The sequence below is a fragment of the Silene latifolia genome, chromosome 11, assembly GCF_048544455.1.
Source record: "Silene latifolia isolate original U9 population chromosome 11, ASM4854445v1, whole genome shotgun sequence".
NCBI lineage: Eukaryota > Viridiplantae > Streptophyta > Magnoliopsida > Caryophyllales > Caryophyllaceae > Silene > Silene latifolia.
The window spans coordinates 45,827,240-45,899,328 of record NC_133536.1 but is presented as its reverse complement, the minus strand read 5'-3'; the positions used below and the strand labels follow the sequence as shown (position 1 = coordinate 45,899,328).

Below are 72,089 nucleotides of genomic sequence, written 5' to 3'. Positions count from 1 at the left end.
AAATAAATTAAGAATTTACTCTTATTATTTAAAATTTAAATCGTAAAATTTATCCATATAATTCCCCATTAGTAATAAAGATAGTAGTTAAAAGGTCTTATATGTGGTAAATGAAAAATCCAATAACTTGGATTATAAAGCTTCACAATTTCTCATATTGTTACTTTTGATTTATTTCAAAACCATCTTAAATATTGTAATTAGCACACTTGCGAAAAAGTGAAAAATAAGGTGTATATGTGCATGTGATTCAAACGTTCATAATCTTCTTAAAAGTATTCCATATTTCTTTCTTTTAAGATTTTAAAATTTTAAACGTTTAATAAGTTGTATTGTTAGTTTTGTAATTAAGATGATGCTTATTTAATTTAATTTTAATTTTAATTTTAACTATCTCAATTTGCAGATTATTGATTGTGAGGAGGCAATTAAAAAGTGAAGATTACATATTTGGATCTAAATGTGAAAAACGAAAACTTATTTTTTACTCTTTTAGTTGGCTTACAAAGCATCATCATTCATCATCGACGAGATTCTATATTTTACATGTATATTTTTGATATAAAGTATAGATTTTGAGGAAAAGTTAAATTAATAGTATCTATTTAACTCTCTTAAAAAAAACCTATGAGATATGTAACCGCGATCTTGGAGTGCTTTGTTTATCGACCTAACGACGCAGCCGTTTTTAGCTTAATTATTTATGACGTACATCATAAATACATAAAAATAACAAATTTGTAAAAAATTTAAACAAACACTTATAGTTATAAAATTAGCTACATTAAATTGTTGACTACAAAATATTCATGAATAATATTACATTATTAACATGTATTAAAATATATGGAAATAAAATTCAAATTAAAACTTCTATCTATATTACTATGATCATGAAAAATAATGTAAAAGAAGTAAATATTTACAAATGTTTGGTTTATAGTTTATTCGCGATAAAAAAAATATTTTATATTTTAGTTAAAGATGGACGTCAACAAAAGCAAATAAATGGGACAAATAGAACAATTCCGCGATTTTCGCGGGTATAAAACTAGTTAAACAATTATTAATTTTAATATTTTTGTTGGGGGCACAAATACCCAAACGAACTAGCACGACTCTGGAGGCTAGATTGTATACTCGGGTCCAAGAGACCATAAAAGCGGAATGACCCGCATACGGATGACCCTCAATCTAGAGAGCACTCGTTCGTCAAAACTCAGGCGAGTAATAGTAGTGACATCACTGTAATGATTTCACCTTGTAGATACCCGTATCCGTCGATATTGGAATTTATAGAAAACCCGACAAACACCCGATGATGATAGGACACATGTATTCTTTAGTTGTCATTGTCATTATTTGGAGCTCGTTTTACGAGGTAGAATGGGCGTCGTCGATGAAGTATTTTATTAATTTAAATGATATTTAAATTAATGTTTTTTAGTGAGTTCATTTTATTAATTTAAATGATATTTAAATTAAAGCTTTTTTTAAAGTAATTTCAATTTAATTTATCTTATTTTGAATTTATTTTTTCCAAGTTTATTTTATTGAAAATAAAATAAATATTCGATTTGAAAAATCATTTTATGAATATATTTGATTTGAAAAGTCATTTATTTTAATGGATTAATTGATTTGAAAAATCGATTTTAAAAGCGAAGAAAACTCGTTTCAACCATGTGTTTTTGAGCTCGATTTTAGCTCGGTTTTTGAGCCCGTTTCCTTTACGAATTGGCACGAATCTCGAGTACACTAACCAACCTAAGCCTCTACCCATCCACCCTTGTTCGAACCCCCTATCCACGGCCCAAATTCTCGTCCCAAATCGTCCCAAACAGCCCGCAACAAACGAGCAGCCCCCCTGTTTTGGCAGCTCAATCCCGAGCCCAAAACCCGCTCCAAACACTACCAAAACCCGTGCCCATTAACCCTAACCCATACCCTAATATCATACCCATATTACCTTACCTTAATCACCAAGAAAACCCCCCATACGAACCCTAGAAAGCCCCCCAAAAGCTGCTGGACAACAGCTATGCTCAACAGGCCCGATTGCCTCTCCCTCCCTTTTACCCTACTTTAACTCCTTATAAATACCACCCCTTCACCATACATTCATGGCTCTAAGTTCTCCATACATCCAACCATCACCCACAAGCTTTAAACCTCAGAAACAAACCCTAAACATCCTTCAAAAACCCTAAACCAAACCGACACACAAACTGAAACTGTTTGTGTGTCCTCTTCGAAAACTCATTCGTTCCTCCATCAAACCTCCATCAAAACTCGATTTTCTTGTTCCTAATTAACCACATAACATCCATCTACACATTAGACAAAGATTTACGAGCCAAATTGCCCTTGAGAGTACACGAAATCCCTCGAAAAACAGAGTGAAATAACACTCTGTTTTCGCGGTTTATTCTTGTCTGTCCAGTTCTGTTTGTGCTCGTTTTTCGTGCCCAATAACCCAAAACTAGCAGGGGTTGCTTTAATATCCCTGTTCTCCTCTCTTTCTAGTTTTCAAAACATCTTTTAAATCGAATTTTCTTCGTGAAACGAGGGAGATATCATCGTTTGAAAATCGCTGTCCAGAAAGTTTCCAAAACGCGTGTTTGCTTTATTCTTCGTCGACGACGGCCTCTCGAGATAAAATCTACCATCGATTATGACCCAAGACGGTGTCAACGATACATGTAGGTTGAGGGTGCATCAAATCCTCCTCTTTTCCCTTTTATTTCTTTTGTTTATGCTTGTTTTTTATTGTCTTATTTTTGTTTGTTTTCGTTTTGTTTATCGTTTGTTTTAATTAACTATGAAACTAGTTAGTCCGAGTATGAGTTAAAGTACCACCATGAACACCCGCGTTGACTTGAGATGGGAAAAGAAACCGCTACTTCTGTCGGTCGTACACCCCCGTCTCACTTACATATCCTCGTGTTCAAGGTAGGGCATAAATAAAACAAGTTTCTAACTTCGATCGTCGCTTTTGACCCCCTTATTGTTTCGGCCAATTCGACATACCCTAGGACCCGTTGTATGTTAGTTTAACCTCTGATTGTTAACCTATGACGTATTTAGATGACATTAAATTAATTTAATAACCTAATTAGACACATTAGGGTGCATTGACGTAGCTTTAAAAATCAACTAACAATTCTGTAAATAATTGAACGCATCTTTCTCTTTCACCTAATTTCTCGCTAGTATAAGAGTGCGTGATTAGCACCTTCTTGTTAACACTCGATGAGTTAATCTAATTTGCAAACTTGACCTAATTCAACCCCTTTGGGCCGTGTGAAACACTCGATCTTAAGCGAAGCTTTCTGACCCTTTTTTATCATCGTTTTCTAATCCGTTTTGCAATCGTTCGATCTAACTAATGAACCTAACTTAGGAACTAGGTTGGCCTTGTCTTGGCCGTGAGGGTTGTCGTTGGTTTGGGCCGTGAGTTGGCCGTGTGTTTTGGCTTTCTTATTTCGTTTCTCTTTCTTTGTTTATCATTTGTTCTTTGTGGTTTTGTAGCTTGTAATTTACAGTTTGTTTATCGAGTTGTAATCTTTCAAGTTTGTTTTACTTTTATTGAGTCAAAACCTTTTCTAAAAACCTTAGTCTTGTTTGGTTAGACGGTTGTTCCCCAATGCTTGTAGGAGCGTAGTAAACCGCATGTTGTTTAAAGCAACATGGCCCGGTTTATGCTAGTGCATGCTTTGGTGCGTAGCCCTATGTCTAATTCGATGGGATTAAGTGAAAGCACACATTACGAGGAGTGACCCAAGGCCGTGTGTCATGTGAGCCGTGGGCCACCCCTCATGTGCACGGTTTTCTAGGCCAACGGCCGTGTTTTGTGTCGTGTATTGCGTCGTATGTAGCAATTGTATTTAGATCGAGTTGTATCTTTAATTTATTGTTGTGTCGGCATGAAATGCCTGGTTTGTAATAGGTAGATCCCAACGGCTCCCCCATTCCCCCATTCCCCCTTAAGCCTTGTTTGCTTTGTTTGTATGTTGTTTAGATCAATCAACCCACATGCTAAATTACAACTTTGACAAAGTTAGTTTAGTTGCATCTAAAACGACATAGAAATTGTTGTCACATGATAGGGTTAAAACAACGTTTGCATTTCATACATCGTAGTAGCTATGACCTTGTTTGAAATCCGACACTTGACTTAGTAGAGGCCGTTATTGACGGGCGGGGTTAGGTGTCCTTATGGGCTTCCTAACACGTACCCTCACCCCTTACTCAAGATCTATGGTTTGTGGATCCGTCTAAATACCATTGGATTACGAGAGTCATTCAAATCGAGTGATATAGGGTACAAGTCTTTATCTTTAATCACTCGTAGTCGATTGGCTTTATGCTTTTCGATGAAAGGTGTAAAGTTGACTTGAACGGTTCCAAGTTCCCAAAAAACTTGGTGGCGACTCTAATATGTCTTAATTCGATTCGAAAGAACCTCGAGTCGATTATGCCTAGTGTGGATCCCGCGGACGCATTTCCCGAGGGCCTTGTCCACGATTTGGCGACTACATTTGGGAAAAGAGGACTAGTTACACTTTGTTTCTAGGGTCTTTTCCTCCGAGGTGAAACTTGAAAAGAAAGTGTTGGAAAGTAAAACATTACTCATAGTGCTACGATTCATGCATAAACCCTTAAGGACTTGCCGGGCCGTCCCAGCGTTTCTTCGTGATGCGTGGGGGCGACGTCCCACTATGCTAGGAAGCTGCACACTGCTCGCTTCCACTTCACCTCGCGTGGTTCTTGATGGTGGGGACGATCTTCTAGGTACTCTACCTTAAGACACCTTGCTCTATAAGACCGCAAAAGGATGGAGGGCATAGACCTTCTTGTAGAAGACTTGCCGAGACTTAGAGATGTCTAGGAGCATACATCCTTATAACATGAGAATGACAATGTGCAAATTGTTTTCCCGAGTCTTTTCAAAATTTCCCATGTCAATTTCAAAACCAAACTTTTGAACAAATAGCATGATTTTCAAAACGCGGAATGCTGCCCAAATAGGACTAGAAATTTCGGCCAAAACAAGCTTTTATAGCCGGCATGCTGCCCATTTCAAATCTCATTTTCAAATCAATCTTTCGTTTTTTTTCAAAACCAATCCAAAATGTCTCTCGAACCTCAACCAAGCATGAAATGCGTCGAGTCGTGTCCGGGTCATGGCCGTGTTAGGCCGGGTGTGTTTCGTTCTAAGAGTCTAGAACACGACCTTGTTGGGTCACCCAAGCTCACCTCTTGGGCTTTGAGTCATGTTGGTCGACCATTTGGTCTAGGATAGTCCACAGAAACGTCCAAGCTAGGCCCTTTAGGGCGTTTCACCCGAACCTATGGGCTATGTTAGTCCAATCACGGGTTTAGTCACACCGAGTCCAGTTTAGAATCGTGCTATGACAGTTTGAGTCATGTCGTCTTGTCAAGTCTAAAATGAATCGAGGTCTAAATCCAACCGTGAGTCGAACCTTTGGTTAGTCAGTCTCAAGTTGAGTCTTTGTTTGAGTCAAGTTGGTGTCGTGTCCTTAAGTGTGCAGGGGCTCTTACTTTAAATATTGACTCGGTTCGGGGTTTTCTTGTAGAAAGGCCGCCAAAAACCCGACGTCAAGCAATGGAAGATGCTGTTAACAAGCTCACTGAGGCCGTGAACCTCATGATGACCCGCATGGATGCAATCGAATCCAAGCTGGGTGAAGATTCCTCCACCCCACCTCTGACTGATCTGGAGAAACGGTTCAAATTCATTGAAGATCGTCTGAAACTCTCCCAGGGGAAGAATATCCACTACGAAAATGCTAGGGCCTATGCCCCAGTTCAGGATAAGTTGCCCACGAACATGGTACTCACTGACATCCCAAAGTTCAAGGGCACCGAAGATCCAGTCCACCATGTTAAGGCCTATAAAGGGTACTTAGCACTGAAGGAAGTGCCTGCCGACATGCTCTCTCGAAATTTTTGCCCAATCTCCGGATGAACACGAAGGCGTGGTTCTATAATCTTGACCTTAAGAACTTCCCCACTTTCGAAGATATTACGGTGGAGTTCGCAAGCACTATGCGATAATGTCGAGATTCAAACCAACATAAGAACATTGGAGGTGATGACACGGAAAGAAAAAGAAGACTTTCTTGAATTCCTTGCAAGATGGCGCGCTGAAAGCGTGAAATTAGCCAAGAAGCTTGATGAAGTTGAAATGGTAGATAAGTTCGTAAAGAATCTACGACCTATTTACCGCAATGCTCGGAAATACTAGAATTTTGGTTCTTTCAAAGAATTGATAAGAATCGGGATAAAGGTAGAAGATGATGTCATGAGGGCGAGAGGTGAAAAGCCGAAAGGGTACCAAGGGGCCTCATCGTCTAAGGCCAAGGCCCCAGCAATGGCCCATATTGATGAAGCCATCAATCTCTTAGAAGGGCAATCGAAGAAGTCGCAGCGCCAAACACCTAGGGCATTCACCGATATCGGATGCACTTATACATACGCTCTCCAAAGGCTCATAGCCCAAGGAAAGCTGAAGCCTATTGGTCCAACTCCGGACCCTCCCGCCGAGCAACAAGGTAAATGGTATAAACCAAATGCCCTCGTGCCTTTCATCAAGGGAAAGGCCATGATATCGAAAGGTGCTATCGATCGAAGCACGAAATCCAAGACATGATTGAGAATGGAACACTCCCGATCCCAACTGTTAAACCCAATAACATCACCAATCCATTTGGCGATCACGCCAACTTTGTTTCTGTCGAAGACAATGTCGATTATTCCCATCTTATTCGCCCTTGTCACTTGAAAGGGGTGTTTATCGGGAACATATTTGTGGATTGCTTTGAATTCTTGCCAAACCCGAAGAATGAAATTCAAGTCGGGAGTCTTGCTCTAGAATGTACTCCTCTCGTTAACGAAGTTAATAAAAGACAATTCGATTCACCAACTTTCATCACTAGCGTAGATCCTCAGAGGACTACCTCGGGATGGAGGCAGACCATCAAAGAGATCAAGGACAAGAGCCGAGCATCTAAGCTGACAGCTGAACAAGAGAAAGCTCAAGACCAGATTTGAAAATTATGAGTCGGGATCTGTTTTCTTATCTTAGTCGAGTCGAGTCTAGAATTTTCTTTTCTTGAATTTGAGTCGTTTGTTCCGCGATGACCTAGGTTGTTTTCTAGGAATCGTTCTTTCAAGTCTGTTAAGCTTTTGCCATTCCAATAAAAGGTTGCAGTTTCGTTTCCTAATTTGTCTTGTTTTCAATCCTCAATCATTCCGAAAACACGATAAAATGCACAACACACTCAAAGAGATCCCTGGGGTAGAAATGTGTCTCGTTTCATAATGTAAGGTACACTAGGATCCCGTGTTTGACTCCTTTACCTATTCCATGTCTGGCGGTAGAAAACCTCCATCAGAACCAGTGCTTAACACAAGCCTTTAGATGATTCTATGACAAACCCGGACTAGCTCCTTGTTTCCCCTATCGATGATGGAAGGCAAGCCTTTTCCCCAACAAAATCATCCCATCTCGAAGAGAGAAGATATCAACCCGTTCTAACAAGGAATTGTTAGTTCCTACCCAAATTAGTTGGTAAATCCCAGTTTTCAAGGTGTATCCATTTATGACTAAGAGAATGAATAGAAGATCATTTTCAAAGAGAGGAAAAAGATGAAAAAGAATGACAAATGAGAAAAAGAGAAAAATTGGAAAAATGAAAAAAGAATGAAAAAAAAAGAAAAATGAAAAAAAAAGATGAAAGAAAAAGAAAAAGGAAAAAAGTTGTTGAAGTTATTGCGGAATGCTTTTTGGTTGAATGTCGAAGTTACGGAAACCAGAAGTCAAGTTAAGTACCCATAGTTGAAGTTCAATGGGCGAAGCCCAAAAGCTTAAGTAGCAACCTCTTTACCCTCTAAGTCCTTCCTGAGACAGTTACAAGGGTATAGTCGGGAATTTTGAGAATCATTCCGCTTGTGTTGTTATACCTAGCCTTTAGGGTCCAGACATGGAAATTTGAACCCACATCAATTCCCAACCTCTTTGTACTCGGGTTTCATCAAGCCTGAGACACCATTTCCAACCATGTTATAAGCTATAGCCCTTGGCCTTAGCATCACAAAACGAACCTTCAGAATGATGGTTAACCATTCCAACTTGTTATTACCAAGCTCCACATCCCAAAAGATCCAAGCCTTTTACACCTAAACCCAAACACGGGATTTAACGGTACTTTACAGGCTAGAATGGGATATGACATGATACCTTAGGTGAAACCTTCGAGTGTGTACACACAATCAAAATGCCAATTTAATGCACCTTGATCGAACTACGTCGGATTTGATTTCGCTCCACGCGAATACGTAGGCAGTCCTTCAGAATAAGGGATTCAATCCACTCATCAACCAAGTTGTCATCTTGTCGGTTTTTTACGGGTCCTAACCAAGTCCAAGTGAAGCCACCTTTGTTTGAGTCGGTCTTAGCACTCGATGTAGGCTAGGATAAGGATATAGGTTCAGATGAGTAGTGTCAAGTCTCAGAATGAGCTTTATCTAACGGTGTAGGCAAAGATGCTCAGTCATATAGATGTGAGTTTGTGTTGGGAACAGAAAATATGAAAAACCCGCTGAAAAGAAAGAAGGCGTGGAAGAAAAATAGTAAAAGCCCGCTGAAAAGAAAGAAGGCGGTGGCAAGAAATGCTGAAAACTCGCTGAAAAGAAAGGAGGCGAGGAGAAGAGTGACAGAATGTTCCCAACAAAAGTCATGTGTGGTGTCCAACTGTTCTCATAAAATCAACCTGTGTTTAGTGTCTGGGCGAAGCCAACGTTGGTGCTCCGTGAGTTTAATCCACCTTATCAATGCCAAGTGATCTTGATTCCAATGTGCCCTCGGGAGCACGCCCATGCCATACGATATCTCCGTCCCAAGTTCGACGATCTTGTGATTCCCATTTGCCATCTTTTGGCGCCGGAACGGCCAATTTACATTTCTACCCCCAACAAGTCCATAATTGAATTAAAACCCGTGCACACTTCGGGTTTTATTTTCCTTTTTTGTTTTACGGTAGCGGGCTACGCCCACGTTGTTTACGGGTCATACAGAGTGTCTGTGTCATGTTTCATGCTCACCCATCAAGGTTCGATTTCAAAAATTTCAAAATTTCAAAATTTCAAAAACTTTTTGCGAATTGTGGATAGATGATCCAAGTAGTGGAATCTTTGTGGGTCGATGATCCAATCCTTCGAAATTCAAAATTCGGGTCGATGACCCAATTATTCAAAATTTTCAAATTCAATTTTCGGGTCGATGACCCAATCTTTCAAATGATCCAATTTTAAGATCGATGATCCAAATGTGCTTATGTGATGATTATTGCTAGTACGTTTTTGTGTTTCAAATATAGCAGGATATGCTTCAACTGGGGGCTCTAAAGCCTTCGACTTTAGAGCCATTGCAAATCGGGGCTCTACGAAGCCGTTGGCTTCAGAGACCATTATCAAGATGTAAAGGATGACATCCACCAAGAATTCAATTCAATACAAGAGTATGAAATGGAAGAATTCCGTAGCTGAAAGCAAATGATGAAAGCGGCGGCAACCTCCTCGGAAAGTCCCGTCCCATTTGGACACCTGTCAGCAGATGATAAGCTTTGGGCAAGTGTCAACAGATGAATTTTGGACAAGTGCCAGCAGATGATAAATTTTGGGCAAGTGTCAACAGATGAATTTCGGACAAGTGCCAGTAGATGATAAATTTTGGGCAAATGTCAGCAGATGACGAATTTTGGACAAATGCCAGCAGATGATAAACTTTGGGCATGTGTCAGCAGTTGCCGAACTACGACGCGGGTTTGATTCCGTCAGAAACGGATACGTAGGCGCCTAAGGATAAGGCTCAACCCACCATTTATGCAATTTATGGGTCGATGACCGACGATGATAATTTGACACAACAGAAGCAAGAGTCAATCCCCAACGAGGTTTCAGGTATGATCTCTTCTTATGGCTGGCGAGCTTATATACGCAAGTCTAATGGACTATAAACGACCCGAAGAATCCTCAGGTCGAGAGGGACCTGGGGTATACTTTGACTTTCGCCTTGTCCAAGCCTCAGTCAAAGTGGGGGCTCTGTAGATACCCGTATCCGTCGATATTGGAATTTATAGAAAACCCGACAAACACCCGATGATGATAGGACACATGTATTCTTTAGTTGTCATTGTCATTATTTGGAGCTCGTTTTACGAGGTAGAATGGGCGTCGTCGATGAAGTATTTTATTAATTTAAATGATATTTAAATTAATGTTTTTTAGTGAGTTCATTTTATTAATTTAAATGATATTTAAATTAAAGCTTTTTTTAAAGTAATTTCAATTTAATTTATCTTATTTTGAATTTATTTTTTCCAAGTTTATTTTATTGAAAATAAAATAAATATTCGATTTGAAAAATCATTTTATGAATATATTTGATTTGAAAAGTCATTTATTTTAATGGATTAATTGATTTGAAAAATCGATTTTAAAAGCGAAGAAAACTCGTTTCAACCATGTGTTTTTGAGCTCGATTTTAGCTCGGTTTTTGAGCCCGTTTCCTTTACGAATTGGCACGAATCTCGAGTACACTAACCAACCTAAGCCTCTACTCATCCACCCTTGTTCGAACCCCCTATCCACGGCCCAAATTCTCGTCCCAAATCGTCCCAAACAGCCCGCAACAAACGAGCAGCCCCCCTGTTTTGGCAGCTCAATCCCGAGCCCAAAACCCGCTCCAAACACTACCAAAACCCGTGCCCATTAACCCTAACCCATACCCTAATATCCTACCCATATTACCTTACCTTAATCACCAAGAAAACCCCCCATACGAACCCTAGAAAGCCCCCCAAAAGCTGCTGGACAGCAGCTATGCTCAACAGGCCCGATTGCCTCTCCCTCCCTTTTACCCTACTTTAACTCCTTATAAATACCACCCCTTCACCATACATTCATGGCTCTAAGTTCTCCATACATCCAACCATCACCCACAAGCTTTAAACCTCAGAAACAAACCCTAAACATCCTTCAAAAACCCTAAACCAAACCGACACACAAACTGAAACTGTTTGTGTGTCCTCTTCGAAAACTCATTCGTTCCTCCATCAAACCTCCATCAAAACTCGATTTTCTTGTTCCTAATTAACCACATAACATCCATCTACACATTAGACAAAGATTTACGAGCCAAATTGCCCTTGAGAGTACACGAAATCCCTCGAAAAACAGAGTGAAATAACACTCTGTTTTCGCGGTTTATTCTTGTCTGTCCAGTTCTGTTTGTGCTCGTTTTTCGTGCCCAATAACCCAAAACTAGCAGGGGTTGATTTAAGATCCCTGTTCTCCTCTCTTTCTAGTTTTCAAAACATCTTTTAAATCGAATTTTCGTCGTGAAACGAGGGAGATATCATCGTTTGAAAATCGCTGTCCAGAAAGTTTCCAAAACGCGTGTTTGCTTTATTCTTCGTCGACGACGGCCTCTCGAGATAAAATCTACCATCGATTATGACCCAAGACGGTGTCAACGATACATGTAGGTTGAGGGTGCATCAAATCCTCCTCTTTTCCCTTTTATTTCTTTTGTTTATGCTTGTTTTTTATTGTCTTATTTTTGTTTGTTTTCGTTTTGTTTATCGTTTGTTTTAATTAACTATGAAACTAGTTAGTCCGAGTATGAGTTAAAGTACCACCATGAACACCCGCGTTGACTTGAGATGGGAAAAGAAACCGCTACTTCTGTCGGTCGTACACCCCCGTCTCACTTACATATCCTCGTGTTCAAGGTAGGGCATAAATAAAACAAGTTTCTAACTTCGATCGTCGCTTTTGACCCCCTTATTGTTTCGGCCAATTCGACATACCCTAGGACCCGTTGTATGTTAGTTTAACCTCTGATTGTTAACCTATGACGTATTTAGATGACATTAAATTAATTTAATAACCTAATTAGACACATTAGGGTGCATTGACGTAGCTTTAAAAATCAACTAACAATTCTGTAAATAATTGAACGCATCTTTCTCTTTCACCTAATTTCTCGCTAGTATAAGAGTGCGTGATTAGCACCTTCTTGTTAACACTCGATGAGTTAATCTAATTTGCAAACTTGACCTAATTCAACCCCTTTGGGCCGTGTGAAACACTCGATCTTAAGCGAAGCTTTCTGACCCTTTTTTATCATCGTTTTCTAATCCGTTTTGCAATCGTTCGATCTAACTAATGAACCTAACTTAGGAACTAGGTTGGCCTTGTCTTGGCCGTGAGGGTTGTCGTTGGTTTGGGCCGTGAGTTGGCCGTGTGTTTTGGCTTTCTTATTTCGTTTCTCTTTCTTTGTTTATCATTTGTTCTTTGTGGTTTTGTAGCTTGTAATTTACAGTTTGTTTATCGAGTTGTAATCTTTCAAGTTTGTTTTACTTTTATTGAGTCAAAACCTTTTCTAAAAACCTTAGTCTTGTTTGGTTAGACGGTTGTTCCCCAATGCTTGTAGGAGCGTAGTAAACCGCATGTTGTTTAAAGCAACATGGCCCGGTTTATGCTAGTGCATGCTTTGGTGCGTAGCCCTATGTCTAATTCGATGGGATTAAGTGAAAGCACACATTACGAGGAGTGACCCAAGGCCGTGTGTCATGTGAGCCGTGGGCCACCCCTCATGTGCACGGTTTTCTAGGCCAACGGCCGTGTTTTGTGTCGTGTATTGCGTCGTATGTAGCAATTGTATTTAGATCGAGTTGTATCTTTAATTTATTGTTGTGTCGGCATGAAATGCCTGGTTTGTAATAGGTAGATCCCAACGGCTCCCCCATTCCCCCTTAAGCCTTGTTTGCTTTGTTTGTATGTTGTTTAGATCAATCAGCCCACATGCTAAATTACAACTTTGACAAAGTTAGTTTAGTTGCATCTAAAACGACATAGAAATTGTTGTCACATGATAGGGTTAAAACAACGTTTGCATTTCATACATCGTAGTAGCTATGACCTTGTTTGAAATCCGACACTTGACTTAGTAGAGGCCGTTATTGACGGGCGGGGTTAGGTGTCCTTATGGGCTTCCTAACACGTACCCTCACCCCTTACTCAAGATCTATGGTTTGTGGATCCGTCTAAATACCATTGGATTACGAGAGTCATTCAAATCGAGTGATATAGGGTACAAGTCTTTATCTTTAATCACTCGTAGTCGATTGGCTTTATGCTTTTCGATGAAAGGTGTAAAGTTGACTTGAACGGTTCCAAGTTCCCAAAAAACTTGGTGGCGACTCTAATATGTCTTAATTCGATTCGAAAGAACCTCGAGTCGATTATGCCTAGTGTGGATCCTGCGGACGCAGTTCCCGAGGGCCTTGTCCACACACCTATTATCTCACTCTATTTGTCATTCGAGTAGCAATTTGATCGAGTTTCATTGAATGCTTGTCTGATTACACATATATCGAGCACTTTAATTAACTCTCCATTTTAGCTTAGGAGATCTTTTTTCAGTCTTATACCTCTGTTAAGGAAGGTTAAATTAAGGATTTAACAGCAATTTTTCAAGAGTTAACTTTAGAAATTGTTTGTGCCAATTTGTTGATTTCTACCGTTTAGAAATGTTTCTGATCAATCTTCTGGTGTTCCAAACAAATCTGAATTTTTTTCATCTAGTATTTGGGATCTCTTTTTTACTTACATACCCAGTGTTATTTGTGTACAATTTCGATTATTTCTAAGTTTTTTTATTAGCATAATGAGTTTTATTTTAAATTTATTTATTTATTTATGGGGTTTTAAAGGGTTGTACTTTCTCGTGGAGAATCTCCGGCTTTGGGCTCTTTTATTTATAGTTACTTGTGATGAATGGAAATTTTTTGAATTTTGTTTACCGTTCACATCCGCAAAAATGTTATAGGTTGAGTGAACTTTACTTCTCTCTCTAAGAATGCTAGAGAGAGCTTTTTCTCTCTTTTTTGAGAGCATGTGTAAGATATACTCCCTCCGGCTTGCTGTTTTCTTCCCATTTCATTATAATACTCCTCACATATATTAGAGAAACGGGAAGAAAATTAAAAGACAGAGGGAGTATTCTTTAATATTCATCAACATCTTCCGTTTCTTCAACTTCTGATCCTCTCTTTCCAATCCTTCTCATCCTCCTACTTTTTAATTCTCCAAGGTTTATGTCAGGAATCAATTCCTCACATTGGGCTATGGGTTTACTCCAAATATTCCATCTGTATTCTGCAAAAAAGGGGGGGGGGGGGGTCTTTCCGTTTTTCAATTAACGCCTAGTTTTTTTAATCATTGCTATGTTAAGCAATTAATTGGGCGTCCAAAACCCTAAAATTGGTTTTCGGCAGATAAAGAGGATTTTTACCGTGCTCAATATTCCCTTTAATCATTTTTTATCAGTGCATTAATTGGTTGTCTCCTTTTATTGTACTGCTCAAGGTTTAATCCCCAATCCTTTGGGCTGCTCCTTCAAATTGATTTGGGGTAGCCGGTTTAGCTCCCAAGATTTAGCGTGTAATCTTGGTTCCAATCCCCCTATTTAATTCCTTGCGATGGCTGTAGGTTTATCAACAAAATCGTCCCATTTGATCAACCTCAAACAATCAAAACAAAAACAAAATCACAAACAACCTAAACCTTTTAACACTTTTTCAGATAATACCATGGAACCTGAAAATCAGTTTGGAAGGTTTGGACAAGGGAATGTGGGAGTTGGTGATGGTATGCAGCAAAACTCACAGAACCACCAGAATTACCACCAAAACTTTCACCAACCTTATCCAAATACGGAGTTTCATCCAATGATTCCACTCCATGCCAACATCTGGAGATACCCACGATCTGGAGGAGTGATTAATGCTGACCCTGCTGAGCTGGTGGAATAAAACTCTTAGGACTCGATTTTTGGACATATAAGACTTGAAAACCGAATTTAAATTGGATGGAATTGGACTCAACAAATGGACTGATTTGGACTCAAACAAAGAGTAACTAAATGGTTTAAGGAATTAAGAAGTTAAAAGACTCAAGTTTGCACAATTTAAGACACAACTAAACTGATTTGGGACGTGACAAACAACACAATTGAGACGATTAACATGAATGAAAACAATGGAAAATAGGTTTGTAATTTAAATGCTTATGAACTAAACATTCAAATAACAATTTTTACAATAACTTAAGGCAACAAAAACAGAAACTTTGGGACTGTTTTGACACGAAAACAAGAACAAGTAACCGGGATATGACTTAAACTAGATCACGAAGCAGGTTTATGTTGGAAATCATATTTTAAATATCACATATTTTGGTTTAAAGTTTTAGTCATAAAAACTTAAAGATCTTATGCATGCAAAAAAATACAAGAGTAAGGAGAAAAACGGTTCCTTACATTTGATATTTCGGATATTTGGGCACAAGTGAAGCCTCCTACCCCACTTGTTCTTGAGCTTTCCATATGATAGGATGATTCTCCAAAGACTTCAAGTATAGAAGCCACTCCTCTTGATTGCACCAAAGATTATCCCTTATCTCTATTAAATAATATGTGCTAGATATTTGTTTAGTAGTTTACCTTAAAATTGATTACTAATACTCATATATTACACTAATAATATTAGTAATTTTCTATGAACAATTTTAATCAAGACTTCTCATTATTTGATGAAGAAGAAATGAATATGTGTAAGAGAGAATGCATGAAAAATGAATGAAATGCATAAAGAGGAATGAATAATGAACAAAGTGTCCTTAGTATGTGTGTAGTGTGTCACACGGTTTTGGAGGGGTGGAGGACCAATATATGGTCCTTCACTTTTTCTTTTTGGTCTTCTCAAAACCTTAGGCATGTAAGGCTAGTGGTATAGGCATGATTATTTTATTTTTATCACATAAAATAAAATAACCACAACCCACTAACACCACCTCCATTTCGGTTCACTCACATAATAAGGACCACCATTTTATTTTGTCAATTTGTCATTTGTCACACAATATGTCACATGTAGCATGTTACATGCTATTAATTAATTTAATGCATATTTATCACATAAATATCATTATATATAAATTAATTAAATTACATACAACAAATTGACTAGTGATACTTGATCATATAAATAAAATGGGTCACTTAATTATAATTCACAACATCTTGTAATTATAATTAACCATTCATTCTTATCTCTATCGTTTCTCAAACAATAAGTAATTTTAGTAATAAAGCATATTTATTACCAAAATAAATCTTCTTTAATCCCACTACAATGAGATACAAATATTCTCTCTCACAAATTGAATTGTTCAATTTTAAGGTATTGATTAACTTGTATCGTCATACAATTAATCAACTTTACAGATAAGGGCATCATCCTTTAGGTGTGACCTTAAGGGATCAACTGACCACCACCGTCCCACGACAGTAACGTCAAACTCTAGTAAGCCAATCGTTACCGATTAATGTTGATCAGTTGACTATAAAATGAATCATCCCTTACGTATTCTTAAAAATGAGATTTAAACATGTGATCATCATGATCGACAATTGTGATCGCATTATTGTCGGGGACACTCCAACAATCTCTCACTTGTCCTCGACAAGTGTGCGTCACCAATTCTCTTGTCCTATTACTATCTCCTACTCAATGCAAGGTGTCTTTCGGGTCGTACTTGCAAGTGATCATATCAAGAGTGGTTTCCTCGATCTGGGGAATAACTGATTTGACCGGAATTATCTACCATAGATACCTTCCGAGCGTGGCCACGCATTTCCAGTTCATTACTCCTCGAGTGGCTCTGAGATATTGTTTTAACCCTGATAAGGGGGTGGACAATTCTTATCGCACTATTCTCTTCGACTAGCCACAACCATCATAACCCAAAATATGCCTATTTGACCCCATTTACGAAGGTGGTAGTAATATAAATCAAAGTTAATCTGAAACTGTGCCACCTTTGGCGAATAGTCTTTAGTCAAAAGAATCGACTCATTAGAATACTATAGTAGCTCTCGCCACGACCAAGCTTTTTAAATTTGCCAGAACTCTATAAGCGGTCCTTTGCCCGACGAGTGTTCCTAATGATCCGCCTATGTGATCGACTAGTCATCTCACATGACTCTATGTCACTTGAACTTGCCATCAATCGCATCACACTCTAGTCACTTCGAGACGTCACCTCATACAAGTTATTATGGGCGAATACTATGTTAATCCAGGTTCACTTTAACGGGGTTCAATATTATCTCCACAACCCGTTTGGATGTAACAAAGTATAAAAGGAGTTTTTAGATTTAAAAACTCGAACGACAAATGTGATTATCACATATGAATAGTCAATACATGATTACTACTTCATAATTTTATAATCCATTTCATCTTATATGTAGTTTTTCATCTCAATGCAAGTGAAATGACATATGACATGACTCATCATGTTAAGCCTATGAGGAGGCTTTGGTTAGTAGGTTTTATCAACTTCTTGTACCTTACTCAACCTTACTACATACTCGTTTTCCTTTGTAATGTATACATTTGCATTACAAAACTTTCTGAGTACGTGTCGAGATCCAATCAAGACATAGGCCCTCTAGCCTTAGAATAGCTCCCACTATTTTCACAGTGTGCGGGATCCATCCCTCTCGCACATCTCATGATTGCAAGTGTACTCAATTTCCGTTGTAAATATTTCTCATTGTTCTTTATTATCTAGAACAATTCTAGAAAATCTATTTCTTAAATAACATAGCCACAATGGTATCTTAACCATCCTAATGTGTTTTGATTATGGTTTTGTCGGAAACCATGCGCAATCTCAATTGTCAATTGTCATTTGTGTAACACCCTTACACAAAATTGCATCAAAAACACTTTGCTTTACATCCTTAATGCTTCTTCAAGCACTTAAGGGTAATCTTTATGGCTTACTTGGTAACTATTACTTAAATTCGATTTGAAACAATTCATCATACTCAAAGTATATGAAGTGTTATACATCATTTCCTGTTTAATTTATTCGGTAGCGAAAGCAAATGGAATCAATCAAATATGTTCAACTTGATTGAACTAGTCATGAATCTTATCAACATAAGACTTCTTATTAGACGTTAATATCATGTGGATTTATCTCAATAAATCTGGATATTAAAGATGTATTATATATATATCTCCAAGTCTTAAATCATTCCCAATGATCAATATGTCATCCACATATTAGACTAAATAAAATTACCGTAACTCCCACTAAACTTCATGTATAAACACAACTTCTCGACTTATCGAGAAAAGTTTTATAACATGATCAAAACATTGATTCCAACTCATTGATGTCCGACTTAAGACAATCTCTTAAGTTGCACATTATTTTAGGATTGTAAGAATCTATAAAACTCATGACATGTATTGAATACATTCCTTCTAATTGAGGAAGTGGGTTTTAGATTCACTCGTTATATGTATATCATCATAATGAAATACAATCCCTAAGAAGATCCGAATAGTGCAAAACACTTTGCAACTAATCAAGCTTTGATATCTCTCTTAGATATCCAACAATTCCATTTCGAATTTATTTCGGATTTTCATGGCTCTAAGCCTTGTATTGAGTTGTGACTTAAACACTCTCATTTAAGTCATATATTCATTACTTTCCAGAAGTAACTTGAATCAAACAATTTCTTTGTAAGTTGTAAGCTCTTTACTTTAAAAGTAACACTAATTCATCATCTTCAACAAGTGATGACTTTAACCTCCTAGGTTTTGAAGTGATAACGTCTTACACAAAACGTCTCATGTAGCCAAGAAAGACCAGTTTCTTGCGACATAACATTCTTTTGTGGCTCTTGAATATTTTCTCCCACTCTGTCTTCTAGAAATAAACTTGTATTCTAAAAAGACAGCTTCACGAGCCACAAACCTGTTGTACTCGTGGTTATAGTAAGGAAAAATGAGCATTCGTTTCTTGTGTAAACTTACAAACATGGTACTCTACCATTTCATATCTCATATGAATTGTTTAGATTTAGTGGAAAAACAACTTAGACAAAATGATAAAATCCCCAAAATTAGATCAAGTAACTCAAGGTAACTTGATTAAAGTCCAAACCCTATTGAATAACGTTTGATTTCTTTATCCAACCACACATTATCCCATAATGCGTGCTAAGAGAGATTAATTTGTGATACTATATCACATTTCCTTTGGCTTATATCAAAGTTTTCACTTTGATAATCCCATCACGACTAAATCGTGATTCTTTGAACTCTTTGAACTTCTTCAAAGATTTCTCTATTTACCTTAATTAAGTGAACACATTAGCGTCAACTTAAATCGTTGGTAAAATAAAATGATCAACCTATTTTGGATCAATGACTTACAACCTCGATCTCATTTTCAACCAAAAAGGCACGAGACATCTTGCTTTGAATACAAGATACGCATATACCATTAGATTAACAATCTAATGGTTCCAAGAGTACTCGATAACTCTTTGCGTTTATCGTTCCAGAATTTAAGGTTTAATCTTGGGTTATCAATTTGAGTCTTGCATCATCTTCATGATATATCATTCTAGTTTGGTTTAGAATATAGTCACCTTGATAATGGGCTAGCCATACATCAAATCATGGTGTATAGGGTCACAAAAGTGAAACCTCTTTTGTATCTTAACAAGTTTATATTCTTATTTAGAGTTAATGTACTTAATAGTCACAATTAAGTGCAACTCTAAACCCAAAAACTAGATTGAGTACACAATGACTCTATCTCTCAACATCATTGTTGCTAGTCGTCATATTCTAATCATCCTATGAATCAAATACAATGATGAAAACCACCACCGGTTTCTAATATTGACGAAGTAGTATTAGCAAAATTTATGTCAATCAAATAAACATTTAAAGAAGAAGGTCCCATTAGATGTCCCACAACTAACTTGCTTATTGTTCAATAATTTGGGGTAGTTTCCTTTCTAGTGTCCAACACTTCCGAAAGGAAACTTTATCGATTGGAATTGATAGGTTTAGTCTTTACTTTTACCTTTGTCTTGTCAATTCCATTCTAATCTTTACTTCTTGAACCTCGTCCTTTTCTTAACGGTTTAAGAGAATGCTCCCACTCATTTCAATGAATCTTTACTTAGAGAAGCAAAGTTGAATCTTATGAAGACTACTCTTCAATTCAATCGTTTAGTCTTAAAACTTTCATTGAAGTGGTTGTGTTATTTTGGTCAATTACGATTTCTAACAAATCTAATTACCAAAACAATTTATCGTTTCAAGGTACTTAACTCAATTAAGTATGTGAGAAACAATCCATTGTAAGTAGATGTGTTTAGTTAAGAATCAAAAGCCTGTTTGATAATGAATAACTTTAATTTACACTCTTCACAAGAGATCCTTCCAATGGATAACAGCAGTTTTTAGAAGAAAAATCAAGTTTTGTCTTTAGGTACGATGTTTTAATGGAGATTTGAATCAAAAATCGAAATGATATCGTATATGAATTGTGGTAAAGAAATAGAACAATATGATAACGGAATAGTGGAAAACTTAACATTTATCGTTTTATTAATACTTGTAAATAACAAGTAAATCATTTACATAGTGACCTCTACCCAACTATGATAAATGATTCCAAGATCCAAATTCATATTAACTTGGGGCACGATGTGCCGAAATACCCTTTCACTACTACAAATTCAGGCAACTACAACGCCCCTTTAACAACGATTATTCACGAAAATTACAATAGACGTTGTAGAATGTATGGCGCGAATTTTACTAAAATTAATTACAACGGGGATGGTTATAACAACCGTTGTTATAAGTTTTAACAACGGGTCACACATGCACAACCGTTGTTAATAATTTGGCGCAAAATTGACGCAAAGTTAGTGAAAAGTAATCACAACGGTTACTTTTGAAACCCGTTGTTAAAACTTATTTGACAACGGTTGTTGTTTTACAACCGTTGTTAAAACGTTTTAACAACGATTTTTGTTTAATAACCGTTGTCAATACCTTCCATACTATAAACCACACAAACACAAATCAGCTACAGCCACAAAACACAAACCTTAATACACAAACACAAACACAGCAGACAAACACAAACACATAACACACACTTTCTTATCGTCTCTTTCTCTCTTTCTCATCGTCGCTTTATCTTCTCGCCATCAATGTTGATTTCATCGTCTCTTACTTTCTCTAATTATCAGGTAAATGTCGTCGTCACTGTTGGTTTCATCGTCTTTCATCGTCATTATTTTCTTTTTATAATTATTTCATTTGCATGTATGTGTTTTTATCGACCATTATGTTATTTCTTTAAGTATTGTTCGCTTAATTAGCTAGTAAAACAAATTAAATAAACTAAAACAAAGAAGAAGCAAGATGATAGAGAGGAATGCATGATAAACATAATTAATATATATATATATATATATATATATATATATATATATATATATATATATATATATATATATATATATATAAATTAAAAAAAATTACATTAATAAAAATGCAATTCTTATATTTTCATAGAGAGTCTTATTCTCTTCTATGATATCGGTCCTCTCCTCCTTGGCTATTTGGAGGTTCCGTTCAGCAGTTGCTATATCGTCATATAGCCGCAATCTTCTTTGCTCCGTCAAGCCATCTTTTTGGCGTCCTTCAAGACGGATCGAGCATCCACAAGGTAGCTCTGAAACGTTCCTCAATGTGGAGCAACCGGCGGATGAAACTGTTGTTGTTCTCGATCATAGTAAGAGTCTTAAGGATGATATCATTCATTTTGTTGATGGAGTTTGGAGTTTGTTTGAAAGATTAATTAGGGTTTATTTGGAGTTTGTTTTAGCAGTTAGGGTTTGGGAGATGTATAGTGAGATAATGGAATGATAGTTAAGATAATGCATGTATTTATACTAAGCAATGTGTGGTTTGAGTTGTTTTTTAATTAATATATATGTTAGGAAGTTGTGCCATAATCATCATCATATCTCTCTCTGCTGCTTCAAATCTTATTACTAACCCTTCTCATTCCATATTGTCCATTCATATGCACAGGGATGGCAGTAATAATGCATGCATCGGAATTATAACGGGCCGTAATTATGCATGCATCTAGTAATATTTAATTTAATTTTTTTTTATTTTTTAAAAACAAACAACAACGGTTATTTATAAACAACCCGTTGTCTTTAGTTATAACAACGGTTTTGTATATTACAACCCGTTGTTATAACTTTCCCCCCAAAATTGAGTCACATTTTCCACAACGGGTTTTTATACTTAAAACCGTTGTTAATTGTTTTAACAACTGGTTCCTTAAGAAAACCAACCGTTGTTAAAACCTTTTATAACGGACGCATTAACAACGTCCGCTTTTTTATATAACAACGGTTTTTAACCGTTGTTATAGCCTGTATCTATAGTAGTGTTTATTAATATAACTCGGTGGATTAACTCTTTAATCGATTCTACTTTTAGAACTCTTGGTCGATAAAATTACATTAATATTTATCTTTAGCCCGAAACACATCCGGAAATCGTCGTGAATACTTTCGTTGAGTTCAATCCATTCGAATAAATGTGTCCATGATCCAAATTCATATTAACTTAGGGCACGGTGTGCCGAAATACCCTTTATTAACATAAATTCGGTGGATAGACATTTATCACCCACTTCCCCTACGTAACAAGGTTTGTACCCCGGTAAGGCCGAGTGCACTCCCTCATGAAATAGGTTTTCATAGTTTCTACTTTTTGGTAAGGCTAAGTCTCAATTGTTTATTTTAGCGAGAGGTCATGTCAATTTATTATCTATCACGTTTTAAGTGAACTAAAGCGGTGAACTACGATAATTGTAATTGACACGGTCGATGAACTCGATTAAAATGCATGTTTAGTTATGGCGATTTAGCGATGCATGCAACATATAAATAAAATGCAAAGCATAAATAAAATCCTAGTATGGCCTTCCTAAAAAAGTAAATCTAATAAACTATTACAAATTCGGAAACCAACTCCTTTGGTCCTTTGAACTTCGGTCTTGGCAAGCATTTCAAGGCAATATTCTTTGATGGATCGCCTTCTCGAGTGACACCGTCTTCAAGGAACTCCGAAATAAATAAATCACATAATAAATTACATAATTTCCTATTATACATTTGTAATTAAAATAAAATAAATCTATTAAATTACAAAACGGTGTTACGAGATCACAATAAATTACAACCGAATCGATATTCCCATACATTTCGGGTAATATCAATTAAAACTAAGGCCATACTAAGTAAAATTACATAATTCAAAAATTACATAAAATTAAAATATGACAATCATAAATAAAATGCAGCATTATAATATGTATGAACATGCCCAATTTTATGCTAAATCGCCTTTAAGGAGTCAATATCGTATATTAATCGGTTTTTACGGATTTGCGTGATTTAACCTTTTAAAATCACAATAATTACATAAATTCATATTTATGTACAAGTTAATTACCCTAACCATCTTAGGACTCAAAATTAGTCTCCACTAACATTTGACAATAATTAAACTTGATTTCTTAATATTGTTCATAAATGGACTCAAAAACATAAAAATATGCTATTAACTTCAAATTAAATAAAAATTTCAAATAATTTCGAAATTTTAAATATAAACTCATGAACATTATGGAAAAATACCATGACACTCATAATGTTCAAAACTTAGGTTAAAGATTTCGAAAATTTATCGAGAAAAACAATGTTGCGGTTTATCGATTTTAACAATTATGACCATAAAAATATGAGAAAAATTATTTTTATCAATTTTTCACTTTTAGATCTGAAATATATGATAAAATGCAACATGTGACGTTTTTCCTTAGTCATGAAGTATGTTTTAGCATTTTTACTAATTAAAGTCACTATTTATGTGATTTTTCATCAAAAATTCATAAATCATGCATAAAGGCTTCATTATAGCCAAATATTTTACACATATCTTGTAAAATTTCATTTGACAACATACTAAATTTCCATTACCAGATTCGAAATATAACTCATATTAACATATTTTCTCATTTAAATACGATTTTAACTTGAAAAATCCATATTTCGAGCAAAACAACTCATTTTATCATGAAAATTTACATGCCATTAGTAGATAATATATATGAAAACATATCCAAAAACCACTGAAAAATTCGAAATTTAGCTATTTTTCGTCCAAAATTGACATTTTTATCATAAAAATCACATTTTAATGCCAATAATATATAAAATGAACAATAAAAATCCATAAATAAACCAAAATGTCGTAAAAATCACTTAGGAACCGAAACTTTTAACATTCAAAATTATTTCATGATTTATCTTCATAAATCCTAAATAACAAGTTTTATATGTTAATTAAATTAACTCGGAAAAACTAACCCGATCTTGCATGCAACAACCATAATGCTCTGATACCAATTGTTGGTAATTATATTTTAAATATCACAAATTTTGGTTTAAAGTTTTAGTCATAAAAACTTAAAGATCTTATGCATGCAAACAAATACAAGAGTAAGGAGAAAAACGGTTCCTTACATTTGATATTTCGGATATTTGGGCACAAGTGAAGTATCCTACCTCACTTGTTCTTGAGTTTTCCATATGATAGGATGATCCTCCAAATACTTTAAGTATAGAAGCCACTCCTCTTGATTGCACCCAAGATTATCCCTTATCTCTACTAAATAATATGTGCTAGATATTTGTTTAGTAGTTTACCTTAAAATTGATTACTAATACTCATATATTACACTAATAATATTAGTAATTTTCTATGAACAATTTTAATCAAGACTTCTCATTATTTGATGAAGAAGAAATGAATATGTGTAAGAGAGAATGCATGAAAAATGAATGAACATGCATAAAGAGGAATGAATAATGAACAAAGTGTCCTTAGTATGTGTGTAGTGTGTCACATTGTTTTGGAGGGGTGGAGGACCAATATATGGTCCTTCACTTTTTCGTTTTGGTCTTCTCAAAACCTTAGGCATGTAAGGCTAGTAGGTATAGGCATGATTATTTTATTTTTATCACATAAAATAAAATAACCACAACCCACTAACACCACCTCCATTTCGGTTCACTCACATAATATGGACCACCATTTTATTTTGTCAATTTGTCATTTGTCACACAATATGTCACATGTAGCATGTTACATGCTATTAATTAATTTAATGCATATTTATCACATAAATATCATTATATATAAATTAATTAAATTACATACAACAAATTGACTAGTGATACTTGATCATATAAATAAAATGGGTCACTTAATTATAATTCACAACATCTTGTAATTATAATTAACCATTCATTCTTATTTCTATCGTTTCTCAAACAATAAGTAATTTTAGTAATAAAGCATATTTATTACCAAAATAAATCTTCTTTAATCCCATTACAATGAGATACAAATATTCTCTCTCACAAATTGAATTGTTCAATTTTAAGGTATTGATTAACTTGTATCGTCATACAATTAATCAACTTTACAGATAAAGGCATCATCCTTTAGGTGTGACCTTAAGTGATCAACTGACCACCACCGTCCCACGACAGTAACGTCAAACTCTAGTAAGCCAATCGTTACCGATTAATATTGATCAGTTGACTATAAAATGAATCATCCCTTACGTATTCTTAAAAATGAGATTTAAACATGTGATCATCATGATCGACAATTGTGATCGCATTATTGTCGGGGACACTCCAACAGTTTAAGCCTTGGACTTAAACTCAAGATCACGAAGCAAGAGCTAATTCTGCCTCAAACACTAAGTAATGAGGGGTTTTCCGCACTAAGCAAGAAGAAAGTTGATTGAAAACTTCAGTTTCAAACTCATATAGACCACGCCTTATAATCTTGACCCTTGATTACAAACTACATCTAAGGGGCCACAAAAGGAGCTACTATTGTCCAAGAAAAACGGCAGCCTATGCTTTACACGATGCTGAAACTGAAAATGACATAAAGCAAAGAAAGGATAAAGTAAACTAATAGTCCAACCTTCCTTGTTTGTTAGCTCAACTTCTTATTTATGATATATGGAATGATTTGAGGCTTTAGAGGACTGTGTAAGGCTCTTTTGCAGCTCTCAAAAGTACCTTGAGCTTTGTTGGATCAAAAGAGGAAAGGTTGATAGCGACATTTAGCTCATTGTTCAAAACCGGGTCCCCTTGTACCTTTGCATTAGTTTTTCAAATAATTTTTGAATGGTAGCCTTTGGAGATAAAAGATCCTACACAAAAACGTCCCAAACTCACCCAAGATAAGAATTAGGACGGTTGGAGCCATGACTTCTTAGATTGATTTCGTGGTAGACCTCAAATTAGGACGAGGCCCAAAACCGTGGAAAATGGAGCTTGGTGTTGTTTCCAATTTCACTTCAGCTGGGACGCTCTAGGGAATTTTGGGGCAATTGTATATTGGGTTTTTTGGTGGATTGTCGCCTCTTTGAGGCGAAAAAAGTGAATGAGGTGATTGCTGCGAAATGAAGCTCAAGGGGAAAGATTATAGCCTTCCATATGGGGGAGGTGTATGTTTTTCACTGTGAGGATGTGGAAGATATGGAAGGGCTTTTAGCACGAACTACTGCCACTATTGAAAGAGCTGTGATGGTGTTTGCTCGCTGGTTCCCTGATACAGTTCCTCGTATTGTGAGGTTCCCTGTTGCTGAAATCTGGGTGTGTGTGGATTACCTTTCGAGTACCTTAATATGCATGTGGCACATGTTGCGGGTAAGCTTCTCAATGATCACTATCATGTTGAACCTTTTAACATAGTGCCTGAAAATGACTTTCTGAGATTAAGGGTTGGTATTAAATTAAATGAACCTTTGATGTCTGGTTTCTTTATGGCTATGTATATGGGTCATTTGCTTTGGGTCTAGTTTAGATATGAAGATATTTTCAAATACTGCATAAAATGTGGGAAGATTGGGCACAAAGGTTCACAGTGTAGGGAAAGTTTAATGACAATTATTTCAGGTAGAGGGAATGTGTAGCATCCCAACTATCCGGCCAAGATAATTGGAGCGTTACCATCTCGGTTTCCCGAGGTAGGGATTCAAAATTTTAATCCAAGAACATTTTATTAATGTAATGTTTAATGAATTACATAAACGTAAACAAATGAATAAATAAAATACAACTCGCGACATCTATACTTATAGCCAACTAGACTCGTGTCGTGGTATCATCAAGCTCGTCCCGTCTCCCGCGTACTATCCAAAAAACCTGAACTTAACCTGCTCCCCATATGACTAAAGGATATCATATGGATCGACACAAGCCACTCCAAAAGAGATAGGTGAAAATGCACAGACATACAAACGTCAGTTTCATTAAATAAATATAGTGTGACACGACTCGAGTGTGTGAACAAACAATGTGACCATGATATAAATGAACCACTGTCAATCAACCTCCACCACGGTACCGGGACACGCCCAGACATACCGGCAACAACACTGGTACCGGGACACGCCCATACAGACCGATATCCACAAACAGGTACCGGGACTCGCCCAGACGTACCGGGTTTAGAAGCCAACCGAATCCCCTGCCATACGTCGTATGTCAACCACACGAGTCCATCGGTACCTCAAGCCATTAATGTGCACATCCCTCTTGGAGTGGGAAGCTCCAAGAGGCGACTTAAGTGCAAAACGGTCTCCCAAACGTCTTACGTCTCCAAAACAAGTAACCAAACAAACCACCATGTCCTCCGACATACAAGACAACACCACAAATACGATATACCACATAAAATGCCAATTACCGACTCACTCAATGCAAATGAATGAAAAAGGACTCATTTTATAAATAGCTACAACAATGAAAACTGAGCAGGATAAACCCACCTCACAGCAAATCCGCATAAGCAAACCGTCGAACAAGCTAGCCCCGTCTCGTAAAACCCGTCTCACAAAAAACCCATTTCCTAAAATACGATAATAATACAAATACGTATAAATATACTCATCTAATCATACAAATACGTATAAATATACTAATCCTATACGTATACCAATACATATAATATACTAATATATTTATACCAATACGTATACGAGTAATTAAACTAAATAAACCCTTCTTATTTAATTACCCAAAAACCCGACTCAAACCCAACCACCACCACCACCCACCGCCGCCACCGTGGCCACCACGACCACGGTGGACCACTACTGACAATCACCACGGCACCACCCACGAACAACCACCAACAACAACAAACCGCAACAAACAACACACACACACACACACACACACACATGACCATAACCGGCCCCACCACGGCCACCACTGGCCACGCCGGCCAATGACGACCACCCCCACCTTACCTCCCAGCCACGGCGAGCCCATAAGCAGCAATGACGGTGGCAACAACCACCAATAACAACCGCAATACCCAACCATAACCCTAAACCCGCGCCCGTAAACCCCTTTTTCAACCCCATATCCCGTCCACCAAAGCCACCTAACCAACCACCCAAGACCACCATTAGGCTCCCCTCACTACCCTCGACACAACCCACCCATGGTTCACCCGGAACAGCCACGAAAGGTGGGTCAAAAACTCGTCTTAAGACCGTCGCACATAACAGCTATAACCTTTATATATATATATATACTCCGTCAAAGCCCTAAATGGGCGGTCAATGATGGTCCATTGGTGGTCAAAGACGGGTAAGAGGTGGGTCAAGGTCGGGACGGGTCAACGGTATAAAAATAATAATATAAAGGCAAGTATAAGATAGTTTACCTTACGATCTCAAGGCGGAGGGGCAAAAGACGATCTTTCTCTTCCTTTCTCTCTTTCTCTCTCTTCTCTCTAATTTGATGATGGATTTTATGAGATTGCAAATGGATAAGGGTAAGGGATAAGAGTGGATGAGGGTAGTATGTATATGTATGGTGGGAGTATATAATACATGTATAATGTATTATTATTATTATTATTATTATTATTATTATTATTATTATTATTATTATTATTATTATTATTATTATTATTATTATTATTATTATTATTATTATTATTATTATTATTATTATTATTATTATTATTATTATTATTATTATTATGCGTGCAACTTTCATTAAAAAGAAAATAAAAATTTACATGAAATTGGTGGGGAGCCGAGAGACAATCTGGGCTCCCACACCCTTAGCAACAACAAAGCTAAGTCTAGTAAAAATGTAAGCGGCCACCCGAGCCCCCGCATCCTGAGATACCGAGAATTTCTGGATCCGCTTGAGCAAGGCAACAACATCCGAACCCAGCTCCCCAAGCGAAGAGAAAGAGAAATGAAGGAAACCATAACCCGCTGCCGCGCACAAATCCCCGTACTTAGCACACTTACACTGAGCAGCATCAGCGACATCTCGGCCAGGCACAAAATCCGTCATCCCGGTCTGAGTCAAAGGAGAAGACCCTGTCAAGTCAACACACACATCTCGCCATCTGTCCCAAGAATAAAGTAGCAAATCCGCAGGACGAAGAGAGCCACCATGCCCATCAACCAAACCGATATCAACCTCCTTTCCCGCAATAATACCGGATTTATAACAGATGTCGAAAAGAGTGTCCCGGACGAGGTTATGCCGATGTTTAACGCCCACAGTACCAGTATTATTATTATTATTATTATTATTATTATTATTTTTTTATTTTTTTTTTTATTTTTTTTTTTTTGGGAAAGGTAAGCTTCTCATTAAATAATTAAACCAAGCCCATTACATCATTGGTGAAAGATAAGCACTTCACTTGTCCTACTTCTTACAAATTATATCAATCCAGTGCAAAGCTTTACTATTCTTGCTACCAATTCTAATACTACTCAACCTTAGTCGAATTTCGTATGAATGTCGACTAAACATTCAGTCTAAGCAAAGTAGCATTTCCACCCCGCATTTGTTCCGCACCACCATATGTTAGTCATCAATGCCGCCATTACAAATCGCTATCACTCGTTTTCTTGCCAAACTTCGTGATCTCCATGTAATCCACCAGTCACAACACTTCTCTGCAGGCAACTGGAAAGGACACCATCTGTGAACCAACTCCCTGCATTTCCTACTGTATTCACACCTAAAAAATAGGTGCTCATGATCCTCCTCAACCAGTCCACACAGGAAACAAAGATTAGCAGGAATAATCCGCATCTTCATGAGCCTATCTTGTGTGAGTAATCTCTCCTGAGCTATGAGCCATACACAGAATCTATGCCTGGGCACCATCCACCGTACTGTCGTCAATGCTGCCCAGTTGACTTTCTCAATATCAGGTCGCAGGAACCTGTAACCCTGCTTAATGGTATATTGCCCTGTCATTTGTCCCACAATACCATAAAATAGTTGATGAAGTATAGTCTTCACTTGACAGATTTTGCGCCAAGCCCAACTACTATTGATTGATGGTTCATACTCCTTCCAGGTGCATCTCTTGATATAGATGGAGTGCACCCATTTGACCCACAAGTGGTCTGCTTTCTGCTCAATCCACCATACGTATTTCCCTAGAGCTGCAATGTTCCAATCATACAATTTCTTTATCCCAAGCCCTCCTTGATTAAAAGGACGACATATAGCATCCCAAGCCACCAGAGCAGGACCTTCCTGATGCTCAGTACCATGCCAGAGAAAACGCCTGCACACTGCTTCTATCTTGGCTATAACAGTTGATACGTGCATTTTATATAGTCTTTTTAGCCTATTTTATGCACGTATTTCTATGCCTTTATCGTGGTTTATTGCTACGAAATGCCCCGAATATGCTACTTTGGGTTATTATGTCTTATTTGCAGGTATGGATCCGAAAGTAGTGAAATCAAGCTATTTACTGTCCGTTTAGCATGCATTTGGAGGAAGAGATAATTCGGAGCTTGGAAAGTGCTATTTTGAGATGCGCATTAGAGTAAGGAAGTTAGGCGAGCCAAGAGAGTGCTTCAATTTGCTAGTTCCTGCTTGTAAGAGCCATATCTATAGTTCTACAACAGTTATTAAGGTGGTTCCAGTTGTAGGTGAAAGCTTATCCTCTTAGCTTTCCAACGCCACCAACCACGCCTTATTTGTCCAAGTAACGAAGAAATGGCAGCCGTTTGAAGTTCAGTGCGCGAAGCAGGAATTACGCGCTGAGAAGTGCTCGATCGAGAACTATTTCTATTCGATCGAGAGCCCATTTGCTCGATCGAGAGCCACTTCTTCTCGATCGAGTGGTTTTAGGATGAATAAGTATTCGATCGACTATTTTTCCTTTCGATCGACCAGTTCCTTTTATGCCTTTGCTCGATCGAGTGATTTAGTTACTCGATCGAGTGGATTTTGCTGACGGGCTGGGCTTTTTAGTTATTTTCCGTCATTAGGTTTAATTAAACTCCTAATTTCTTATAAATAGGAGTGAGGTCGTCAGTTTATGTATGTTTTTTTATCCGGGAGGACTGCACGTTACTCTTTTCCCTTCTTTATACACTGTTACTTTTATTCTTGCTCATTTCCGGATCACTTAATTCAGTAATTCCTTCCCTTATTCTCTTTTAATGCTTATTTCTTCTTTAATTATTGTCATTGCTTATTCTATTATGAGTAGCTAATCCCCCTAGTATGTTAGGATTAGGGAAACCGTGGTAGCAATGTTTTAACTGACTTATATAGATTAGTCTTGCGATAGGAATTGTATTAGGCAATTTAATTGTTATCCGGTCGAATGAATGCATGCAGGAGACCATAAATTTAGTTAACCCCGACCTAGATCGAAAGATTGGAAGGGAAGGCTTGCTTAATTACAATAGGGTATTGCAGTGAGGGCGAAAGTTAAGCTGTTTACGCTCTAGGGCGGTTTAAGGACCGAAAGGTGACGACCATAGCTCTTCTTATCAATAGTCTAATCGCCTTAGTATTCCCGATAGTATAAGATCTGATAGCTGCCACGGTGGACCGACTCTTAGCATACTCCCTTCTCTTACTGTTAATTCTCTTATTCATTTCCTTTGCATTAATCTCTAGTTTAGTTAAATCAATCAAACCCCAGCATTGTGACATTTAGACAAATAAACAGACAAATAGATAGTACACCGCCTCCCTGTGGAGATCGACCCTACTTACCGCTGACTTCTGTTGGTTGTACTTAGGTATTTTATTTTTGGTACGAAACGACAGTATCAAATTTTGGCGCCGTTGCCGGGGAGGCAATCTATTTATTTATTTGTTTAATTTTATCTGTTTTTAGCCTCAGGGGATTTTTTCCCTTGAGGCCGTTTTATTCTTTTTCCTTTAAGTCTTTGTTTTGATAGGCCTCAGTACTACCTAGACAGTTCTAGGTGAAAGAGATCAAAGGGAAGGCTTGAGTACCTTTGACCCGTCACCGATGTCCCATTATATGGAAATGTAGGTGATCCGTCTGCGGGAGATGTGGTTCTGCATTGAGCACAATGCACTGTAGTTGTACCGCCACATCTATCCTATCAATGGCCACCGCAACAAGATCCTCCTGAGATACAAGAAGAAGAGATTGCGGAGCTGAAATCCTTGATGGAGACACTTGCATTCCAAGCGCAAGAATACTTCTCGCGAATTGATAAGCTCGAGTCTCGTAGTTGCTCGTTTAGCAGTGAGATGGAGATAGAAGAGATCGCGGAGCCGACATATTCAATGGTAACGCTTGTATCACAAATGCAAGAGTGCAACAAAAATATGGACGCTCGATTCCATGAGCTCGAGGTCTGTAGTTGCTCGTTAGCGGTGAGATGCAAGAAGAAGAGGTATACCTTTTTGAGAGCGGTTTTTTCCCCTGAAGAAACCGTGTTGCCCAATGCCGAGGATGACTTCTATGATTTGGACGACGAGTTCCTATCATATTTCACCGCCCCACGCGAAGATTTCAGCCCAGATAGGGAGGAATCACTCGATCGAGTGACTTATATAGGTCGATCGAGTGATTTGCCAGAGCGCTCGATCGAGTGATATCACCGCTCGATCGAGTGGAATTCAGGAGGAAATCGGTCGATCGAGTGACTATTTTGCTCGATCGACTGAGTTGGCCATTGGGAGCTATGATTCGTCATATGGGTTTGATTTAGATGACGATTTTGATGATGATAATGGATACGGTGAATCTCCCTTATTCAAAGCCGAGTTGGATGCACTTGAGGCTGCGATTTCTGGTGAATTCCACTAAGGAGGGTGACAAAGAGGTAGTGAGTCGGTAATCACTCCTAGCGGATGAGGTAATAAATTCTTTTATCTACGATTCCGTCATTGAGAGCGATCAACCTGAGGTAGTGAACAATAATTTAATTATTGTTTGTTTAAATAGTAAATTGCCTCGTTTGACTTATGCTTTGCATTCTAATGCTTTGCCCCTTCCTAGTAGGTCTTACAACTTAACGAATTTTCACCATCCTTATCATTATAAAATTGTTTATCTGAATTGGAGCCCTATATTATCGTCAATTGCTCCGCCGCTCCTTTATTTTGTGGATAAATTTAGGAGCGCCCATAGGAAATTTGTTAGACTTAAATGTTTACATATCTTTATTTCCTACTTTGCTATTCCACTTTGGTGCTACTTACTCTTCTGTGTAGCACATGCGCAGCTATTTGTGGTTCTTTGCGCGCTTTGAGCTGTTTTGATTGTAGCTGATTATAGAGGCTCGAAGAAAAGAAGGTCGAGCTGGGACCTGACTGAAGCTAGCGCTACCCGGGAGGCAACCCGGCGATTTTATTTTGCTTTTATTTAATTTCAGTTGTAATAAATGGTTTTTATACCATAGACTATCTCAGTATGCTTGTTTTTGTCAGTTGCGGGCTGTTTTTCATTGCATTTTGCAGGAATACGCTGAGGATCACTCGATCGAGTACTTGTTGTACTCGATCGAGCACTTTTGCTGCTAAATCCATTCGATCGAGCATTTCCTCTACTCGATCGACCACCTGCAAAAGGAGAACCACTCGATCGACCTAGTTACCTTTCGATCGAGCAGTTTTAGACGCCCATGTTACTCGATCAGCTACTATCCCTCTTGATCGAGTGTTATTGACTTGGATTAGCTTCTTGAGACGGTTTTCCGGGCCTTTAGCAACCTCCCATTTCATGGACGGTTTGGGGAGGTCCCCTTATTCGCGCAATCTTGTGAGTTTTTTCCGCTTTTACTCTCTTTCTCCTTTAGTTTGCATTTCCTTTCCATGTTTTGGTACAATGGGGGCATTGTACGGTTTGGTTTGGGGAGGTTATGCATTCATATCTGTGTCTGCATCTTGTTTTTATTGCATTTCTGTTATCATGTTTAATTTCAGTATGCATTGTTGTTTATTTTCATAAAAATCAAAAATCTCATAAAAATTAGAAAAATTTTCAAAACTTCAAAAAATTTCACGTTTATTTTAGCATATAGGTTGAGTCGGAACGGTAGATTTCCATGATGATATTGCACTGCGTTTGTCTTTTTGCTTAAGCCTTGCATTGAACTGTTATCTTTTAGCTTTGTCTTATTGCATATCTACGAGTTGATGTTAAATTTAGCTGAACATATAGACTTGACCTGAAATTTTGGCAAGCTACTTATAAATTCTAAGGGATTAGAGCCTTATAAACTGGTGTCATTGTGACCAGTTTCATGTAGGATTGTGAGTAGTTACTCCTTGCATATCATGTATCATTAATTTGCACGTATATGAAATTCAACTGCTTTTTGCCTTTATACATTCGGGTTAGTGGTTGGTGTCACATGCAGGGAGGTGCTTACATTTCCCTTTCTTTCATTTTTACCCAAAAACTCCACATTAGCCAAATTTGCCAGTTGACCCTTAGCTACATCCAAATTTAGCCTGCCTTGTCAAGCTAGTTTAGATTGTTTCTGCGGTATATTGTCTATTGTATCAAGTTTGGCTTGTATCTATTGATTCGGAGTTGGTAATTTATGAAGAGAAGGAGGATGAGAAAAAAAGAAATGAAAAAGAAAAATAAGACGTGAGATGAAAAAAAAAAGAAGTTGAAGAAAAAAAAGAATCGGAAAAAAAATGAAAAATGTGAAGAAATAGAAAATTCGAAAAAGAAGAAAAAAAAAATAGATGTTGTTTTAGACGGTTTCTGCTCCTATGTTCTATCTTATATCATTTGAGGAGTATGTTCAGTTTGGTTTGGTGAGATTTTGTGCCAATTGAAGGGCATGTGCTTAGATTCATAATTGAGTTGGAAATGGATATGTTTCATATGGTTTTGTTTAGGTACTAGCTTGATCACCTATACCTCCACATTCCCATAAATGTTTTGCCTTTTCTTACCCATTGCCTCACTTTACCATATTTTTGTAAGCCCTCGGCTGTGACAGGACCTCGTTTGGTTGGAATGTACGTTTGGTAGCTAGAATTGTCTATCATATTAGTTGCATGCATGCTATGTAGGTCGTAGTCTAGGTGAGCGACTATTTTTCTTTCTCTCTTACATATATATGTTCACCCTTTGCTTCATGAGAGAAGAGTGACCCGTGAGAGTCCATTATTAAAGGTCTTGCAAGGTCGACGGTTCAGCTTTATTTATAACATCCTATAACTCGTTTGCATTTGACTGTTTGCTATAAGTATCAGTTTGCTTGCATTAAACTGGCTTAAGTGGGCATTTGTAGCTAGCTCTGAGTTATCTTTTTCCGTTCCTTTAGTTGCATTTTAGTTTACTCGGGGACGAGTAAAGGTTTGGTTTGGGGAGATTTGATACGTGCATTTTATATAGTCTTTTTAGCCTATTTTATGCACGTATTTCTATGCCTTTATCGTGGTTTATTGCTACGAAATGCCCCGAATATGCTACTTTGGGTTATTATGTCTTATTTGCAGGTATGGATCCGAAAGTAGTGAAATCAAGCTATTTACCGTCCGTTTAGCATGCATTTGGAGGAAGAGATAATTCGGAGCTTGGAAAGTGCTATTTTGAGATGCGCATTAGAGTAAGGAAGTTAGGCGAGCCAAGAGAGTGCTTCAATTTGCTAGTTCCTGCTTGTAAGAGCCATATCTATAGTTCTACAACAGTTATTAAGGTGGTTCCAGTTGTAGGTGAAAGCTTATCCTCTTAGCTTTCCAACGCCACCAACCACGCCTTATTTGTCCAAGTAACGAAGAAATGGCAGCCGTTTGAAGTTCAGTGCGCGAAGCAGGAATTACGCGCTGAGAAGTGCTCGATCGAGAACTATTTCTATTCGATCGAGAGCCCATTTGCTCGATCGAGAGCCACTTCTTCTCGATCGAGTGGTTTTAGGATGAATAAGTATTCGATCGACTATTTTTCCTTTCGATCGACCAGTTCCTTTTATGCCTTTGCTCGATCGAGTGATTTAGTTACTCGATCGAGTGGATTTTGCTGACGGGCTGGGCTTTTTAGTTATTTTCCGTCATTAGGTTTAATTAAACTCCTAATTTCTTATAAATAGGAGTGAGGTCGTCAGTTTATGTATGTTTTTTTATCCGGGAGGACTGCACGTTACTCTTTTCCCTTCTTTATACACTGTTACTTTTATTCTTGCTCATTTCCGGATCACTTAATTCAGTAATTCCTTCCCTTATTCTCTTTTAATGCTTATTTCTTCTTTAATTATTGTCATTGCTTATTCTATTATGAGTAGCTAATCCCCCTAGTATGTTAGGATTAGGGAAACCGTGGTAGCAATGTTTTAACTGACTTATATAGATTAGTCTTGCGATAGGAATTGTATTAGGCAATTTAATTGTTATCCGGTCGAATGAATGCATGCAGGAGACCATAAATTTAGTTAACCCCGACCTAGATCGAAAGATTGGAAGGGAAGGCTTGCTTAATTACAATAGGGTATTGCAGTGAGGGCGAAAGTTAAGCTGTTTACGCTCTAGGGCGGTTTAAGGACCGAAAGGTGACGACCATAGCTCTTCTTATCAATAGTCTAATCGCCTTAGTATTCCCGATAGTATAAGATCTGATAGCTGCCACGGTGGACCGACTCTTAGCATACTCCCTTCTCTTACTGTTAATTCTCTTATTCATTTCCTTTGCATTAATCTCTAGTTTAGTTAAATCAATCAAACCCCAGCATTGTGACATTTAGACAAATAAACGGACAAATAGATAGTACACCGCCTCCCTGTGGAGATCGACCCTACTTACCGCTGACTTCTGTTGGTTGTACTTAGGTATTTTATTTTTGGTACGAAACGACAGTATCAACAGTTTTTGGAATAATAAAAATTCGTGCCCAATAAGAATGAAGGGAACTAAGTACTGATTGCACAAGAACCAGTCTACCAGAATAAGCCAACTTTCGAGCCCCTAATCCCCTTATTCTCTCAACAACTTTCTCTACCAAACAATGGCATTCCAAGACTGACAGTCTTTTAGGAGACACATTGATCCCCAAATACTTAAAAGGCACTTTATCAGGCTTCATACCAGTCTCAGTCTCAATCTCATTAACCAACTGCTCAGTCATACCATTACAATAAAAATTAGACTTCTCCTTGTTCATTTGCAGGCCTGAAGCCTTAGAGAAATAGCCAAAAGCATTCAATAATAATTCAATACTCTTCCTATCCCCCTTACAGAACATGATCAGGTCGTCAGCAAAACAAAGGTGAGTCAGGCCAATGTGTTTGCAAAGAGGATGGTGCCTGAACTGTCTATGTCTCTGAACTACCCCCAAAATCCTACTAAGGTATTCAATGCAAATGGTGAAGAGGAGAGGAGATAATGGGTCTCATTGCCTCAACCCTCTTTTCCCATGGAAAAAACCAAATGTCTCCCCATTAAGAGCAATAGAATAGGAAGTAGTAGTTACACATTGCATAAGTAACTCAATAGTTTGAGGAGGGAATGCCAAAGCAGACAGCATAGCATGCACAAAATCCCATTCAACAGAATCATACGCTTTTTGCAGGTCTAATTTCATCAACAATCTGGGGGAGCATACTTTCCTCTTGTATAATCTGATGAGGTCTTGACAAATAAGAATGTTGCCCACAATGTCCCTCCCTTTAATGAAAGCACTCTGAGAAGGACTTATAATATCAGGCAAAATATCTCTCAATCTATTACAAATGACCTTAGAAAGGCACTTGTAAACAGTGTTACAACACGCAATGGGCCTGAATTGCTTGACATTATCAGGAATAGCAACTTTAGGTATCAAAGTAATCACAGTGTGATTACATTGCTTCAACAATTTTCCCTTGGTAAACACATCCCTTACAGCAGCAGACACCTCAGGGCCAATAATGTGCCAGGCATCTTTGAAAAATTGGCTCCCAAAGCCATCAGGACCTGGTGCTTTGTTACCAGGTATATCAAACATTGCTCTCTTAATTTCATTATCAGAAAGGGGAGCTAGCAAAGCATCTCTGTGCTCAGCTGTTAAACATGGCCCCATCCTGACAATAGCCTGATTAATAGGAGTCACAGGCTTAGACTCACGAAGAAGTGACATATAAAATTCTTCAAAGGCCCCCTTATTGTCACCAGGAGAACAACATTCCTTTTGTCGAATATCCTTCACTTTGTAAACCCTATTATGGCTTCTTCGTTTTTTGATTACTGAATGAAAATAAGAAGAGTTTTCATCCCCCTCAGCAATCCAGGCTGCTTTGGCTTTTTGACTAAGGAACATATTTCGAGCTTTAAGTAGTTCTCCCAAGTCTGCAGCACACAGTTTCTCAGTATGACAAAGTTCAGAATTAAGTGGATCCTGCACCAGCTTCATCTGAATGTCTTTAAGAGCTAAGTCAGCCACATTAGTTAAGTTCTCAATATCACTGAATTGCTCCCTATTCAAGGTCCTGAAAGCCTTTTTCAGTAGCTTCAACTTTTGGACCACCCTAAACATAGGTGTCCCCTGAATTACTGTAGTCCAACAATTCCTGACAGTATAATCAAACTCCTTAGACATTGCCCACATATTAAAGTACTTAAAAGACTTAGTACGATGCTGAAGTGAGCATTCCAAGGAAATGAGACAGGGACAGTGATCAAATAGCCCCTCAGGGAGGAAATTTGCCACACTGTCAGGGAAGGTAGTGATCCAATCATCATTTATCATTGCCCTGTCAATTCTACTATACACTTTATCACCAATTTCATGCTTATTGTTCCACGTAAAAAATGCACCAGTCGCTTTCAGATCAACCAAATTGCAGTCCTGAGCAACCTGGGCCAAAGGAAGAACATCAGCATAAGAAACAGGTGCCCCACCAATCCTTTCATTATAGTCTAGAATAGCATTGAAGTCTCCACAAACCATCCAAGGACCATTGATGCCCCTATGGTACTCTCTAATGCTATGCCAAAGACTCTCCCTCTCTGCAGCCTTATTGAACCCATACACCAAAGTATACCAGAACATTTTACTCCTGAATTTATCATACACCTCAGAATGTATGGCCTGGGCAGTCACATCCTTCACATTAACATCAAACATAGAAGGGTCCCATAATAACCAAACTCTACCCCCACTATGTAGGCTAGAATTAGTACATATGGACTAATTCTCACACAGATTATTCCTTACTTTATTCCAACTATGGCTTTTTATTTTAGTTTCAACTAAACCAAACAAGCCTACATTATTCATTTTAAGAAAATGCTTTATTTCTAGCTGTTTATTGATACTATTCAGACCACGCACATTCCAAAATCCACAACTACCCATTATCAACAAGGCCCCTACTGCATTCACCCTTTTCAACAATCCTATCTCTTGTCTTCTGAATAGAGTGACTCAAGGCTTCCATGAAGCTCAAGCCTCCAGGTATAAAGACTATTTTCTCCCCCGACTCCTGTCTCATCATCCTGGTGAGGAGTCTTCTAGGCATTGACTGCTCAACCACTGGTTTAGAGACCATCACTGGAGTAACAATGCCCCTCTCAACAGTAGCAGTTCTCTGTTGAGATGGAGCTGTCACCTTCTGCACTGGGACAGGCACCTGATGCACAGGACCATTCTTAACTTGCTTCTTTCCAGGACTGCACTGCCAGACATTCCCTGGTTTAGGTTTCCACACCTTTGCTGCAGGTTTCCCTTCTCCTTTCCTACACTTAGCAGTCTTATGACCCATCCCCTTACATTTGCCACATGTAATAGGAAGCCAATCATACATGACTCTAAGCCAGTGCTGTTTACCATTCTCATCAAAAAAACCAATTTCATTGGGAAACTCCTGATCCACATTTACTTCCACCATGGTTCTAGCATATCCCAGGAAATCCCTATTCTGTGTGGCTTCATCACTTTTAATGTAAGCCCCCACAATTCCACTGATTTTCCTGAGACAATCAGTCCCCCAAAATTTAACATCCAAGCCATACAATTTAATCCAAATAGGAACACGCTTAACATCATGTTTCACAAGTTCCATATCAGGCTCCCAAGCTTTCACAATGACCGACTTGTTGTAAAAAATGAAATGACCATTATTTAACACAAGTTGTTGCCTTTCCTTAGATTTAAAGCGTACCAGAAACAATCCATTTGGCATAAATGCTATTTTATCCACCCCAAACCCCTGCCAGACCCGCTAAACATAACCAGTAAGAACAGAGCTAGGTGGATTGGCCCCTAAAACGTAACACACAACAGAGGTAGACCAGAATTTCAGGTCACCAGCAACATCCTCAGACGTTAATCGGAGTACAGGTTTAGCCGGCGGCGTCTTCTCCACATCCTGTTGAGGTGCCACTTCTTCAACTACTTCAAGCTCCTCATCCTCTATAATCGATTGTAGGTCAGAATCGAAATCATCCGAAGAAAATCGAAGATGTTGTGGGGCTTTCCCCTTATTAAAACGAAATTCAACACTATTTTTTTGATTTTTTGATGAAGATTGCGACGAATTTAAGGGATTTTTGTTGTTTTTCTTATTCCGAGCCATTGTTGCTTCAAGAACAAGCTAAACGGTTTGAAGTTTATTTTTAGGAGGGCATTATTATTATTATTATTATTATTATTATTATTATTATTATTATTATTATTATTATTATTATTATTATTATTATTATTATTATTATTATTATTATTATTATTATTATTATTATTATTATTATTATTATTATTATTATTATTATTATTATTATTATTATTATTATTATTATTATTATTATTATTATTATTATTATTATTATTATTATTATTATTATAAGGATGCGCGCAACTTTCATTAAAAAGAAAATAAAAATTTACATGAAATTGGTGGGGAGCCGAGAGACAATCTGGGCTCCCACACCCTTAGCAACAACAAAGCTAAGTCTAGTAAAAATGTAAGCGGCCACCCGAGCCCCCGCATCTTGAGATACCGAGAATTTCTGGATCCGCTTGAGCAAGGCAACAACATCCGAACCCAGCTCCCCAAGCGAAGAGAAAGAGAAATGAAGGAAACCATAACCCGCTGCCGCGCACAAATCCCCGTACTTAGCACACTTACACTGAGCAGCATCAGCGACATCTCGGCCAGGCACAAAATCCGTCATCCCAGTCCGAGTCAAAGGAGAAGACCCTGTCAAGTCAACACACACATCTCGCCATCTGTCCCAAGAATAAAGTAGCAAATCCGCAGGACGAAGAGAGCCACCATGCCCATCAACCAAACCGATATCAACCTCCTTTCCCATGATAATCCGGATCTATAACGAGATGTCGAAAAGAGTGTCCCGGACGAGGTTATGCCGATGTTTAACGCCCACAGTACCAGTATTATTATTATTATTATTATTATTATTATTATTATTATTATTATTATTATTATTATTATTATTATTATTATTATTATTATTATTATTATTATTATTATTATTATTATTATTATTATTATTATTATTATTATTAATGATAGAATTTATTCTCCTAGATATAAAAAGAAAAGATATTCTAAAGCTAAACTTGAAGAAAAAACTTATCGAAAAAATCAGAGAAAATTCCATAAAAAGCATTATAGGAAAAAGGGTTATATACCTTCAAAAGAAATAAGGTGTTTTAAATGCAATAAAAAGGGTCATATGGCAAACAATTGCTGGACCCAAAAACAAATTAATAATCTTGATATAGATGATGATCTTAAAGACAAGATTTCAAAATTATTTCTTAATGAACTAGATCTACAGAGTGAAACAGAAACTATGTCTGATAGTTCTAGTAATTCTAGTAATAATTTAAAAATCCTTAAAAATGATTCTTTTTACACAGACAGTAGTTCTGCAACTACTGATTCAGAATGTGAACCCTGTGGACAGGGAAAAGCTTGTATTAATCTCAAAAAAGATGAATTCTTTAATCTTTTATCCAATTTTCAAGATGCCAAATTACAGGTTCTCACCAATAATGATTGGTTGGATGTTTTAAAAGCCATCCCAAGTGCTGATTTAAGATCACAAATTATTGAAAATATACCTAGCACTTCTCATAATAATTTTGATTATAAAAAACAGAGTTTTACAGAAGAAAAACCCTATTCTTGAAATGAAGTTTATAAACGTCTTCAAAATAAAAACACAACTTCTAATCCTTCTTCTTTACAAGATATTTTGAAAGAGATGGATAATTTAAAATCTGAGATTAAACTTCTAAAAATTGAAGAACAAAGAAATGATACAAGAATTTCTAATCTTGAACAACTTTATATTTTTCAAAATGATTTGCTAAATAATGATCAAGAATCTAATAGCAAAAAAGTTGATAACCATGAGATTCCTATTTTTAACCCTGATGATAAGGATCAAGCTATGCAACTTGTTGATACTCTCCCTAAGCTGGAGAAAAATAAAAAATTTCTCCAAACCATAAATATGGTTGCTGGACAAAAATGGTATGTTAAGATTCTTCTTAGGATTAATAATCAATTTTCTAAAGAATTTATTGCTTTAATTGATACTGGAGCAGATTTAAATGTTATACAAGAAGGAGAAATTGACTCCAGGTATTTTGTCAAAACTACTCATAGTTTATCTCAAGCAGGAGGAGATAAATTAGATATTGATTTTAAACTCCCAAAAGCTGATATATGTGTTAATAACACCTGCATACCTTTAAGTTGACCGGTGAATCCTGATGCTATCATTTTAGCAACAGTGGAATCACTATTATTAGCATTTTTACAAATTTGAGAATACATAAGCATTCTATGGCAATGATTATGAATTTGTTTTTCAGCCATATAATCTATATTCCATTCATAGATATGAGATCCACTATAACTATGTCCAATAATCTCAGCATTTTCTTCCTGCCCAATATCAACAGGTGAAGGTCTTCTATTATAGTATAAAGTATTAATAGGTTTTTGAGCCCATTATTTTTTGAAACAACATTCAAATCATCTTTGAAATCCGGATTGAATTCTTCATTTAAAGTTTGCAACTTTAAATTTGCAATCTTATCAGCCAACTGACTTATAAGTTGTTCGTTTTTAACATCAGATAAAAATTTAAAATTCTTTATCTCAGGAGGATTTTTGATAATAGGAGTTATTTCTTGCGAAGAAGAAGAAGGGTCTTCAGTCTTGGTATTTTGAATGACTTGATTAAGAAGATTTATGACTTTATTAGCCTTATGGTGTAAATCTGTAATATGTTCACCAAGAATTTTTAAAGATAGACTAGCATAATTATTTTGTTCACTTAAATAATTTAAATGTTTAGTAATCGTGGAAATAATTCCGTCTTCATAAATTTTTGAAAGAGGCATGTAAGTACACCCATCTAATTTAAATTTCTTAAGAGGAGGATAAACTCCCTTAACTTCATTACCATTGAGAAGTTCAAAATTTCTTTCAAGAATAGTTAAATGATTATATAAATAAGTTGAACAATACCAAGGGACAAAATAAATAATCGCATTTCTTGATTTGCGGTATTCATAAAACTCATCTTGCAAGATGTCTTGTTGTTTTTCATCAAAATTATGAAAAAACCAATTTCTAAATTTTTCCCAACTAGGAGATTGAAATTCATTACTAATTATTTTTCTGGTTATAGAACCAGGAGAAAAATCTAGTAAGGCTTTCTTAATCATCAGTATAACTTATTTGGGACAATGTGTCCGCTTCTTTTTTAGAATGTCGTCTTAAAATTTTATCAGAATGCATTCTTAAAACATCTTCATCTGTTTCAATAAAATCTTCATCTCTTACTTGAGAAGTTGAACACCTAGATGTACTAGGCATAATTAAATCTTGATCAAGGGCTGAAATAAAAGTCCTATTAGAAAAAGATCTAGTCATTTTTGAAGTACTACTTCTAGGTCTAGTATGGTTATTACCAAAATTTAAAGTAACAGCTCCTTCAGGAGTTTGCTGTACATCAAGTAAATTAGTTTCCATAATAGGTTGAGGAGGCATAGCCTGGGTGATTGTCCAATTCTCAGGGAAAGATATTTCTTCCCATTTAATAGCTTTTCTAGTAGTGATATTAGATCTGTTACAATTAGTCTCAATAATAATAGTTTCATTTATAGCTTTATCAGCTAATCTACAGTGAGGATTTAAAGTATATAAAGGTTTATAATAAATCCTATAGCAAATACAAATTAATTCAGATCCTTTAGCATAATTGTAACCATGAGTTTTAACATTCAAAGTTAAAGCATCTAATATATTAGCATCTGTTAAAGATAATTGTAAAAAGATCCGCCTTAACTTGGTATCAGAGCCATGGAAATATATATAATTTATGATAGTTAAGTCATAATTCAACATGTTCTCATCTTATGAGTTTACGCGTACTTAATACGGGTAAGTCTACTGTGAAAAACAGTATGACTGAAGAGGTTGAATATCCTCAGAATTTAGAATTGCTAAACAAATGGACAATTCCAGAGGTTAGCAAAAGAACTATTTATAATTATGGGTTCTTTGAATATATTGGTTTAAAACATAGAGTTAAAACCACAGAGGAATCTATTTCTCTAAATAATGAAGAGATGTATCTTCAACTTTTAAATGACAATGACTTAGAACCATTCAGAAAGTCTAAACATCAATTTATTCATATTGGTCTAGTTCAAGTGGCTTTTAAACCACTAACTCTGGAAGGATTACCAGAAAGTTTTATTGCAGCCTTAAGAGATGGCAGAAATTTAAATTGGCAAAAATCAATTATTGGAGTAGTTAAATCCAGTCTGGCTCATGGTCCAGTTTATTTTGACGTTTACCCAAATTTACAATTATCTTTAACAGATGCTAATATATTAGATGCTTTAACTTTGAATGTTAAAACTCATGGTTACAATTATGCTAAAGGATCTGAATTAATTTGTATTTGCTATAGGATTTATTATAAACCTTTATATACTTTAAATCCTCACTGTAGATTAGCTGATAAAGCTATAAATGAAACTATTATTATTGAGACTAATTGTAACAGATCTAATATCACTACTAGAAAAGCTATTAAATGGGAAGAAATATCTTTCCCTGAGAATTGGACAATCACCCAGGCTATGCCTCCTCAACCTATTATGGAAACTAATTTACTTGATGTACAAAGACAAACTCCCGAAGGAGTCACATTACTTTAAATTTTGGTAATAACCATACTAGACCTAGAAGTAGTACTTCAAAAATGACTAGATCTTTTTCTAATAGGACTTTTATTTCAGCCCTTGATCAAGATTTAATTATGCCTAGTACATCTAGGTGTTCAACTTCTCAAGTAAGAGATGAAGATTTTATTGAAACAGATGAAGATGTTTTAAGAATGCATTCTGATAAAATTTTAAGACGACATTCTAAAAAAGAAGCGGACACATTGTCCCAAATAAGTTATCTCGATGATTAAGAAAGCCTTACTAGATTTTTCTCCTGGTTCTATAACCAGAAAAATAATTAGTAATGAATTTCAATCTCCTAGTTGGGAAAAATTTAGAAATTGGTTTTTTCATAATTTTGATGAAAAACAACAAGACATCTTGCAAGATGAGTTTTATGAATACGCAAATCAAGTAAATGCGAGTTATTTATTTTGTCCCTTGGTATTGTTCAACTTATTTATATAATCATTTAACTATTCTTGAAAGAAATTTTGAACTTCTCAATGGTAATGAAGTTAAGGGAGTTTATCCTCCTCTTAAGAAATTTAAATTAGATGGGTGTACTTACATGCCTCTTTTAAAAATTTATGAAGACGGAATTATTTCCACGACTACTAAACATTTAAATTATTTAAGTGAACAAAATAATTATGCTAGTCTATCTTTAAAAATTCTTGGTGAACATATTACGGATTTACACCATAAGGCTAATAAAGTCATAAATCTTCTTAATCAAGTCATTCAAAATACCAAGACTGAAGACCCTTCTTCTTCTTCGCAAGAAATAACTCCTATTATCAAAAATCCTCCTGAGATAAAGAATTTTAAATTTTTATCTGATGTTAAAAACGAACAACTTATAAGTCAGTTGGCTGATAAGGTTGCAAATTTAAAGTTGCAAACTTTAAATGAAGAATTCAATCCGGATTTCAAAGATGATTTGAATGTTGTTTCAAAAAATAAATGGGCTCAAAAACCTATTAATACTTTATACTATAATAGAAGACCTTCACCTGTTGATATTGGGCAGGAAGAAAATGCTGAGATTATTGGACATAGTTATAGTGGATCTCATATCTATGAATGGAATATAGATTATATGGCTGAAAAACAAATTCATAATCATTGCCATAGAATGCTTATGTATTCTCAAATTTGTAAAAATGCTAATAATAGTGATTCCACTGTTGCTAAAATGATAGCATCAGGATTCACCGGTCAACTTAAAGGATGGTGGGATAATTACCTCACTAATGAACAACAAACAGCTATTATCACTAATACAGAAATTAAAAATGAAGTGACCACAGAAACTGCGGTTTACACTTTACTTGTCAATATACTTGATCATTTTACGGGTCAATTGGGGAATAATTATGATTCCACAAGAACTCTTTTACAAAATTTTAGATGTAAAACTTTAACTGATTTTAGGTGGTACAAGGACACTTTCCTTAGCAGAGTCATGCTTTTACCAGAATGCAATAGCTCTCATTGGAAAGGTAAATTTATTGATGGTCTACCACACTTATTTCTTTGAAAGAATTAGAAAAATTCTTCGTGGAGAGAATCCTTCTATTAATTACGAAAATTATAATTATGGTCACCTTATTAAAGCTTGTACAGCTGAAGGAATAAACCTTTGTAATGAAATTAAATTAAACCAACAGCTCAAGCATCAGAATATAATTGAAAGAAACCAATTAGGTGAATTTTGTGAACAATTTGGTATGGATATGCCTTCTACTTTTCGTAGAAAACAAAACAAAAGTAATGATAGAATTTATTCTCCTAGATATAAAAAGAAAAGATATTCTAAATCTAAACTTGAAGAAAAAACTTATCGAAAAAATCAGAGAAAATTCCATAAAAAGCATTATAGGAAAAAGGGTTATATACCTTCAAAAGAAATAAGGTGTTTTAAATGCAATAAAAGGGTCATATATGGCAAACAATTCTTTGGACCCAAAAACAAATTAATAATCTTGATATAGATGATGATCTTAAAGACAAGATTTCAAAATTATTTCTTAATGAACTAGATCTACAGAGTGAAACAGAAACTATGTCTGATAGTTCTAGTAATTCTAGTAATAATTTAAAAATCCTTAAAAATGATTCTTTTTACAGACAGTAGTTCCGCAACTGCGATTCGAGAATGTGAACCCTGTGGACAGGGAAAAGCTTGTATTAATCTCAAAAAAGATGAATTCTTTAATCTTTTATCCAATTTTCAAGATGCCAAATTACAGGTTCTCACCAATAATGATTGGTTGGATGTTTTAAAAGCCATCCCAAGTGCTGATTTAAGATCACAAATTATTGAAAATATACCTAGCACTTCTCATAATAATTTTGATTATAAAAACCAGAGTTTTACAGAAGAAAAACCCTATTCTTTAAATGAAGTTTATAAACGTCTTCAAAATAAAAACACAACTTCTAATCCTTCTTCTTTACAAGATATTTTGAAAGAGATGGATAATTTAAAATCTGAGATTAAACTTCTAAAAATTGAAGAACAAAGAAATGATACAAGAATTTCTAATCTTGAACAACTTTATATTTTTCAAAATGATTTGCTAAATAATGATCAAGAATCTAATAGCAAAAAAGTTGATAACCATGAGATTCCTATTTTTAACCCTGATGATAAGGATCAAGCTATGCAACTTGTTGATACTCTCCTAAGTGGAGAAAAATAAAAATTTCTCCAAACCATAAATATGGTTCTTTGGACAAAAATGGTATGTTAAGATTCTTCTTAGGATTAATAATCAATTTTCTAAAGAATTTATTGCTTTAATTGATCTTTGGAGCGATTTAAATGTTATACAAGAAGGAGAAATTGACTCCGGTATTTTGTCAAAACTACTCATAGTTTATCTCAAGCAGGAGGAGATAAATTAGATATTGATTTTAAACTCCCAAAAGCTGATATATGTGTTAATAACACCTGCATACCTTTAAGTTTTCTTTTAGTCAAAAATAAACTCTCGGTTCCTATTATTCTTGGAACACCTTTTATAACAAAAATTTATCCTTTTTCGCAGATAATAAGAATTTAATCGCAAATTATCAAGGAAAAACTATTACTTTCAGTTTCATCATGAAACCTTTTATGAAAGCTATAAATGAGATTTATGATAGAATTTCTTTAAAAGAAAATCAATTAAGTTTTTTAAAACATGAAGTTAACATTTTGACTATAGATCAAAAACTTAATAATCCTAGATTAAAACAAAAAATTATTGATATTGAAACCCAATTTTCTTTATCTATTTGCAACGACCATCCTAATGCTTTTTGGAATAGAAAAAAGCATATAGTAAATCTTCCTTATGAAGAAGACTTTAAGGAAGAAAATGTTCCTACCAAGGCTAGACCTTGTCAAATGAATTCAGAATATTTAGAATTTTGCAAAAAAGAAATAAGTTCTCTTTTAGAGAAAAAGCTTATTGGACCATCCAAATCACCATGGTCTTGCACAGCTTTTTATGTTAACAAAAATGCTGAAAAGGAACGAGGAGTTCCTAGATTAGTCATTAATTATAAACCTTTAAATAAGGTCTTAAAATGGATTAGATATCCAATACCTAATAAAAAGGATTTATTAGACCGTTTGTATAAAGCTCTAATTTTTTCTAAATTTGATTTAAAATCAAGTTATTGGCGATTCAAATTGACCCAAGACAGATACAAAACTCGCTTTTAATGTTCCTTTTGGACAATATAAATGGCATGTTATGCCTTTTGGTTTAAAAAATGCTCCATCGAATTTTAAAATTATGAATGATATTTTTAACAATTATAGTCATTTTATCATAGTTTATATTGATGACATTCTCATCTTCTCTATGAATATAGAAGAACATTTTAAGCATTTAGATATTTTCAAAAAAATTGTCATATCTAATGGTTTAGTTATTTCTAAAACTAAAATGTCTTTATTTTAGGACTAAAATCGATTTTTGGGTCATAATATTGAGAAAGGCCAAATTATTCCTATTAATAGAAGTATTGAATTTGGGTCTAAATTCCCAGATGAAATCATTGACAAAACTCAACTTCAAAGATTCTTAGGAAGTTTGAATTATATTTCACCTTATTATGATGACTTGGCAAAAGATACGACTATTTTATATGACAAAGTTGAAGAAAAATCCCGTGCTTGGTCTAATGATCACACTAGAGTGTCAGGAAAATTAAGAGTAAAGTTATATCTTTACCATGCCTTAGTTTGGCAAACCCTCATTGGGAAAAAATAGTAGAAACGATGCTTGGACATTGGTTATGGAGGGATTCTTAAACAAATAGATCCTAAAAATAAACAGGATTTTTTAGTCCGTTTTTATTCAGGAAAATGGAATTCTGCACAATCTAATTATGCAACGGTTGCTAAAGAAGTTTTAGCCATAGTCAGATGTGTTTTAAAATTTCAAAATGATTTATATAATCAAAAATTTACAATAAGAACTGATTGTAGTAGTTAAATTTATGTTTCAAAAAGATTTTAAACATGATGTTTCCAAACAAATGTTTGCAAGGTGGCAAGCTCATTTAGCCCCTTTTGATTTTGAAATACATTATAAAAAAGGACCTGATAATCATCTCCCTGATTTTTTAACAAGGGAGTATTTAACTCTATAAGAGTTTGTTATTTGTTTCAGGAATGGATTTTGGTCGAGGCCGTGGCCGTGGCCGCTTTATGCATCCTTCTAATAGAGGGAGAGGAAGACAATCATCCTCAATTATCAGATATGGGAATACCCATAACACAGGACAATTATCCTCAATTATTGGATATGGGAATAACCCAGGAAAATCATCCGAAATTATCAAAACTGGGAATAACCCAGGACCAGGATCATCATCTGGTTATATAAGACCAAATAATATTTTGGCACAATATGGTGAAAAAAGGCTAATAGCCAAAAATTTATGTGATAATATCTTTTTTTTTTTTTTGGGAAAAGGTAAGATATATATATTAATGACAAATCACCCATTACACTTTACATCAGTTCACCCACACACCTTAGCTGCGTGCTATCAGACTGTCAATCCACTGCTTTGCTATACTAGACACTCCTAACTCAATTTTACTTCGAACCCTATTACACACATTCATTCTAGCCATTTGAAACACCACTTCAGGCCTAGGAACTACCTGATCTAGCCTACAACAGTTTCTGTAATACCAGATTTGATACATCAAAGTAGCAATTCCAGCAGCAATGACCTGTTTGACCATCAACGATGGCAATCTAAGATGAATCCACCAGTCAATCACACCATGCTCAGGGATAGACATCTGCAACCACTGTATCAAAAGCTGCAAGCACCTTTTACTGAACAAACACTTGAAGAACAAATGATCAATGCTCTCCTCATCATCCCCACATAAGAAACAGCAATTTGTCTGAATAATATGCATCCTATTCATCCTGTCCTGAGTTAGAAGTCTATTTTGAGCAACTAACCAGACGAAAAAAATATGCTTAGGTTGCAGCATCTTGTTACTGATCCAGGGGTGCCACACCACCTTCACCCCTTCATCCTCCAACCATCTGTAACCAATTTTACTTGTATACTGCTGCCCACTAGCCTGCCAAACAGTATCATAAAGGAACGGTTTAAGAAGATCCTTCACCCAGCATATCTTCCTCCAAGCCCAGCTTGAAGAGGGTGAAGGTTTATAGTTAATCCAACTCTGGTTTTTTAAGTAATTTGAAAAATTTGAAGAATTCCAAATATGGAAACAAAAAGAACTTAATATAAGTTCTCCATCTTTCAAAAAAATTATGAAAGAGTCTCTTGATGAAAAAGAGAAAATGGTGAAATCACCAGAAGAAAGGGAGATTATTATACTCCAAAATTCTGACAAGAAATGGGAAAATAATCCCTGGTTATTATATAACCGTTATTTAACGAATAATCAATATCCTATGGAGACTTATAAAAGTCGAAGTTTTTATGAAGGAATCCTTTCTGATAATGAATGCAATTTTAATCATTGGGAGGATCCAGGAAATTTTTGGAAATTTTCAAAAATTAATATCAAAAGGATAATATCCATTGAAGAATGGGGAATAACTCCATCCACTTCAAAAATTTTGATCAACAAAAATAATGTCAAAGTTGAATACAATTACTGGGATTATATCCAGGCTTTTGACAAAGTTTTTCTATATGAAAACCCTACAAAGAGCCACACATGGCTCATAAAAATTTATCCGGAAGTTTTTAACCAAAATTTACCAAATTGGTTAATAAAATGGTGGCAATTTTATGGCACTCATGAAGACATTTTACCACCAATGTTTAAAAATCTTTATGACGAATGGAAAGATTTGCTTCCAGAAACGGATCAGGATAATATTCCTGGCATTATTCAATTAAATTTTTTCATTGAATTTTCTATTCCCTGGATTTGGAAATTTATTCCCAAAACAGGTTATAATGATCTCAATTTATTTTGTTTAAAAAGAGAATCTTATTCTCGATTTTGGGATGCAATGATGAGACAAGATAAAGATACAAATGAGTTAAAATGTATTTACACTATCAATTTAATCCAAGACAAGATTGATAGTTTGATCATTTTCAATGCTGAAGAATCTGGTGAATTAGAAGAACACCAGCTATCTGGAGAATTATTTCAAGTAGAAAATAAGACTAAAGCTGAAATTGTTAGCTATTATTCTAAGTTGGCAGAAAAGGCTTTAGCCCAAAGACAAATGCATGAGGATAATAAATCCCAGACAAGCGATGTGTCAATGACAAAATCTACAGCATCCAATAGCAAAAATACTTTTGAACTCCTTCAAGATGCCCAAGAAATGGAAGAGGAAACAGAAGTCCAATTATTAATAGAAGAAGAAATAATCAATAAAAGGGCCAAAGATGCCAAATCAAAAGACAAAGGGAAAATAGTGGAATAAAAACCACTCAGAAGACACGCATGCAATGACGTATGATAGCATGGACAATAATAAGCAACATGGGCAATAATGGGCACTAATAACAGTTCCCGCACTAATTTTGCAATAGTTTTTAAACACTAATAAAGTGTTTTGTAATAGTTGTGAATAGGTTTTTATTTTGCCTATATAAACGGGCAAATGTTTTAGTTCTAGGAAGGCTTCTCCTACCCTTCTCTTTAGCTCTCTCTCTCTCCCCCTTGTAAATCTTCTTTCTTACTTAATAAAATCTCGTCAACCGTACCTCTTCAATTCTGAGCACAACTTAAAATTTGTGAGTTTTTCTTGTTTTTATTTTTTTTGTTTCTTAATTATTTATTTTTACTCTAAGGATGAGCCTAATAGGCTAAATCCTTTGTTGAATTATGACGACACTTGATTAAGTTATATATTAAACCATGGATGTGTTATTATCTTAAGATGGTTTTATTACCTATCAACATAAAATAAGAAGGTTTAGTGAGGGTACACATTTTGTTCAAATCGAATTGATAAGCTGCGGAAGGAGAGACACCGTTTTTTGCCGTTATGCCGTGGATAGGCGCTAGGCGTTTTTTTTTGTCATCTCCGCGATTACGATTTGATTAAACAATTTCGTGGTAATATCCCAATCACTTATAATGAGCACTTGGGTGTGCGTCCTCGTTCTTATACTATGTTGGTACAGTAAAAAGATCCGCCTTAACTTGGTATCAGAGCCATGGAAATATATATAATTTATGATAGTTAAGTCAAGTTAAGGCGGATCTTTTTACTGTACCAACATAGTATAAGAACGAGGACGCACACCCAAGTGCTCATTATAAGTGATTGGGATATTACCACGAAATTGTTTAATCTGAACTAGTAACTGTACGGAGATGACAAAAAACGCCTAGCGCCTATCCACGGCATAACGGCAAAACGGTGTCTCTCCTTCCGCAGTTATCAATTCAGTTTGAACAAAATGTGTACCCTCACTAAACCTTCTTATTTTATGTTGATAGGTAATAAAACCATCTTAAGATAATAACACATCCATGGTTTAATATATAACTTAATCAAGTGTCGTCATAATTCAACAAAGGATTTAGCCTATTAGGCTCATCCTTAGAGTAAAAATAAATAATTAAGAAACAAAAAAAATAAAAACAAGAAAAACTCACAAATTTTAAGTTGTGCTCTTTAATTGAAGAGGTACGGTTGACGAGATTTTATTAAGTAAGAAAGAAGATTTACAAGGGGGAGAGAGAGAGAGCTAAAGAGAAGGGTAGGAGAAGCCTTACTAGAACTAAAACATTTGCCCGTTTATATAAGCAAAATAAAAACCTATTCACAACTATTACAAAACACTTTATTAGTGTTTAAAAACTATTGCAAAATTAGTGCGGGAACTGTTATTAGTGCCCATTATTGCCCATGTTGCTTATTATTGTCCATGCTATCATGCGTCATTGCATGCGTGTCTTCTGAGTGGTTTTTATTCCACTATTTTCCCTTTGTCTTTTGATTTGGCATCTTTGGCCCTTTTATTGATTATTTCTTCTTCTATTAATAATTGGACTTCTGTTTCCTCTTCCATTTCTTGGGCATCTTGAAGGAGTTCAAAAGTATTTTTGCTATTGGATGCTGTAGATTTTGTCATTGACACATCGCTTGTCTGGGATTTATTATCCTCATGCATTTGTCTTTGGGCTAAAGCCTTTTCTGCCAACTTAGAATAATAGCTAACAATTTCAGCTTTAGTCTTATTTTCTACTTGAAATAATTCTCCAGATAGCTGGTGTTCTTCTAATTCACCAGATTCTTCAGCATTGAAAATGATCAAACTATCAATCTTGTCTTGGATTAAATTGATAGTGTAAATACATTTTAACTCATTTGTATCTTTATCTTGTCTCATCATTGCATCCCAAAATCGAGAATAAGATTCTCTTTTTAAACAAAATAAATTGAGATCATTATAACCTGTTTTGGGAATAAATTTCCAAATCCAGGGAATAGAAAATTCAATGAAAAAATTTAATTGAATAATGCAAGGAATATTATCCTGATCCGTTTCTGGAAGCAAATCTTTCCATTCGTCATAAAGATTTTTAAACATTGGTGGTAAAATGTCTTCATGAGTGCCATAAAATTGCCACCATTTTATTAACCAATTTGGTAAATTTTGGTTAAAAACTTCCGGATAAATTTTTATGAGCCATGTGTGGCTCTTTGTAGGGTTTTCATATAGAAAAACTTTGTCAAAAGCCTGGATATAATCCCAGTAATTGTATTCAACTTTGACATTATTTTTGTTGATCAAAATTTTTGAAGTGGATGGAGTTATTCCCCATTCTTCAATGGATATTATCCTTTTGATATTAATTTTTGAAAATTTCCAAAAATTTCCTGGATCCTCCCAATGATTAAAATTGCATTCATTATCAGAAAGGATTCCTTCATAAAAACTTCGACTTTTATAAGTCTCCATAGGATATTGATTATTCGTTAAATAACGGTTATATAATAACCAGGGATTATTTTCCCATTTCTTGTCAGAATTTTGGAGTATAATAATCTCCCTTTCTTCTGGTGATTTCACCATTTTCTCTTTTTCATCAAGAGACTCTTTCATAATTTTTTTGAAAGATGGAGAACTTATATTAAGTTCTTTTTGTTTCCATATTTGGAATTCTTCAAATTCTTCATTTGTGATATTATCACATAAATTTTTGGCTATTAGCCTTTTTTCACCATATTGTGCCAAAATATTATTTGGTCTTATATAACCAGATGATGATCCTGGTCCTGGGTTATTCCCAGTTTTGATAATTTCGGATGATTTTCCTGGGTTATTCCCATATCCAATAATTGAGGATAATTGTCCTGTGTTATGGGTATTCCCATATCTGATAATTGAGGATGATTGTCTTCCTCTCCCTCTATTAGAAGGATGCATAAAGCGGCCACGGCCACGGCCTCGACCAAAATCCATTCCTGAAACAAATAACAAACTCTTATAGAGTTAAATACTCCCTTGTTAAAAAATCAGGGAGATGATTATCAGATCCTTTTTTATAATGTATTTCAAAATCAAAAGGGGCTAAATGAGCTTGCCACCTTGCAAACATTTGTTTGGAAACATCATGTTTAAAATCTTTTTGAAACATAAATTTCGCAGAACTACAATCAGTTCTTATTGTAAATTTTTGATTATATAAATCATTTTGAAATTTTAAAACACATCTGACTATGGCTAAAACTTCTTTAGCAACCGTTGCATAATTAGATTGTGCAGAATTCCATTTTCCTGAATAAAAACGGACTAAAAATTCCTGTTTATTATTAGGATCTATTTGTTTAAGAATCCCTCCATAACCAATGTCTGAAGCATCAGTTTCTACTATTTTTTCCCAATGAGGGTTTGCCAAACTAAGGCATGGTAAAGATATAACTTTACTCTTAATTTTCCCGATGACTCTAGTGTGATCATTAGACCAAGCACATGGATTTTTCTTCAACCTGTCATATAAAATAGCTGTATCTTTTGCCAAGTCATCATAATAAGGTGAAATATAATTCAAACTTCCTAAGAATCTTTGAAGTTGAGTTTTGTCAATGATTTCATCTGGGAATTTAGACCCAAATTCAATACTTCTATTAATAGGAATAATTTGGCCTTTCTCAATATTATGACCCAAAAATCTGATTTTAGTCTGAAATAAAGACATTTTAGTTTTAGAAATAACTAAACCATTAGATATGACAATTTTTTTGAAAATATCTAAATGCTTAAAATGTTCTTCTATATTCATAGAGAAGATGAGAATGTCATCAATATAAACTATGATAAAATGACTATAATTGTTAAAAATATCATTCATAATTTTCTGAAATTCTGATGGAGCATTTTTTAAACCAAAAGGCATAACATGCCATTCATATTGTCCAAAAGGAACATTAAAAGCAGTTTTGTATCTGTCTGCTGGGTCAATTTGAATCTGCCAATAACCAGATTTTAAATCAAATTTAGAGAAAATTAGAGCTCTATACAAACGGTCTAATAAATCTTTTTTATTAGGTATTGGATATCTAATCCATTTTAAGACCTTATTTAAAGGTTTATAATTAATGACTAATCTAGGAACTCCTCGTTCCTTTTCAGCATTTTTGTTAACATAAAAAGCTGTGCAAGACCATGGTGATTTGGATGGTCCAATAAGCTTTTTCTCTAAAAGAGAACTTATTTCTTTTTTGCAAAATTCTAAATATTCTGAATTCATTTGACAAGGTCTAGCCTTGGTAGGAACATTTTCTTCCTTAAAGTCTTCTTCATAAGGAAGATTTACTATATGCTTTTTTCTATTCCAAAAAGCATTAGGATGGTCATTGCAAATAGATAAAGAAAATTGGGTTTCAATATCAATAATTTTTTGTTTTAATCTAGGATTATTAAGTTTTTGATCTATAGTCAAAATGTTAACTTCATGTTTTAAAAAACTTAATTGATTTTCTTTTAAAGAAATTCTATCATAAATCTCATTTATAGCTTTCATAAAAGGTTTCATGATGAAACTGAAAGTAATAGTTTTTCCTTGATAATTTGCAGTTAAATTCTTATTATCTGCAGTAAAAGGATAAATTTTTGTTATAAAAGGTGTTCCAAGAATAATAGGAACCGAGAGTTTATTTTTGACTAAAAGAAAACTTAAAGGTATGCAGGTGTTATTAACACATATATCAGCTTTTGGGAGTTTAAAATCAATATCTAATTTATCTCCTCCTGCTTGAGATAAACTATGAGTAGTTTTGACAAAATACCTGGAGTCAATTTCTCCTTCTTGTATAACATTTAAATCGCTCCAAAGATCAATTAAAGCAATAAATTCTTTAGAAAATTGATTATTAATCCTAAGAAGAATCTTAACATACCATTTTTGTCCAAAGAACCATATTTATGGTTTGGAGAAATTTTTTATTTTTCTCCAGCTTAGGGAGAGTATCAACAAGTTGCATAGCTTGATCCTTATCATCAGGGTTAAAAATAGGAATCTCATGGTTATCAACTTTTTTGCTATTAGATTCTTGATCATTATTTAGCAAATCATTTTGAAAAATATAAAGTTGTTCAAGATTAGAAATTCTTGTATCATTTCTTTGTTCTTCAATTTTTAGAAGTTTAATCTCAGATTTTAAATTATCCATCTCTTTCAAAATATCTTGTAAAGAAGAAGGATTAGAAGTTGTGTTTTTATTTTGAAGACGTTTATAAACTTCATTTAAAGAATAGGGTTTTTCTTCTGTAAAACTCTGTTTTTTATAATCAAAATTATTATGAGAAGTGCTAGGTATATTTTCAATAATTTGTGATCTTAAATCAGCACTTGGGATGGCTTTTAAAACATCCAACCAATCATTATTGGTGAGAACCTGTAATTTGGCATCTTGAAAATTGGATAAAAGATTAAAGAATTCATCTTTTTTGAGATTAATACAAGCTTTTCCCTGTCCACAGGGTTCACATTCTGAATCAGTAGTTGCAGAACTACTGTCTGTGTAAAAAGAATCATTTTTAAGGATTTTTAAATTATTACTAGAATTACTAGAACTATCAGACATAGTTTCTGTTTCACTCTGTAGATCTAGTTCATTAAGAAATAATTTTGAAATCTTGTCTTTAAGATCATCATCTATATCAAGATTATTAATTTGTTTTTGGGTCCAGCAATTGTTTGCCATATGACCCTTTTTATTGCATTTAAAACACCTTATTTCTTTTGAAGGTATATAACCCTTTTTCCTATAATGCTTTTTATGGAATTTTCTCTGATTTTTTCGATAAGTTTTTTCTTCAAGTTTAGCTTTAGAATATCTTTTCTTTTTATATCTAGGAGAATAAATTCTATCATTACTTTTGTTTTGTTTTCTACGAAAAGTAGAAGGCATATCCATACCAAATTGTTCACAAAATTCACCTAATTGGTTTCTTTCAATTATATTCTGATGCTTGAGCTGTTGGTTTAATTTAATTTCATTACAAAGGTTTATTCCTTCAGCTGTACAAGCTTTAATAAGGTGACCATAATTATAATTTTCGTAATTAATAGAAGGATTCTCTCCACGAAGAATTTTTCTAATTCTTTCAGCAAATAAGTGTGGTAGACCATCAATAAATTTACCTTTCCAATGAGAGCTATTGCATTCTGGTAAAAGCATGACTCTGCTAAGGAAAGTGTCCATGTACCACCTAAAATCAGTTAAAGTTTTACATCTAAAATTTTGTAAAAGAGTTCTTGTGGAATCATAATTATTCCCCAATTGACCCGTAAAATGATCAAGTATATTGACAAGTAAAGTGTAAACCGCAGTTTCTGTGGTCACTTCATTTTTAATTTCTGTATTAGTGATAATAGCTGTTTGTTGTTCATTAGTGAGGTAATTATCCCACCATCCTTTAAGTTGACCGGTGAATCCTGATGCTATCATTTTAGCAACAGTGGAATCACTATTATTAGCATTTTTACAAATTTGAGAATACATAAGCATTCTATGGCAATGATTATGAATTTGTTTTTCAGCCATATAATCTATATTCCATTCATAGATATGAGATCCACTATAACTATGTCCAATAATCTCAGCATTTTCTTCCTGCCCAATATCAACAGGTGAAGGTCTTCTATTATAGTATAAAGTATTAATAGGTTTTTGAGCCCATTTATTTTTTGAAACAACATTCAAATCATCTTTGAAATCCGGATTGAATTCTTCATTTAAAGTTTGCAACTTTAAATTTGCAACCTTATCAGCCAACTGACTTATAAGTTGTTCGTTTTTAACATCGATAAAAATTTAAAATTCTTTATCTCAGGAGGATTTTTGATAATAGGAGTTATTTCTTGCGAAGAAGAAGAAGGGTCTTGATCTTGGTATTTTGAATGACTTGATTAAGAAGATTTATGACTTTATTAGCCTTATGGTGTAAATCTGTAATATGTTCACCAAGAATTTTTAAAGATAGACTAGCATAATTATTTTGTTCACTTAAATAATTTAAATGTTTAGTAGTCGTGGAAATAATTCCGTCTTCATAAATTTTTAAAAGAGGCATGTAAGTACACCCATCTAATTTAAATTTCTTAAGAGGAGGATAAACTCCCTTAACTTCATTACCATTGAGAAGTTCAAAATTTCTTTCAAGAATAGTTAAATGATTATATAAATAAGTTGAACAATACCAAGGGACAAAATAAATAACTGCATTTACTGATTTGCAGTATTCATAAAACTCATCTTGCAAGATGTCTTGTTGTTTTTCATCAAAATTATGAAAAAACCAATTTCTAAATTTTTCCCAACTAGGAGATTGAAATTCATTACTAATTATTTTTCTGGTTATAGAACCAGGAGAAAAATCTAGTAAGGCTTTCTTAATCATCAGTATAACTTATTTGGGACAATGTGTCCGCTTCTTTTTTAGAATGTCGTCTTAAAATTTTATCAGAATGCATTCTTAAAACATCTTCATCTGTTTCAATAAAATCTTCATCTCTTACTTGAGAAGTTGAACACCTAGATGTACTAGGCATAATTAAATCTTGATCAAGGGCTGAAATAAAAGTCCTATTAGAAAAAGATCTAGTCATTTTTGAAGTACTACTTCTAGGTCTAGTATGGTTATTACCAAAATTTAAAAATGACTCCTTCAGGAGTTTGCTGTACATCAAGTAAATTAGTTTCCATAATAGGTTGAGGAGGCATAGCCTGGGTGATTGTCCAATTCTCAGGGAAAGATATTTCTTCCCATTTAATAGCTTTTCTAGTAGTGATATTAGATCTGTTACAATTAGTCTCAATAATAATAGTTTCATTTATAGCTTTATCAGCTAATCTACAGTGAGGATTTAAAGTATATAAAGGTTTATAATAAATCCTATAGCAAATACAAATTAATTCAGATCCTTTAGCATAATTGTAACCATGAGTTTTAACATTCAAAGTTAAAGCATCTAATATATTAGCATCTGTTAAAGATAATTGTAAATTTGGGTAAACGTCAAAATAAACTGGACCATGAGCCAGATTGGATTTAACTACTCCAATAATTGATTTTTGCCAATTTAAATTTCTGCCATCTCTTAAGGCTGCAATAAAACTTTCTGGTAATCCTTCCAGAGTTAGTGGTTTAAAAGCCACTTGAACTAGACCAATATGAATAAATTGATGTTTAGACTTTCTGAATGGTTCTAAGTCATTGTCATTTAAAAGTTGAAGATACATCTCTTCATTATTTAGAGAAATAGATTCCTCTGTGGTTTTAACTCTATGTTTTAAACGAATATATTCAAAGAACCCATAATTATAAATAGTTCTTTTGCTAACCTCTGGAATTGTCCATTTGTTTAGCAATTCTAAATTCTGAGGATATTCAACCTCTTCAGTCATACTGTTTTTCACAGTAGACTTACCCATATTAAGTACGCGTAAACTCATAAGATGAGAACATGTTGAATTATGACTTAACTATCATAAATTATATATATTTCCATGGCTCTGATACCAAGTTAAGGCGGATCTTTTTACTGTACCAACATAGTATAAGAACGAGGACGCACACCCAAGTGCTCATTATAAGTGATCGGGATATTACCACGAAATTGTTTAATCTGAACTGGTAACTGTACGGAGATGACAAAAAACGCCTAGCGCCTATCCACGGCATAACGGCAAAACGGTGTCTCTCCTTCCGCAGTTATCAATTCAGTTTGAACAAAATGTGTACCCTCACTAAACCTTCTTATTTTATGTTGATAGGTAATAAAACCATCTTAAGATAATAACACATCCATGGTTTAATATATAACTTAATCAAGTGTCGTCATAATTCAACAAAGGATTTAGCCTATTAGGCTCATCCTTAGAGTAAAAATAAATAATTAAGAAACAAAAAAAATAAAAACAAGAAAAACTCACAAATTTTAAGTTGTGCTCAGAATTGAAGAGGTACGGTTGACGAGATTTTATTAAGTAAGAAAGAAGATTTACAAGGGGGAGAGAGAGAGAGCTAAAGAGAAGGGTAGGAGAAGCCTTCCTAGAACTAAAACATTTGCCCGTTTATATAGGCAAAATAAAAACCTATTCACAACTATTACAAAACACTTTATTAGTGTTTAAAAACTATTGCAAAATTAGTGCGGGAACTGTTATTAGTGCCCATTATTGCCCATGTTGCTTATTATTGTCCATGCTATCATGCGTCATTGCATGCGTGTCTTCTGAGTGGTTTTTATTCCACTATTTTCCCTTTGTCTTTTGATTTGGCATCTTTGGCCCTTTTATTGATTATTTCTTCTTCTATTAATAATTGGACTTCTGTTTCCTCTTCCATTTCTTGGGCATCTTGAAGGAGTTCAAAAGTATTTTTGCTATTGGATGCTGTAGATTTTGTCATTGACACATCGCTTGTCTGGGATTTATTATCCTCATGCATTTGTCTTTGGGCTAAAGCCTTTTCTGCCAACTTAGAATAATAGCTAACAATTTCAGCTTTAGTCTTATTTTCTACTTGAAATAATTCTCCGGATATTTGGTGTTCTTCTAATTCACCGATTCTTCAAAGATTGAAAATGATCAAACTATCAATCTTGTCTTGGATTAAATTGATAGTGTAAATACATTTTAACTCATTTGTATCTTTATCTTGTCTCATCATTGCATCCCAAAATCGAGAATAAGATTCTCTTTTTAAACAAAATAAATTGAGATCATTATAACTTGTTTTGGGAATAAATTTCCAAATCCAGGGAATAGAAAATTCAATGAAAAAATTTAATTGAATAATGCCAGGAATATTATCCGATCCGTTTTCGAAGCAAATCTTTCCATTCGTCATAAAGATTTTTAAACATTGGTGGTAAAATGTCTTCATGAGTGCCATAAAATTGCCACCATTTTATTAACCAATTTGGTAAATTTTGGTTAAAAACTTAGGATAAATTTTTATGAGCCATGTGTGGCTCTTTGTAGGGTTTTCATATAGAAAAACTTTGTCAAAAGCCTGGATATAATCCCAGTAATTGTATTCAACTTTGACATTATTTTTGTTGATCAAAATTTTTGAAGTGGATGGAGTTATTCCCCATTCTTCAATGGATATTATCCTTTTGATATTAATTTTTGAAAATTTCCAAAAATTTCCTGGATCCTCCCAATGATTAAAATTGCATTCATTATCAGAAAGGATTCCTTCATAAAAACTTCGACTTTTATAAGTCTCCATAGGATATTGATTATTCGTTAAATAACGGTTATATAATAACCAGGGATTATTTTCCCATTTCTTGTCAGAATTTTGGAGTATAATAATCTCCTTTCTTCCTGGTGATTTCACCATTTTCTCTTTTTCATCAAGAGACTCTTTCATAATTTTTTTGAAAGATGGAGAACTTATATTAAGTTCTTTTTGTTTCCATATTTGGAATTCTTCAAATTCTTCATTTGTGATATTATCACATAAATTTTTGGCTATTAGCCTTTTTTTCACCATATTGTGCCAAAATATTATTTGGTCTTATATAACCAGATGATGATCCTGGTCCTGGGTTATTCCCAGTTTTGATAATTTCGGATGATTTTCCTGGGTTATTCCCATATCCAATAATTGAGGATAATTGTCCTGTGTTATGGGTATTCCCATATCTGATAATTGAGGATGATTGTCTTCCTCTCCCTCTATTAGAAGGATGCATAAAGCGGCCACGGCCACGGCCTCGACCAAAATCCATTCCTGAAACAAATAACAAACTCTTATAGAGTTAAATACTCCCTTGTTAAAAAATCAGGGAGATGATTATCAGATCCTTTTTTATAATGTATTTCAAAATCAAAAGGGGCTAAATGAGCTTGCCACCTTGCAAACATTTGTTTGGAAACATCATGTTTAAAATCTTTTTGAAACATAAATTTCGCAGAACTACAATCAGTTCTTATTGTAAATTTTTGATTATATAAATCATTTTGAAATTTTAAAACACATCTGACTATGGCTAAAACTTCTTTAGCAACCGTTGCATAATTAGATTGTGCAGAATTCCATTTTCCTGAATAAAAACGGACTAAAAAATCCTGTTTATTATTAGGATCTATTTGTTTAAGAATCCCTCCATAACCAATGTCTGAAGCATCAGTTTCTACTATTTTTTCCCAATGAGGGTTTGGCAAACTAAGGCATGGTAAAGATATAACTTTACTCTTAATTTTCCTGACAGCTCTAGTGTGATCATTAGACCAAGCACAGGGATTTTTCTTCAACCTGTCATATAAAATAGCTGTATCTTTTGCCAAGTCATCATAATAAGGTGAAATATAATTCAAACTTCCTAAGAATCTTTGAAGTTGAGTTTTGTCAATGATTTCATCTGGGAATTTAGACCCAAATTCAATACTTCTATTAATAGGAATAATTTGGCCTTTCTCAATATTATGACCCAAAAATCGATTTTAGTCCGGAAATAAAGACATTTTAGTTTTAGAAATAACTAAACCATTAGATATGACAATTTTTTTGAAAATATCTAAATGCTTAAAATGTTCTTCTATATTCATAGAGAAGATGAGAATGTCATCAATATAAACTATGATAAAATGACTATAATTGTTAAAAATATCATTCATAATTTTTCAAATTCGATGGAGCATTTTTAAACCAAAAGGCATAACATGCCATTCATATTGTCCAAAAGGAACATTAAAAGCAGTTTTGTATCTGTCTGTCATTGGTCAATTTGAATCGCAATAACTGATTTTAAATCAAATTTAGAGAAAATTAGAGCTTTATACAAACGGTCTAATAAATCTTTTTTATTAGGTATTGGATATCTAATCCATTTTAAGACCTTATTTAAAGGTTTATAATTAATGACTAATCTAGGAACTCCTCGTTCCTTTTCAGCATTTTTGTTAACATAAAAAGCTGTGCAAGACCATGGTGATTTGGATGGTCCAATAAGCTTTTTCTCTAAAAGAGAACTTATTTCTTTTTTGCAAAATTCTAAATATTCTGAATTCATTTGACAAGGTCTAGCCTTGGTAGGAACATTTTCTTCCTTAAAGTCTTCTTCATAAGGAAGATTTACTATATGCTTTTTTCTATTCCAAAAAGCATTAGGATGGTCATTGCAAATAGATAAAGAAAATTGGGTTTCAATATCAATAATTTTTTGTTTTAATCTAGGAATATTAAGTTTTTGATCTATAGTCAAAATGTTAACTTCATGTTTTAAAAAACTTAATTGATTTTCTTTTAAAGAAATTCTATCATAAATCTCATTTATAGCTTTCATAAAAGGTTTCATGATGAAACTGAAAGTAATAGTTTTTCCTTGATAATTTGCAGTTAAATTCTTATTATCTGCAGTAAAAGGATAAATTTTTGTTATAAAAGGTGTTCCAAGAATAATAGGAACCGAGAGTTTATTTTTGACTAAAAGAAAACTTAAAGGTATGCAGGTGTTATTAACACATATATCAGCTTTTGGGAGTTTAAAATCAATATCTAATTTATCTCCTCCTGCTTGAGATAAACTATGAGTAGTTTTGACAAAATACCTGGAGTCAATTTCTCCTTCTTGTATAACATTTAAATCTGCTCCAGTATCAATTAAAGCAATAAATTCTTTAGAAAATTGATTATTAATCCTAAGAAGAATCTTAACATACCATTTTTGTCCAGCAACCATATTTATGGTTTGGAGAAATTTTTTATTTTTCTCCAGCTTAGGGAGTATCAACAAGTTGCATAGCTTGATCCTTATCATCAGGGTTAAAAATAGGAATCTCATGGTTATCAACTTTTTTGCTATTAGATTCTTGATCATTATTTAGCAAATCATTTTGAAAAATATAAAGTTGTTCAAGATTAGAAATTCTTGTATCATTTCTTTGTTCTTCAATTTTTAGAAGTTTAATCTCAGATTTTAAATTATCCATCTCTTTCAAAATATCTTGTAAAGAAGAAGGATTAGAAGTTGTGTTTTTATTTTGAAGACGTTTATAAACTTCATTTAAAGAATAGGGTTTTTCTTCTGTAAAACAATGTTTTTTATAATCAAAATTATTATGAGAAGTGCTAGGTATATTTTCAATAATTTGTGATCTTAAATCAGCACTTGGGATGGCTTTTAAAACATCCAACCAATCATTATTGGTGAGAACCTGTAATTTGGCATCTTGAAAATTGGATAAAAGATTAAAGAATTCATCTTTTTTGAGATTAATACAAGCTTTTCCCTGTCCACGGGTTCACATTCGAATCGTAGTTGCGGAACTACATGCGTGTAAAAAGAATCATTTTTAAGGATTTTTAAATTATTACTAGAATTACTAGAACTATCAGACATAGTTTCTGTTTCACTCTGTAGATCTAGTTCATTAAGAAATAATTTTGAAATCTTGTCTTTAAGATCATCATCTATATCAAGATTATTAATTTGTTTTTGGGTCCAGCAATTGTTTGCCATATGACTCTTTTTATTGCATTTAAAACACCTTATTTCTTTTGAAGGTATATAACCCTTTTTCCTATAATGTTTTTTATGGAATTTTCTCTGATTTTTTCGATAAGTTTTTTCTTCAAGTTTAGCTTTAGAATATCTTTTCTTTTTATATCTAGGAGAATAAATTCTGTCATTACTTTTGTTTTGTTTTCTACGAAAAGTAGAAGGCATATCCATACCAAATTGTTCACAAAATTCACCTAATTGGTTTCTTTCAATTATATTCGATGCTTGAAATTTGTTGGTTTAATTTAATTTCATTACAAAGGTTTATTCCTTCAGCTGTACAAGCTTTAATAAGGTGACCATAATTATAATTTTCGTAATTAATAGAAGGATTCTCTCCACGAAGAATTTTTCTAATTCTTTCAGCAAATAAGTGTGGTAGACCATCAATAAATTTACCTTTCCAATGAGAGCTATTGCATTCTGGTAAAAGCATGACTCTGCTAAGGAAAGTGTCCTTGTACCACCTAAAATCAGTTAAAGTTTTACATCTAAAATTTTGTAAAAGAGTTCTTGTGGAATCATAATTATTCCCCAATTGACCCGTAAAATGATCAAGTATATTGACAAGTAAAGTGTAAACCGCAGTTTCTGTGGTCACTTCATTTTTAATTTCTGTATTAGTGATAATAGTTTGTTTGTTGTTCATTAGTGAGGTAATTATCCCACCATCCTTTAAGTTGACCGGTGAATCCTGATGCTATCATTTTAGCAACAGTGGAATCACTATTATTAGCATTTTTACAAATTTGAGAATACATAAGCATTCTATGGCAATGATTATGAATTTGTTTTTCAGCCATATAATCTATATTCCATTCATAGATATGAGATCCACTATAACTATGTCCAATAATCTCAGCATTTTCTTCCTGCCCAATATCAACGGTGAAGGTCTTCTATTATAGTATAAAGTATTAATAGGTTTTTGAGCCCATTTATTTTTTGAAACAACATTCAAATCATCTTTGAAATCCGGATTGAATTCTTCATTTAAAGTTTGCAACTTTAAATTTGCAACCTATATCACCCAACTGACTTATAAGTTGTTCGTTTTTAACATCAGATAAAAATTTAAAATTCTTTATCTCAGGAGGATTTTTGATAATAGGAGTTATTTCTTGCGAAGAAGAAGAAGGGTCTTCAGTCTTGGTATTTTGAATGACTTGATTAAGAAGATTTATGACTTTATTAGCCTTATGGTGTAAATCTGTAATATGTTCACCAAGAATTTTTAAAGATAGACTAGCATAATTATTTTGTTCACTTAAATAATTTAAATGTTTAGTAGTCGTGGAAATAATTCCGTCTTCATAAATTTTTGAAAGAGGCATGTAAGTACACCCATCTAATTTAAATTTCTTAAGAGGAGGATAAACTCCCTTAACTTCATTACCATTGAGAAGTTCAAAATTTCTTTCAAGAATAGTTAAATGATTATATAAATAAGTTGAACAATACCAAGGGACAAAATAAATAACTGCATTTACTGATTTGCAGTATTCATAAAACTCATCTTGCAAGATGTCTTGTTGTTTTTCATCAAAATTATGAAAAAACCAATTTCTAAATTTTTCCCAACTAGGAGATTGAAATTCATTACTAATTATTTTTCTGGTTATAGAACCAGGAGAAAAATCTAGTAAGGCTTTCTTAATCATCAGTATAACTTATTTGGGACAATGTGTCCGCTTCTTTTTTAGAATGTCGTCTTAAAATTTTATCAGAATGCATTCTTAAAACATCTTCATCTGTTTCAATAAAATCTTCATCTCTTACTTGAGAAGTTGAACACCTAGATGTACTAGGCATAATTAAATCTTGATCAAGGGCTGAAATAAAAGTCCTATTAGAAAAAGATCTAGTCATTTTTGAAGTACTACTTCTAGGTCTAGTATGGTTATTACCAAAATTTAAAAAATGTGACTCCTTCGGGAGTTTGTTTGTACATCAAGTAAATTAGTTTCCATAATAGGTTGAGGAGGCATAGCCTGGGTGATTGTCCAATTCTCAGGGAAAGATATTTCTTCCCATTTAATAGCTTTTCTAGAAGTGATATTAGATCTGTTACAATTAGTCTCAATAATAATAGTTTCATTTATAGCTTTATCGGCTAATCTACAAAGTGAGGATTTAAAGTATATAAAGGTTTATAATAAATCCTATAGCAAATACAAATTAATTCAGATCCTTTAGCATAATTGTAACCATGAGTTTTAACATTCAAAGTTAAAGCATCTAATATATTAGCATCTGTTAAAGATAATTGTAAATTTGGGTAAACATCAAAATAAACTGGACCATGAGCCAGACTGGATTTAACTACTCCAATAATTGATTTTTGCCAATTTAAATTTCGCCATCTCTTAAAATTTGCAATAAAACTTTCTCGGTAATCCTTCCGAGTTAGTGGTTTAAAAGCCACTTGAACTAGACCAATATGAATAAATTGATGTTTAGACTTTCTGAATGGTTCTAAGTCATTGTCATTTAAAAGTTGAAGATACATCTCTTCATTATTTAGAGAAATAGATTCCTCTGTGGTTTTAACTCTATGTTTTAAACCAATATATTCAAAGAACCCATAATTATAAATAGTTCTTTTGCTAACCTCTGGAATTGTCCATTTGTTTAGCAATTCTAAATTCTGAGGATATTCAACCTCTTCAGTCATACTGTTTTTCACAGTAGACTTACCCGTATTAAGTACGCGTAAACTCATAAGATGAGAACATGTTGAATTATGACTTAACTATCATAAATTATATATATTTCCATGGCTCTGATACCAAGTTAAGGCGGATCTTTTTACTGTACCAACATAGTATAAGAACGAGGACGCACACCCAAGTGCTCATTATAAGTGATTGAGATATTACCACGAAATTGTTTAATGAATCGGTAATCGTACGGAGATGACAAAAAACGCCTAGCGCCTATCCACGGCATAACGGCAAAACGGTGTCTCTCCTTCCGCAGTTATCAATTCAGTTTGAACAAAATGTGTACCCTCACTAAACCTTCTTATTTTATGTTGATAGGTAATAAAACCATCTTAAGATAATAACACATCCATGGTTTAATATATAACTTAATCAAGTGTCGTCATAATTCAACAAAGGATTTAGCCTATTAGGCTCATCCTTAGAGTAAAAATAAATAATTAAGAAACAAAAAAAATAAAAACAAGAAAAACTCACAAATTTTAAGTTGTGCTCAGAATTGAAGAGGTACGGTTGACGAGATTTTATTAAGTAAGAAAGAAGATTTACAAGGGGGAGAGAGAGAGAGCTAAAGAGAAGGGTAGGAGAAGCCTTCCTAGAACTAAAACATTTGCCCGTTTATATAGGCAAAATAAAAACCTATTCACAACTATTACAAAACACTTTATTAGTGTTTAAAAACTATTGCAAAATTAGTGCGGGAACTGTTATTAGTGCCCATTATTGCCCATGTTGCTTATTATTGTCCATGCTATCATGCGTCATTGCTTGCGTGTCTTCTGAGTGGTTTTTATTCCACTATTTTCCCTTTGTCTTTTGATTTGGCATCTTTGGCCCTTTTATTGATACACTTATTACTAAATTCTACAAATGACTATGTTCTAGGTTCAACACTTTTTCCTACTTATGGTAAACCTATAAATGAATCACACATTGTTCTAATGCCATTGATATAACCCTACTCTATGAGCCTCCCAAACGTCAAGGTACAAGGTTCAGCCGACGGTTCGAAACTCTAATACCATAACAACACCCAACTCAATTGGTTGTAAGTCAACGCATAAATCTCAGGGTATAACTCGATCATTACTACACAAATATATATTACGTCTAATATCGTACATGCACATGTATGCAAATAAATCATAAACATGGGGACTCTATGAAACAACCAGATCATTCAACGTCACTCGTCATGTGACTCGACCATGCTCAACATTCTCAATTTTTCGGATACTATGCTACGCATATACCGCGTCAAATCCACCACATGATCACACATGTATTTTCAACATCCATTCCCATCTATCAGCAACATTTCCGCTCATACGGAAGACCATAATCACAATCATGCAAACAATAAATATGCAACACACAACTTGTATTTTTCATCTTACTTTTATGAAACGAAATGAACTCACGTCAATTAACATACATCAAACAAGGTTATCACATCATTAATGTCATAAATCCACCCATGCCGAATCAACTATTTCCATCACTTGCAAAATTCTACACCATATGATCAAGCGTAAACAACTCACCATATGATCAAGCATAAAAAATCGATTTTTGACCATTCTAATGATGTAGAAAATCAACCATTACTATGAAATTGAACAAATCATGCAATTATTTGATAAAACTTGAATAAGCATGTGTATATATAAAACCATTTCAAATTGCAAAATAAAGAAGATGAACTCAACTACATGGTCGAAATTTGAGAAAACGAATCCAGAAAAGTGAAGTAATAAAGTGTAATTCAAACAACAAACTACAATATGAAAACCTTGAATTATTTTAAGATAAATCAATGTCGAAATTACGAGGTTCGAGATAGAAATGAAAAGATAAGGTCGAAATCAAAATTTATGCGAATTTCTCAACTAAACAGGCCCACTTGGCCGAGTACTTTGGGCACTCGGTCGAGTGCAATTCCACTCGGTCTAGTGAACGGTGACTCGATCGAGTGGAAAATTTTCCAATTTCTTAATTTTGTCCACTCGGTCGAGTGACAGGTCCACTCGGCCGAGTGAACTGTTCACTCGGTCGAGTGACTCATCCACTCGATCGAGTGACTGGTCAACTCGCTCAAGTACTATTCTACTCGATTGGGTATGGTCTCACACTCACTATCTTTGGTACATTACTCTCAAAATCATAACTATTCTACCACTAGCCATCATTATTCATGCCTTAATAACGACACTAGCAAGCTCGAATACACATACGATATTAACATGCCAAGATTTAGGACTACCGTCCCTCATATAAAAACACACTACTCATAATTACAACACATTATTCACGTTATTCCATTCATCCATCCATCACATGTTATCATATTCTACATGAACGATTCTATCATACGATAACATATAACGAGTCATAACACACATATTCACACCACTTTCACAATGATCATATTACATGCCATATTCAAACATACATTAAATCTATAACACGGATGCATTCATATCACGATTCACATAATCATGCAACATTTCACGTTTCCCGACTCATAACCACCCACGTAGTGACCAACTGAGACAATAGGCAGTAGCTTTGGCATGAGGGCGCCTACCCATCCAAAACCGATCTCCTATGGTACTCATGTCGGGTTCATTTTACTTATACTCTCCTAGATTCATTTTTGGTTCATTGGTTTTAGGTTCCAAAATTGTCGCTCTGATACCACTTTGTAACACCCTAACTATCCGGCCAAGATAATTGGAGCGTTGCCATCTCGGTTTCCCGAGGTAGGGTTTCAAAACTTCAATCAAAGAGCATTTTATAAATGTAATGTTTAATGATTTACATTAACATAAACAAATGAATAAAAAAAATACAACTCGTGACATCTATACTCTTTTAGCCAACTAAACTCGTCTCGTGATATTATCAAGCTCGTCCCATCTCCCGCGTGCTATCCAAACAACATGATCATAACCTGCTCCCCATATGACCAAAGGATATCATATGGATCGACACAGGCCACCCCAAAAGAGATAGGTGACAATGCACAGACACACAAACGCCAGTTTCATTAAATAAATAAAGTGTGACACGACTCGAGTGTGAACATGCAATCTAATTGTGATATGAACGGACCACCATAAAAAACCACCACCACGGTACCAGAACACGCTCAGATATACCGACAACCACACTGGTACCGGGACACGCCCAGACATACCGATCACCACACTGGTACTGGGACACGCCCAGACCTACCGATAACCTCAAACAGATAC

The 72,089-nt window shown here is 34.8% G+C and overlaps 1 protein-coding gene across 1 annotated transcript; it reads right to left on the bottom strand.

Moving 5' to 3' along the window:
- Positions 1-30,016: 30,016 nt before the first annotated feature.
- On the bottom strand, positions 30,017-37,647 carry LOC141613335 (uncharacterized). Its single transcript, XM_074432068.1, has 2 exons — positions 37,324-37,647; positions 30,017-30,700 (listed from the first exon to the last, which is right to left on the bottom strand). Exons 1-2 carry the CDS (start codon positions 37,645-37,647, stop codon positions 30,017-30,019), a joined length of 1,008 nt encoding a protein of 335 aa, XP_074288169.1.
- Positions 37,648-72,089: the final 34,442 nt, after the last annotated feature.

What these genes read in the sequence shown, in the direction of transcription:
- LOC141613335 (XM_074432068.1), bottom strand. Translation starts at nt 37,647, where the DNA reads ATGTTCTGTAAGGGGGATAGGAAGAGTATTGAATTATTATTGAATGCT. An exon ending in GACTGGTTCTTGTGCAATCA is followed by an intron (nt 30,701 to 37,323) that starts GTACTTAGTTCC and finishes ACTGAGCATCAG; the next exon opens with GAAGGTCCTGCTCTGGTGGC.